The sequence below is a fragment of the Leucopleurus acutus genome (assembly GCF_964270905.1).
Source record: "Leucopleurus acutus genome assembly, chromosome: 14".
Lineage (NCBI taxonomy): Eukaryota > Metazoa > Chordata > Mammalia > Artiodactyla > Delphinidae > Leucopleurus > Leucopleurus acutus.
This window is the reverse complement of record NC_139156.1, coordinates 62606845-62677873: the sequence shown is the minus strand read 5'-3', so window position 1 is coordinate 62677873 and position 71029 is coordinate 62606845. Positions and strand designations below refer to the sequence as shown.

The 71029-nt window shown below is 49.6% G+C and overlaps 1 protein-coding gene across 2 annotated transcripts; it reads left to right on the top strand.

Moving 5' to 3' along the window:
- Window positions 1-11558: 11558 nt before the first annotated feature.
- On the top strand, window positions 11559-60262 carry TSPAN15 (tetraspanin 15; the record flags this gene model as incomplete). Of its 2 annotated transcripts, XM_082854097.1 has the most annotated exons (8): window positions 11559-11654; window positions 40322-40507; window positions 41761-41835; window positions 50673-50768; window positions 53352-53468; window positions 58039-58086; window positions 59599-59715; window positions 60113-60262. In XM_082854097.1, 8 exons carry the CDS (start codon window positions 11559-11561, stop codon window positions 60260-60262), a joined length of 885 nt encoding a protein of 294 aa, XP_082710223.1. The 2 variants fall into 2 exon arrangements, with proteins under 2 accessions (XP_082710223.1, XP_082710224.1); XM_082854098.1 differs by lacking the exons at window positions 40322-40507; window positions 41761-41835.
- Window positions 60263-71029: the final 10767 nt, after the last annotated feature.

The window sequence follows — 71029 nt, the reverse complement described above, 5'->3', positions numbered from 1 at the left end:
AAATTTATAGAACCACCAATGGCTGATCAACATGTAAAAATACACTTGACCTCACTAATTATCAGGGAAATGCAAAATAAAAGGGAACATTTTTCTTTTTAAAAAACATTTATTGTGCAATATAGCACACATGTAGAAAAGGGCATAAAACATAAATAGGTAGCTGTAAGCAGGATTCTGGCGTTCTTTGAGCTTGAGTTCCTCTGTCCATTTATGAGGCGGGTGGACCTAATGATATCTGAAGATCCTCCCAGCTCGGGTACTCCTTGAATCACCACTGTCAGCCTTGGTTTACTGCTAATTCCCTCTCTGACCAGGGGAAATATCCTAACCTCCCTGTTTTCTCATTTGTAATTGGGCATACAAACACCTATCCAGCCCACCTCCCAGCGCTGGCAGGTGGCTCCAAAAGTTTTGAAGGAGAAAACCAGCCAGAGGATAAATGTCCTAGGAGGGTGGATGCCAGGCTCAGGGCCAGCACCTGCGCTGTGAAGAGATGGAAAGGGTTCTGGTGGTCTCCGAGGCCTGGCCCCCTCCATGTCTACTGGTCCCCATTGGACTGGACAGAGCAGGCCAGCTGTGGGCAGATTTGACTCAGTTCTTTAGGAGCTGTTTTGTTCTAGGTACAGTGCTTGATAATTTCATTTGGTTACCTTGAAGCATCCCATTTCACAGATGGCATTGGTGTCCCAGGAGGGTAACGAAAGTTCCCAGTATCCTCATTCAGAGTTGGCTTGCACGTGGTAGGTCTGGCATGTAACCTGCCCCCTGACTGTGAATCAAATGTTTTTCACGAAGCTGTGCTGCTTCAGGGAGCTTGACTCACCTTCAGCAGGTCCCCTTCGTTCCACTCCTATCCCAAGGGATCCCTTAGAATGAGTTTTCCTCTTTCCCCCATGATAACCTTCAGATAGCTGAAGTCACTGGTCCTATCCCCTGAGTCTTCCCTTCCCCTTTCTCTGACTTTTCCTCTGAGGGCACAATTTGAAGCCCTCACACCACTGGCTGGTCCCTTCTGAACATCTGTGAGATCATGGGAAGAGTAGAAAGAAATGGGATGACCATCTTGTCCTGGTTTTGCACAGGACTCTTCTGGTTTTAGCACCAAAACTCCTAGATCCCAGGAAACCCCTCAGTCCCAGGTGAACTGTTACAGTTTCTAGGGACTGTCCCAGTTTTAAAACTGAATGTGCCATGTGCCCCAAGCCACTGATAGATACTAGTTATTGAGATGTTAACAGCTGTTGTCTGGGGGAAATAGGATTGTGCAGTCAAATATAGTTGGGAAAAGCTGCATCCCCATCTTTCCTCCTGGAGAGAAACAATATCCATTCTCATGTTAAAGGATATGAAAAAGTCCTGCAGCATTTCCCAGACTTTTTTGATAGATTCTTTTTAAGGAAACACGTAAAAGCTCAGAACTACCATCTTGCAGAAACACACAATAACACTATGTAAAGTTTCAGCTCTGATCAGTATTGAACTCTTAATGTTTGCGCTGTTGTGTATTATTTCTCTTTGCTTTTTAAGGCACATGGTTAACACATTTCATTCTAGTGTAGCTGGGGCCACAACTGCATTCAGTAGAAAGCACATCATTTGCTGGCTCAGAGTATTTGAACTTCCCACTGGAGAAAAGTCAGTTTACTTCTCTGAACCTCAGTTTCCTCATCTGTAAAGTGGGATTCATCACATCAAATTCCATGGGTGGTGGGGAGTTAAGAGGTGATTATGTGAGGGACTTCCCTGGTGGTGCAGCAGTTAAGAATCTGCCTGCCAGAGGGAGGAACACTCCCAAACTCATTCTACGAGGCCACCATCACTCTGATACCAAAACCAAAGATGTCACAAAGAAAGAAAAGTACAGGCCAATATCACTGATGAACACAGATGCAAAAATCCTCAACAAAGTACTAGCAAACAGAATCCAACAGCACATTAAAAGGATCATACACCATGATCAAGTGGGGTTTATCCCAGGAAAGCAAGGATTCTTCAATATACACAAATCAATCAACGTGTTACACCATATTAACAAATTGAAGGAGAAAAACCATATGATCATCTCAATAGATGCAGAGAAAGCTTTCGACAAAATTCAACACCCATTCATGATAAAAACTCCAGAAAGTAGGCATAGAGGGAACTTTCCTCAACGTAATAAAGGCCGTATATGACAGACCCACAGCCAACATCGTTCTCAGTGGTGAGAAACTGAAACCATTTCCACTAAGATCAGGGACAAGACAAGGTTGTCCACTCTCACCACTATTATTCAACATAGTTTTGGAATTTTTAGCCACAGCAATCAGAGAAGAAAAAGAAATAAAAGGAATCCAAATCGGAAAAGAAGAAGTAAAGCTGTCACTGTTTGCAGATGACATACTATACATAGAGAATCCTAAAGGTGTTACCAGAAAACTAATAGAGCTAATCAATAAATTTGGTAAAGTAGCAGGATACAAAATTAATGCACAGAAATCTCTTGCATTCCTATACACTAATGATGAAAACTCTGAAAGTGAAATTAAGAAAACACTCCCATTTACCATTGCAACAAAAAGAATAAAATATCTAGGAATAAATCTACCTAAGGAGACAAAAGACCTGTATGCAGAAAATAATAAGACACTGATGAAAGAAATTAAAGATGATACAAATAGATGGAGAGATATAGCATGTTCTTGGATTGGAAGAATCAACATTGTGAAAATGACTCTACTATCCAAAGCAATCTACAGATTCAATGCAATCCCTATCAAACTACCACTGGCATTTTTCACAGAACTAGAACAAAAAAATTTCACAATTTGTATGGAAACACAAAAGACCCCGAATAGTCAAAGCAATCTTGAGAAAGAAAAACGGAGCTGGAGGAATCAGGCTGCCTGACTTCAGTCTATATACTACAAAGCTACAGTAATCAAGACAGTATGTTACTGGCACAGAAACAGAAATATAGATCAATGGGACAGGATAGAAAGCCCACAGATAAACCCACACACATATGGTCACCTTATCTTTGATAAAGGAGGCAAGAATATACAGTGGAGAAAAGACAGCCTCTTCAATAAGTGGTGCTGGGAAAACTGGACAGGTACATGTAAAAGAATGAAATTAGAACACTCCCTAACACATACACAAAAATAAACTCTAAATGGATTTTGAATGTAAGGCCAGACACCATCAAACTCTTAGAGGAAAACATAGGCAGAAAACTCTATGACATAAATCACAGCAAGATCCTAGAGAAATGGAAATAAAAACAAAAATAAATGGGACCAGAGGAAACTTCAAAGCTTTTGCACAGCAAAGGAAACCATAAACAAGATGAAAAGGCAACCCTCAGAATGGGAGAAAATATTTGCAAATGAAGCAACTGACAAAGGATTAATCTCCAAAGCATACAAGCAACTCATGCAGCTCAATTTCAAAGAAACAACCCAATCCAGAAATGGGCAGAAGACCTTAATAGACATTTCTCCAAAGAAAATATACAGATTGCTAACAAACACATGAAAGAATGCTCAATGTCATTAATCATTAGAGAAATGCAAATCAAAACTACAATGAAATATCATCTCACACCGGTCAGAATGGCCATCATCAAAAAATCTACAAACAATAAATGCTGGAGAGGGTGTGGAGAAAAGGGAACCCTCTTGCATTGTTGGTGGGAATGTAAATTGATACAGCCACTATGGAGAAGAGTATGGAGGTTCCTTAAAAAACTACAAATAGAACTACCATACGACCCAGCAATCCCACTACTGGGCATATACCATGAGAAAACCATAATTCAAAAAGAGTCATGTACCACAATGTTCATTGCAGCTCTATTTACAATAGTCAGGACATGGAAGCAACCTAAGTGTCCATCAACAGATGAATGGATAAAGAAGATGTGGCACATATATACAATGGAATATTACTCAGCCATAAAAAGGAACGAAACTGAGTTATTTGTAGTGAGGTGGATGGACCTAGAGACTGTCATACAGAGTGAAGTAAGTCAGAAAGAGAAAAACAAATACTGTATGCTAACACATATATATAGAATCTAAAAAAAAAGAAAGAAAATGATCAGAAGAACCTAGGGGCAAGACGGGAATAAAGATGCAGACCTACTAGAGAATGGACTTGAGGATACAGGGAGGGGGAAGGGTAAGCTGGGACAAAGTGAGAGAGTGGCATGGACATATATACACTACCAGACATAAAATAGATAGCTAGTTGGAAGCAGCCACATAGCAGAGGGAGATCAGCTTGGTGCTTTCTGACCACCTAGAGTGGTGGGATAGGGAGGGTGGGAGGGAGGGAGATGCAAGAGGGAAAAGATATGGGGACATATGTATATGTATAACTGATTCACTTTGTTATAAAGCAGAAACTAACACACCATTGTAAAGCAATTATACTCTAATAAAGATGTTAAAAAAAAAAAAAGAATCTGCCTGCCAATGCAGGGGACACAGGTTCGAGCCCTGGTCCAGGAAGATCCCACATGCTGCGGAGCAGCTAAGCCCGTGCGCCACAACTAATGAGCCTGTGATCTAGAGCCCGCGAGCCACAACTACTGAGCCCGCGCGCCACAACTACTGAAGCCCGTGTGCCTAGAGCCCATGTTCTGCAACAAGAGAAGCCACCGCAATGAGAAGCCTGTGTACTGCAACGAAGAGTAGCCCCCGCTCACCACAACTAGAGAAAGCCCACACGCAGCAACGAAAACCCAATACAGCCACACACACACACACACACAAAATACAAAAGAGGTGATTATGTGAAGTCCCACAGCTCAGTGCCTGATGCTAAATAAATAACTGGTCAAGAATAAATGGAGATCCTTGAGAGTTAAGATGGGATGGGAAGGAGAAGTGGCCTAAATTCTGAGCCACGAGATGGCACTAAAAGGAGTCAAGGAGAACCTGAAGGACAACAAAAATCTCTCCTCAAGAAGAAATATATGGACTCAAAAATGCAGTACTTTGGGGGAAGAATTGGAGGAAGAGGAAAAAAGGAGATGGGTGTTTGAGTTTAAAGAATTTTTTTGCCTCTAAGAATGTACCAGTTATCTTCTGCTGTATAACAAACCGTGCCAGAATTTAGTGCCTTAGAACAACAGTCTCTAAATTGGTTCTCTAAGTTGGCACATTTAGGCTGGATTCAGCTGCTGGTGCCTGGATTCCTTCACATAGACACAGTCAGATGTGGCATGGATGGGCTGGATGGTCTAAGATGGTTTCACACACATGTCTGGTGGTTGGGGACTGCCAGCCAGGAACCTTGCTTCTATCTCATGTGGTTTCTCCAGCTAGCTCATACTTGTTCCCATGGCAGTGTCGTTCCAAGAGGGCCCAAAGCAGGAGCTGCAAGGCTCTTGATTCCTAGGCTTGGAACTCAACCAACCTCACTTTTGTCACATTCTATTGGTGAAAGCAAGTCAGAATGCCAGCATAGATTCAAGAGGTAAGGAAACAGATTCTGTCTCTTGATGAAGAAGCTGCTGAAATTCCTGACCATTGAAACTCTTCCACATAGGTGCTAACTCATGCATATTTGGCCTGGGAGGCTGTTTGGTGGGTTTGGAAGAAGTCCACATATGCACTCCCACGTGAACGGCTTTGTACACCTGCCTGCTAGTGTATACTTCCCCGTGTTGTCTGCACTTGCCGCCTCCATTTCTTCGCTTCCTTTCTCTCCTCCATCCACTCCAATCAGGATTTTGTTCCTATTGTTCCATTGAAAGAGCTCTTATCAAGTCACCAGTCACCAGTGACCCACATTTTGCAAAGCTGATGGTCAGTTCTCTGCTCTGTGCCACCCATCCCCCGCCGCCCTCTCAGAACATAGTTGAAGCCTCAGCGTATTAAGGGGGGTTCCCAGGACATTAAGTGCTATTGAGCATCTCTTAACTTCTTTTTTTTTTTAACATCTTTATTGGAGTATAATTGCTTTACAATGGTGTGTCTCTTAACTTCTTGAAGCCCTTTCTTCTCTAGGCATCCCTGTCACCTTTCTGGCCTCATTTTCCTTCTACCTCACTGGCTGTACCTTTTCTGTTTTCTTTGCCAGCCTCTCTTCCTCTCAAAGGAAGGGGCCCCAGGGTCTGTCTTTGTCCCTCTATTTTTGCTACATTTTCTCCCTAGATGATCTCACATAGGCCCATGATTTAAATTGACCTGATGACTCTCAAATTTATATCATCCAGCTTAAACCTCACCTCTGAGTTCCCTGGACAATTCCACCTGGATTTTGAAAAGATTGTTCAAAAAGTTAAATGGCCAAACAAAGTAATTGATTGTTTTTTAAAGGAAAGCTTTTTTCTTTTTTTTTGGCTGCACCGTGCGGCCTGTGGGATCTTAGTTCCCCGACCAGGGATTGAACCCGTGCCCCCTGTAGTGGAAGTGCAGAGTCTTAACCACTGGACTGCCATGGAATTCCAGTAATTGATTTTTTAAAAAAATTTACTTATTTTATTTATTTTTGGCTGCGTTGGGTCTTCTTTGCTGCGTGTGGGCTTTCTCTATTTGCAGCGAGTGGGGGCTACTCTTTGTTGCAGTGCACGGGCTTCTCATTGTGGTGGCTTCTTTTGTTGTGGAGCACAGGCTCTAGGCATGCGGGCTTCAGTAGTTGTGGCACGTGGGCTCACTAGTTGTGGCTTACGGGCTCTAGAGCACAGGCTCAGTAGCTGTGGTGCATGGGCTTGGTTGCTCCGTGGCATGTGGGATCTTCCCGAAGCAGGGGTCGAACCCATGTCCCCTGCATTGGCAGGCAGATCCTGCGCCACCAGGGAAGTCCCCAGTAATTGATTTTTGACCCACTCCCCCCAGCAGCATTCTTTGCGGCCTCCCTCACCTTTGTAAATGACAGCAACATTTACCTAGTTGCTCAAGGCAAAAGCACTTGGGGGCATCTTGATTTCTCTTTGCCTCACATTCTACACCCAATCTGTCAGTAAGCTCTGTTGGTTCTATCACCAAGATATATCCCCAGTGCAGCCACTTGCCATTCTTCCCAGTGCTGTACCCCTAGTCCACAGCCTTTTGCACTGAGACTGTGCAAGGGCTTCCTAACCAGCCTTCCTCACCCCCAGCCCTGTCTCCTGTCTGTCCTCCATGCTGCAACCTTCTTATTTATTTATTTATTTTGTGGCCACCACGCAGCATGTGGGATCTTAGTTCCCTGACCAGGGATCGAACCTGCGCCCCCTGCGGTGGAAGCTCAGAGTCTTAACCACTGGACCACCAGGGAAGTCCCAGCTGCAACCTTCTAAAGCTTAAATCACATTCAGTATCACGTCCCTGCTTAAAACCTACCAGTGGCCCTCACTAAAACTGGAAACAAATCTACACTGTTTACGAAAGCTGTGAGGCTTCTTCCTATGCCTCTGATCTCTCCCCGTTCTACTCTCCCGAGGTCCTTGCATGAGCCACACGGACCCTCTCAAAGCTGCTGCTTCTCTCATGGCCTTTGTACCTGCTGCTTCTTCCACTAGAAGCTCTTCTCCCGCATCTTTAGCACATATCAGTACCTGAAATTACCCTTTTCATGTAGTAGTTGTCATGTGTGTTGCATGTCCCTGCCCCCTCGCCCCCCCCCCTTTCCTATGCCCCAGCAGAAGAGAATAGAAGCTCTTGTCTATCTTGTTTACAGCTGTATCCCCAGAGCCTGGGGCAGGGCCTGAGTCATAGTAGAAGCTCAGTGTACATTTGCTGACTGATTTGTCTGTGAGGACTATAGCTAAGATTGTTAGAACTAGGTAGAAGAAAAACAGTCCAGCCTCATGGTTTCACAGATGGGGAAGCAGAGGCAGGGATGCAAACTTACGAGAGCCAAGTTGATTGTGTACAATCTGTAGGTTTCATTTTCATAAGCAGTAGTAGCCGCTAAAGGTGAAGGTTAGTTATTTCCTCCTACAATCTCCCTGCCAGGATTATCATGATAATAGATCTCAGAACAAATTCTGCTTCCCATACAAATCTGTATACAACAAGCATTTACTAGCAGGAAGCCACAAAACCGGTTCATACAGTCTGTTCTGTAAAGTCAGTGAAGGCTCAGCCCTCTGTCCTTTTAGGTGCTCTGTCACCTTGCATGAAGGGTCCACTCAAGAAAGATACAACGTTCTAGATGCAGGATTCAGCTAGACAGATGGTCACATCAGGCAACCAGAATCCCTCAGGATTTGGGATGCCTCAAGGATGTAGCCCAGTGCATCATCCTTAAGTGAGATTTTTTTTTTTTTTACTCTGAAGAAGGAATGGATGGTGCCCCTCATCATTTTAGCCAATCTACGTATCTCGAATGCTACAGGCACACCTTGTTTTATTGCACTTCGCTTTATTGTGCTTTGAAGATACTGCGTTGTTTTACAAATTGGTTTGTGGGAGCCCTGTGTCAAGTCCAACAGCATTTGCTCACTTCATGTCTCTGTGTCACATTTTGGTAATTCTTGCAATATTTCAAATTTTTTCATTATTATATTTGTTATAGTGATCAGTGACCTTCAATGTTACTATTGCAGAAAGATTATGACTCGATGAAGGCTCAGATGATGATTAGCATTTTCTAGCAATGAAGTATTTTTATTTATTTTGTATTTTTTAAAAGTTTATATTTTTATTTTTTAAAAGTTTACTTATTCTTGGCTGTGTTGGGTCTTCGTTGCTGGGTCTTCTAGTTGTGGCTAGCGGGGGCCATTCTTCGTTGCGGTGCGCAGGCTTTTCATTGTGGTGGCTTCTCTTGTAGTGTAGTACAGGCTCTAGGCGCTTGGGCTTCAGTAGTTGCAGCACGCGGGCTTAGTAGTTGTGGCTTGTGGGCTTAGTTGCTCCATGGCATGTGGGATCTTCCTGGACCAGGGACTGAACCCATGTCCTCTGCATTGGCAGGCAGATTCTTAACCACTGCGCCACCAGGAAGTCCAGCAGTGGACTGTTTTTAAATTAGGCATATATATTGCTTTTTTAGACATAATGCTATTGCACACTTAGTAGACAGTGGTATAGTATAAATGTATCTTTTATATGCACTGCGTAACAAAAATTCCTGTCGCTCACTTTATTGCGATATTGGCTTTATTGTAGTGGTCTGGAACCCAGCCTACGATATCTCCAAGGTATGCCGGCAGTAATTTCACCAAAAGATAGCTTTTTTCTAATACCTGTTGTGCTAATTAATAAGCCATGAATTTCACTGATACATTCATTATGGCGCTCTCTATGCTAATCATTATTGAGAGAGGGAGAGCTGCAGGGCTGTGCTGAGCTGATTGGGTGTGATTGTGTACATCTCAGACATGGCGGAAGTATTTACACTATGGAAAGTGGCAACAGGGTCTCCCTGCCCACCCCACTAACCAGAGAGCCAGTTATTAAACATTGACCAGCGCACCACTGGATAGCTTAGAGCCCTCTGGACTGTGGCCTTTCTGATAAATTCTGGCCAACCACCTCACCCTCATGACTACCTCTAGACTTGGTGATGGTCATAGCTGCACTTTAGAAATTACCTGGCACCTTTACAACAATATTGATTCCCAGGCCCCGGTCGGTGGAGATTCTGACTTAACTGGACTGGGGTGGGGCTTGGATATCAGGATACATTTGAAGATCACCACATGGTTCGAAGCTGCAGCCAGGGTCACACTCCCACCTCTGTGTCATACTATTTATGCCACATATTCTAACAAAGTTAATGGCAAAGCCAGGCTTGGCACCAGGCCTGCTGACCCCCAGCCCAGAGGTCCTGGCAAAAGGAGTGAAAAATTGAAAATAGGTCATTACTTCTTCTGAGATTTCAGTATTTGCAGATGTGTCTGAGGAGCAGCCCATAGTGCTTGGGGTCAGGTTGGGGGTGGGAGGAACAATGACGTTGCCCAGGAGCCCGGGAAAGGCTGTGCTAGCCCCAAAGAGCTCCAGGCTCCCTCTGCGGGGGTGTCTCAGCCTCATCCCTCAGGGCGTCATCGTTTAGGGGCTCAGGGAGAGCTGAGAGGGACCACTCAGATGTGTGTGTGTCACTAGGGAAGATTTGAAAGAGGAGAGCGTGCAGCTAGCTAGAGAGGTCAGGACTAAGGCGGGGGCAACTGAAAGAAAACCGGAGTGGGGAAGGAGGCTAGGAGGCGAACCCCCAGGGAGAGGGAGACAGACAACCCCTCCTGGGGATGGAGATGAGCACCTCCATGAGTGGGTGTAAGCCTGGCTCTGTGGGGCTGGTGAGGGAAGGTAGTCCTGCAAAGAGGGGTAAAGATTTAATTTCTTCCTCCTTAAAGGACAGAGAGGATGACTTCTAACCTTGGGGTAGGATGCCTTCTTAGCCCCTGGTTATTCATTTGAAGGTGACCCTCAGCAGTTGCTGGTTCCAGGTCTCCACCCAACCTTGCAAGGCTCGCTTGCTTCCTAGTACCAGGAAACTGGCTTCCTTTTAACTCCCTGGGCAGGGCATTGCCTCCCTCCCCACCCCCACCTTACTTTCTTCTTTCTATGGCAGAGCCCTGAGGGCTGGGACAGCCTGGTCTCTGTTTCTCTCTGGGAGGCTTGGGAGTCCAGGGCAGGGGACTGGGACAAGTGTGCCATTCCTGCAGTCACCACCAGGGACCCCACCTAGCGCTGCCGTGAGCTCCCAACCTCTGGGCCACACATGTAATTCCTGAATGGCACAAACACTGATTGCCGGCCTGCCAAGTCCCAGGCTGAGCTAGGCCTGCAGGGAAAGGAAATAGCAGTGAGTCAAGCAGGGGCCGTGGGAGACAGACTCACAGACAGGAAGACAGATTCTGACCCCGGGCAGGGGAAAGGCTGGGTGCGAAGAAGCTGGGTCAGAGCTGGGCTGAGTGTGTGCAAGGGAGGGGGCTCCTGAGTTGGGGTGAGGGGGTGAGGGCTTCTCAGAGGAGGAGGCCACTGGGGCAGGGTTGGGATCTCACCTGGCCGCAGAGAAAGGGAATCTCAGAGACCTGGGGCAAAGCCTCCAAACTGTTACAAGAGGAAACTGCGGGCCTCAGCTCCACGAGGGCCCCTACCCGCACCCTCGTCTGCAGCACCTTCCTAGATGTGGCTCTCCCACCCCCCTTAGGCTGAGGAACTCCACTTCCTTATTCCATTCATGCCTTGCACAGTCATTTGCATACTTTAACACCTTAGCCATAAATTCCTGCTCTTTTCCCATAGTCTTCTCTCTTGACAACAGTGGAAAGCGAGCATTTCTGTGTACCCCGAATGAAGCACTCTAGCTGTCTCCCTAGCGCCCCTCTGCACACACTCTCCCACGGCCCCCAAAGTGACTGAGCATAGGCGCTTCCACAGCTGCACGCGACCTCTTTCGTAAAACCCTCGCCCCCGCCCCTCCCTCGGCCTCCTCTGGGTCCAGGCCGCTGCCCCGCCCCAGGCCCGCCCCCTCCCAGAGCGCCCATTGGCCCTGGGGCTGGGTGGGCCCGGGACGGGGCTGTGATTGCGGCTCGCCGGTGTCAGTCCCCGAGTGAGCGCCGGTGGCGGGGCGGGGAGCCGGGTAGGCAGCCTCAGGTGGGGCTGCTGGCAGCGAGGGACCCAGCCCGGGAGCCCCCCAGGATGCCCCGCGGAGACTCGGAGCAGGTGCGCTACTGCGCGCGCCTCTCCTATCTCTGGCTCAAGTTCTCGCTCGTCATCTACTCCACGGTGTTCTGGGTGAGTGACCCCAGTCGGGCCCCGGCATGGGAGGGGGAGTCGGCACTCCCTTGTTCACCCACACGCTGAGCCGGCGGTGGGGGTGGGCTGGGTCCAGGCTTGTCTGCTCCGGGGAGGGGCAGAAGCGCACTCCTGGATTCTCGTCCCACTCTCCTTGTGAACTAGGAAATTATGGTTGCTCCAGCTCCGCCTGAGTTTCAGCCGCTCGGTGCGGAGCCTTAGAGCTTGGTGGCAACGTCTCAGACGAAGGAGCTCCCACGAAGGAGCTCCGCCTGGCTCACCTGTGTGCACCTGACCAGCAGTTTGGTTCTGCGAGTCCGCTGCGCTTCCGCTGGTGCTGTAGGCTGTGGTTACCACGTTTGGCCGCGCTCACCCCACCTGCCGGGTATTACTGAGTTCGTCTCTCTATCCGTCTGCGGAGAAGTGGTAGGGCTTTGTTTTCCGGAGTCGGGAGACCTGAACTCCTTATGCTGTCCCCACTATTTACTTGCCGATGCCCCTGAGCAAGATGCTTTTCCAGGTGCCTTGATTTCCTCTTTGGTGAAAGGAGGATTCCACCAGACGTGTGGTCTCTGGCTGCTCCCAGGTGCTCAGTAACTTCAAAAAGGCCCTGCACTTAACCTTCTCTCTCTCTTGTTGGGGGCAGGGTGGTAGTGGCTGGACATGAACCAGCCTTCGAATCCTGCCACTACCTCTTTCCAGCGGCGTGATCTCGGGGAAGTTACTTCAACTCTCTAGGCCATAGTTTCCCGGTCTGCAAATGGAGACAGTAATTATACTCAACTTTCAGAATGGTTGTGGAGATTAAATGAAACAGGTCAAGTACATTGCTTAGCACAGGGACCAGTGAAGAGCTTAAGAGGTGTCAGCCATTATTATTATGGGCAAGGGAGCTGGGCCCTCCTGGTAAGCTGACCCAATAGACTGCATTTCTTTATGGAGATTTCAGACTAGGATGGGCCCCCTTGTAGAAATGAGGACATCTTTCTACAGGCCAGTGCCAGCCCTGCCACTCTAGAATAGCCCCCTACCCCCAGTATGCCACAGGGCAGACTTACCCAGGTACCTGACACCTCTCCCCACAGGGCAGACTTGCCCAGGTACCTGACACCCCTCCCCACAGGGCAGACTTGCCCAGGTACCTGACACTCCTCTGCCTCAAAACACATGCACACTCCTGGTCTTCTCCTCAGCCCTCATTGGGTCTGTTCTGCTGGCAGGAACTGTTAGATCTGCCATCAAGCCTGGCTTTCCTTGTGACCCCTCTGTGTATGTGACCTTACCTGGTAGTCAAGAGATCCAGATTCTAGTCTTTTTCTGTTTTGAATCACTGGGAGAGCTTAGGCAAGTCATTTCCATGTTTGGGGCCTCAGAGCTGTTAATTGACTTGCCCAGCTCCCAGTCCAATTCTCTGACTCTATGTAATGTGGAAGAGAGAAGAGCAGTATGTGTGGGGGCCGGAGGATGGAGCACAGACCCATTGATGGAGGCTTCAGGGAGGCAGAAGGTTTTATGTGGAACTGGATGGGGGTGATTTGAGCTGTCATTCAGTGGTTCTTAAAGTTGCATCAGAATCAACTACAGAATTTTAAAAACACTACAGTTACCTGGGCCCTGGCCTATGTATTTATTTGAACTTATTTAAGCTCCCCAGGTAATTCTACTGTGTGGTCAGGGTTAAAAACGGCTGAGTTAGATGGTCTCGTAGGCTCTTTGATTCTGATTCTGGGTTTTTCTTGCCTTCTCCTTGTTCGTCTGGCCTCAGAAGCTCATTCTCTATAGGTCAGAGTTGAAAGAAAGAAGGCTAAGGTTGATGGGTGGGGAGGTGAGAAAATAGGGGAAGACCAGGAGTCAGAAGGTGGGGATTACTTTTTTGGCTTCACCCCTTCTCTTGATATATAATCACTGACCAGTCTCTTAACCTCTTCGCGCCTCCATTTTTCCACCTGTAAAATGGATAACTGATACCCTGCCCCCACACTTCATTGGATTGTTTTTGGGCTTAGTGATGTGGGGAAACAGTGACATGTGGGGAAACCAAGGACTATAAAAAAGAAAGTTGCACAGTGAAAACGGAACTCGAATTTTCAAGGCCTGTCCTGTCACTGTCCCCTGCAGCCCTGAGAAAAAAGCACTCTGTGACCTTTGCTTTGTCTCTCTTGGAGCAGGGTGGGGCTCAGAACTCAGAATCTTTCCTTTCCAGCCACCTGAGATCGCCTTACCAAATCGTTAACTTCCCATCCCTGCAGGTATTTGTGCTTAAAAGTCTCCCTAGGCATGCCAAGAGCTCAGCCACCTGCCAGGGCAACTCCAGGTGCCAGAATTTGACTGCAGGGTGGAGGCCCAGTTTAAGTAATTTGTCCTAGACTGGGTTTGCTGTTAATTGGAAGCCATTACAGGAGAGCCTATCGTCTCCGTCCCTTGGGAGGAGGAGTAGGGCCAAGGGTTACTTGCTTTATAAGCCCAAAGTGCCAACACTTTCATCTCAGTATTTAAGGAGCCATACGTTTTACCATAGCCATGCACCTTCTATAGGGATTTTTGCTTTAAAATTTACTATCAAATAGGAAATGCAAGGAGACTGTACAACATTTAAAAGTATAGAAGAATCGTCATCAGTGATAAGCCTTCCTCCTATCCCTCTCTCCTGGCCTGCCCTGTCCAGAGGAGGCCTCTGTTATGAGTTTCTTATGATTCTTTTCTGAGATGCAATCCTAGGCACAGGATGTCCTAGGCACAAACATGTGCATATGTCATATATTCCTTTTTGTTCCCCCTGCATAAAGTAGCACACTATACACAGCTCTGCCCTTACCTTTTCACTTAAATTTAAATCTGTGTAAAATTTGGAGCTTTGCTAGGGGCTGCCTCATTCTGTTTGATGGCTGCATAGAATTCACTGTAGGCTAGGCCAAAATATACTTAATCAGTCTCCAGCTGGGGAACTCAGGTTGTTTCCAATCTTTCGTTACTGCAGACAGTGCCGCAGTGAGCATCTTCGAACGTGTCATTTTGCACATATGTGTGTATGTCTTCAGGGTAATTTCTAAAAGTGGAATTGCTGGGTTAAAGGGTATATGAATATATAATATACATACAAGAATACACTCATAATAAGTGTGTACAACTTGATTAATTTTTACAAAGTGAACACCACTGTATAATCAGCCCCCAGGTCAACCAGCAGAATGGACAGAAGAAGCCAGCAACCCCCATTGTGTCCACTGCCAGTCGCTACCCCTTCTCGCCAGTAGTAATCACTATTGGGATGTCTAATAGCACAGAACAGCTTCACCTGTTTTTGTATGTGCATTAAAAATTTTGATAGATGTTGTTCAAATAGCCATACGTAGAGGCTGTAACTATTATAATATTGTTTACATGTAATATTATATTACTTTAAGCTGATTCACTTTTTAAACTTAAGTTTATTTTTAAAAGGAGGCTTTATATCACCACTGCCATTGGGGAACCAATATTCCTCATCAAAAATAGCAGGTAGAAATGCAGATCAAAACTACAATGAGGTATCACCTAACACCAGTCAGAATGGCCATCATCAAAAAATCTACAAACAGGGACTTCCCTGGTGGCGCAGTGGTTAAGAATCCGCCTGCTAATTTAGGGGACACGGGTTCGAGCCCTGGTCCGGGAAGATCCCACATGCTGTGGAGCGAGTAAGCCTGTGCACCACAATTACTGAGCCTGTGCTCTAGAGCCCGCGAGCCACAACTCCTGAGCCCATGCGCCGCAACTACCGAAGCCCACGCGCCTAGAGCCCATGCTCCGCAACAAGAGAAGCCACCGCAGTGAGAACCCTGGGCACCGCAACAAAGAGTAGCCCCTGCTCGCCACAACTAGAGAAAGCCTGCGTGAAGTGATGAAGACCCAACACAGGCATAAATAAATAAATAAACAAACAAACAAACTTAAAAACTAATCTATAAACAATAAATGCTGGAGAGGGTGTGGAGAAAAGGGAACCCTCCTGCACTGTTGGTGGGAATGTAGACTGATACAGCCACTATGGAGAACAGTATGGAGGTCCCTTAAAAAACTGAAACTAGAACTACCATATGACCCAGCAATCCCACTACTGGACATATACCCTGAGAAAACCATAATTCAGGAAGAGTCATGTACCACAATGTTCATTGCAGCACTATTTACAATAGCCAGGACATGGAAGCAACCTAAATGTCCACCTACAGATGAATGGATAAAGAAGATGTGTCACATATATACAATGGAATATTACTCAGCCATAAAAAGAAACGAAAGTGAGTTATTTGTAGTGAGGTGGATGGACCTAGAGTCTGTCATACAGAGTGAAGTAAGTCAGAAAGAGAAAAACAAATACCATATGCTAACACATATATATGGAATCTAAAAAAAAAAGAAAAATTGTTATGACGAACCTAGGGGCAGGACAGGAATAAAGATGCAGACGTAGAGAATGGACTTGGGGACACGGGGAGGGGGAAGGTTAAGCTGGGACGAAGTGAGAGAGTGGCATGGACATATATACACTGCCAAATATAAAATAGATAGCTAGTGGGAAACAGCCACATAGCACAGGGAGAGCAGCTCGGTGCTTTGTGACCACCTAGAGGTGTGGGATAGGGAGGGTGGGAGGGAGACGCAAGAGGTAGGAGATATGAGGATATATATATACATATAGCTGATTCACTTTGTTATACAGCAGAAACTAACAAAACTTTGTAAAGCAGTTATACTCCAATAAAGATGTTAAAAGATATAGCAGGTAAATATGACAGTAAATATAGTGCAGGGAAGATAAAACAAGTTATTTAATCCTAGCTAGATACTGTGGGTGCTGTAGGCTGCAAACCTGAGGCTTGCCCTGGTTGTTCAAAAGCAGTTTGGCAAGTGTTTGAGAGGCGTAAAGACAAACTGACACCGAAGCTGAGATTTGCTCCTTGATGAGATTGGAAAGATCAGAAGGGAAATGAACAATGAAAACTTCTCAGTCTATTAGTCAATATGAACATGACCTTGAACCCCTTACAGTGACCTCTTGTCCCACACTTGGGGGCCCTCTCATTTTTAGAGGGTGACCTTGGGGCTCAGAGGGGGTGTGTCTCAAGGTCACTGAGCAGAGCTGGCACTAGCCCCCACGTCTCCTCATTCCCAGTTCAGTGAGAAAGGAGCTCACCCAGAGGCTCTTGGAGCCTCCTCTTCCCACCACATGGGTGAATCACTCTGACACATGTGCCCTTAGCCCACTGGGGACACATCTCTAATTATAGCACCAACCACAGGGTATCCTAGAGATCCGTTTACATGACTGTTTTTCCTCACTGGACTGTGGGCTCCTGGAGGTCAGGGGTGTAGCTCATTTGTATCCTCTTCCAAATGCTGGTCTTGGAGCCGGGCACACAGTAGGTCCTCAGGGAAAGCTTGTTGCATTGGGGCAGTTGAGTCCCAACCTGCATCTTGGAAGCAAGGATTGGAGATATGGGTACCTGGATCAGAGGCTGAACTGGGTGTATAGCCAGCAGTGGTCAGGTTTGCTGACGCCTTGAATTTGCAAAGTGGGCTTTACTGGTCGTGGAGACACTGGCTCTCTGGCAAGCACCTGTTGTCTTGACAATGAGGTAGGGTTTTCAGTTGGGTAATGGTGTCAGGGCTGAGGGGTGTTGATGATTGAGAAGGAAGTGGGTGTGGATAGGTGATGAAGGTTATAAACGCCAGAGGCAATATTAACTCTTCTTGCCCTCTCCAAGGATGGGCCCTGTTATCATAGTTTGATCTGTGATGCTTTATTTTTCCCTAAAGTTTGATGGTGAAGAGTGTGGACTCTGTACCAAGCTTTCTGGGTTCAAATCCCAACTCTGACACTTATAGGTTGAGTGACATAGGCACTAACTTCCATCTGCCTCAGTTGTCTTATCTGTAAAGTGGGTGACACCAGAACCTACCTGAGAGTTGCTGAGACCATTAAACGGATTACTTATGGGAAGAGCTTAGAGCAATGCCTAGCACATGATAAACACTACACCAGCTACTTAAGGATTAGCCGTTCTTTCCCAACCTTCCTCTCTATTCTTCTTGGTACTCACTGAGAATTAGAAGGGCCCTTGAAGGAACCTCTAGTGTGACCTTTTTGTTTTACTGAGGAGAAAACAGGCCTGGAGAGAGGAAGCAAGTATCTGAGTCCCCACAGCAAGTTAGTGACAGACCCAGACCAGGACCCGGTTGCCTGACTTCACTTTCTTCATGGGGTCACTGTGACCTTTACCAGCCATTGTACCCCCAGCCCCTACCCCGTGGTAGTCCCTCCACATGTCAGGGCTGAAGGTGTAGGTGGAAGACAGCATTTCTGGAAGGAGCCAAATACCTGGCCTCTCACTTAAGCACAGAAGGAATTTCCTTTTTTTTTTTTTTTTTTGGCTGCATTGGGTCTTCGGTGCTGTGCGCGGGCTTTCTTTAGTTGTGGTGAGCAGAGGCTACTCTTCGTTGCGGTGCGCGGGCTTCTCATTGCGGTGGCTTCTCTTGTTGCGGAGCATGGGCTCTAGGTGCGCGGGCTTCAGTAGTAGCAGCACGTGGGCTCAGTAGTTGCGGCGCGCGGGCTCTAGGGTGCATGGGCTTCAGTAGTTGGGGCTCGCGGGCTCCAGAGCACAGGCTCAGTAGGTGTGGCACATGGGCTTAGTTGCTCCGTGGCATGTGGGATCTTCCCGGACCAGTGATCGGACCCTTGTCCCCTGCATTGGCAGGTGGATTCTTAACCACTACGCCACCAGAGAAGTCCATAGCAGGAATTTCTAAGTTTTGAAAAGAGCTTTGTTTGTGTGAAAATAATATGTGCACATAGTTTAAAAAGAATTCCAAGCAATTCAGGTAGGTACACAGATGAAAATAAAAGTCACCTTCGATTCTACCACTGAGAGAGAGCTCATTGTTGGGGTTACTACCCATTTGGACATCTCCTTGTACATATATGTACATATTTAACTCTTTTTTATTGTGTTTGATTGATCGGGCAGGTCTATTTCCCTCTTGTTCTAGGCAAGCATTTCAAAGAGAATAATAGTGAAACTCAAGTAGAAAGTGAGGCAGCCTTCATACTGGAGAAGCGGTTACCATTGCCTCATGGGCTGTCAGAGATGACCTGGCGCTGGGCTCAGGCCTCAGGCCCAGAGAGGTCCGCCCTTCCCCCAGCTTGGCCATGGGACCTTTAAAATCCAGAGAATCAGGAAGACAGTCCCGGAAGGGATTTGGAGAACCTTCTAATGAACTCATTTTCCATATGAGCAAGTAAGGCCCCGAGAAAGTTTCTTTGTGCTTAGTCGAGGCTTCTGTGCATGAACCTGCCCCCTCCTGTAAGAGAGGGGTTGCTTTAAGTTGTAGGAGTGGGTTGGGACCTCGCTGCCTTTGGTTGTTCGTTCCTGAGGAGGAGTAACTACCTGCCCTTCTCCTTTCCCCTGCCCGGTGCCTCCTCTCTCTCCGTGAGTCACAATGCCAACCTGGGGTGGGGCTTAGAGTCAACCAGATTAGGGACTGATAATGCAATTTCCATACCAGTTGGCTGCATATACAGGGGAATGATGTCTTCTGGGTAAGCCCGGACACAGGAGATTGAGAAGATAAACCTTTCCCAGAGAGCACCTCTGGATGTGAGTGGGCTGGAATCGACATCTTCTGGAAGGCAGGAGATTCCAGTCTTGCTCTGCCATTCCCTCCAGGGTGGGGACCGTTTGCTTATTCAGTCAACAAAATAGTTATTTAATGCCTACTGTGTATACCAGGCATTGTGATAGTTACCAGGAAACAACTATGAATGAGACAGGTTAGTCAGACAAACCAGTAAATAAACATAGTTGTGATAGGTGCTAAGGAGGAAATTAGGGAGGAAATGGGAAGAGATGGGAGTTCCTACTTTAAATGGGGTGGTCAAAGAAGGCCTTTATGAGGAGGTCAAAGTCTGAGAAGGACCCAGCCACAAAAAAGGCCTGTAGAGAGCATCTCAGACGGAGGGAGCACTAAGTGCACAGGCCCGAGGTAGGCAAGTATGGCTGCAGCAGATGAGGAAGCCTAAGGGCCAAATTGTGGGTGGAGAGACTCTGGTCATATGAGGAGTCTGGGGTCTGAGTGGCCCAGAGGGGAGGTTTAATTGTCAGGACCTGATGGCAGTGCCATTTGGAGACATGGATCAAGTGCTGGTTCTGCTGTGACGCTGGGTGAAGGACCAACTCTCTGATTCTCCTGGACGCTTCATCTGCGGATACCCTGGAGGGCTGTGGGGAGGACCCTGCAAGATGAGAGATGTGGAAGCACCCAGCACACTATAGGCCCGGTGTCCCTGGGGGGGATGGAGACTTATCTGGGGAGCCCTACAGAGCTCAGGGGGAGCTGAGACGTAAGATGTGATGAGAAGTTCTGGAATTCGTCTTATCAGAGGAAGCTGCTTTCTGCTGGGGATTCTCTGCCCGCTTAGAGCAGATGGCTGTGGCCTTGCCCTTGGGCGGAGAAGTCTGCCCCCTTGGGAGCACATTCAGCCTCTTCTGGGGCCTGAGTTCTTCCCACCCTTTAGTTCCTAGGCTTTAGTGGTGTACCAGCGAGGCTGTGTGCCACATGCTGGGCACGTGGTCTAGGGAGGCCAAACTAGAAGTATCCTCAATGCTCTGAGCACCTGGAGAAGGAGGGATGGGGGAGCCCAGGGGCAGGGTCTGCCCTTGCCAGGGAATGTCACACAGGTGTACTGTTCAGCTCCAGGCTGGGCCTTCCCACCTGGGCCTGTGGGAGGGGAGACAGAGAAGACTAGGAGGTCAGCCCACGAGGGAGCTGGAAGGTGAAATCAGGCGGCAGCAGCCAGTTGGAGGCAGCGTGTGGTTTCCTGCGGGGCTGCCTGGCCGTGACTGCAGAGGAGCCCTGGGGAGGACTTCCAGGAGGTGGCAGCCGGGCTTGAAGGGCATGGATGCCAGGCTGAGAGGAGTGGAGATGAGCTTTGGGAGAGGAGGGGGGGTCACTGCAGAATGGGATATTTGTTGGGCCTGGATGTTGAGGTCAGAAACAACCTTTTTTTTTTTTTTTTTTTTTTTTTTTGCGGTACACGGGCCTCTCACTGTTGTGGCCTCTCCCGTTGCGGGGCACAGGCTCCGGACGCGCAGGCTCAGCGGCCATGGCTCACAGGCCTAGCTGCTCCGCGGCATGTGGGATCTTCCCGGACCGGGGCACGAACCCGTGTACCCTGCATCGGCAGGCGGACTCCCAACCACTGCGCCACCAGGGAAGCCCCCAGAAACGCCCTTTGAGGGGACCAGTCCTGGAGGCGCAGCTCTACCACTCAGCAAGTTAGGAGAACGAGCACTTCTTGGTTGATGGGTGAGGAGCAGGTCTGATTGGCTACGTGACAAGTCACGGACAACTCTCTGTGCCTCAGTTTCCTTGTCTGTGGAAATGGGGTAACCGTTGTACCTCACAGGGGGCCAGGCTTGGATGGGGCGATGCCTCCAGGGCTCTTAGCCAGGCGTCTTGTGCGGTAAGCATCAGCGTGGATGCCGGGAGAAGCATCGCTGGGCGTTGGTGAGAATGGCTGGAGGGTGGGAGGAGCCTCCGCTTTGCGCTTGCATCACCATACATCGCTTCACTTCTCTGGGTCCTCAGAACAACCCTGTGAGCTGGGCACTTTCCCCTTTCACAGCTGCGGAGACTGAGGCCTAGAGAGGGGGACGTGACTGGCACAACCCACCATTTGCATCCATCCCTGAGACCGGAGCTGTTTCACTGTGAAAGTGGTGCTTGTTGTGTTTTGTTTAATTCTTTCCAGAGTAGACTTTCTCACCAGTGGAGGCGTTTGCATCTTGGCCTGCAGGGAAGTAAATATTTGCCCAGAGGGTAGAAGGAAAACAGCCTTGGCCTGGTCATTCTCAGAGCCCTCCCCCTTCCTGCTGGAGAGCCCCTCCCAGGATGCAGCGTGTGGCCTTGGACAAGTCACAAGGCTCCTTGTGCTGTTTCCCGTCCCTACCAGAGGACGGGCTGTGCTGGGTGCAGTGTGGGGGGCCGCAGAGGTGCTTGGGGTCAGGCGGTCAGTTCCCGTGCACCCTCTGTGGGCTGGGCACTGGGCCCAGAGATGGGTGCAGCCCCCAGCCCGCCCCGTCACAGATCGAGGCCAAGTCGCCCGGCTGGAGTGGAGTGGGGTGCTGGCTTCCGAGGCTGGCACCGAATTCGGAGACTGGGTCACTTCCTGAGGTCAAAAGACAGGACCTTCTGGGCCTTGGGCCTCTGAGGCCTCCCATCTTGAGGATTTCACAAGGGCATGTGTCCAAGCCCCATCTTCAGAGCTGACTGCATGGGTCTAGGGTGGGGCCCAGGCACCTATAAGTTTTAAACTTCCCCGGGTGATTCTAACGTGCAGCTGGAGTAGAAACTGCAGCTCATGGTGGTGTCTGTGAGGGAATTCTGATGGGAGTGGCCCGGTTTCCAAGCTGACTTTCTCTCTACCTGAATCCTGACTGCCCTGCTGAACCTTTTCCCAACCTCGCTGACAATCTGGACAGTGTCCGTGGGCTGGGAAGTCACTGTGCACATTTGGGAGAGGCTCACCGTGAGGGAGCCGTCCTGGAAGGGGAGGGTGCACTAGCCAGGGGTGGAGGAGCGGGGGTGTTGGGTGGGGTATTGGCGGGGCTAGTCTAGGCTGACGGAGGTGTGTGGAGACCACCAGCCTGGGGATGGGGGTGACCGTGCGGGAGGCTGGGCTTCTTCCGGGGACCCAGATGTATCCGGGTTGGGGGGTGTCCATGGTTCTAGAATTTTGTTTTCCTTTTGGTTATCTTTATAGCATCCTTTAATCTGCTCTAAAGGCAACACGTCTCTGTAGTTAACTTTGTAATTTGAAGAAGTTTCTATAGAACCAGACTTGAGTTTCTTGAGTCAGGGATTCACACACTTAGGGGGTGAGCTGTGATAATTTCCGCCCCCCCGAAATTATGTCTCCAGTTTGAGAACTGCTGATGTGTAGGCATCATGTTGGAAAGCTGGTTGTGATCTATTGAGTGTCAGCGACCTGCAGTTCTGACTCTGTAGGGGAGGTACAGCAGGTGGTGGGGAAGCAGAGTTCCAGGTAGGTGTGATGAACTTGCGTGGGGTCACAGTGATGAGCTAGTGGCCAGTTCGTGGAAGGATAGGGACTTGACTTCTGACTCTGACCAGTGAGCTCCGTAGTGGGTTGGATGGTGCCCCCCCACCCCACAAAAAGATGTGTTCATGTCCCAGAACCTGTGAATGTGGCCTTATTTAGAAAAAGCATCTTTGCAGATATAATTACGTTCAGAATCTTGAGATGAAATCATCCTGGATCGCCTGAGCTGCCTTAAATTGAATGACAAGTATTCTTGTAAGAGAAAGGCAGAGGGAGCTTTGAGACAGAAGAGAAGACACAAACACACCTAGGGGAGAGCCGTGTGAATGCAAAGGCAGACGAACCAAGGAATGCCTGGAGCCACCAGAAGCTGGACGAGGCGAGGAGCCTCTGGAAGAAGCATGGCCCAGCGGCACCTTGGTTTCAGACTTCTGGCCTCCAGAATTTTGAGAGAATACGTTTATGTTTTAAGCCGTTTGTGGTCATTTGTTGCAGCAACCCAGAAAACCAATGCAAGCCCTTTCCGCTTCACCAGGTTGCCTCGCTAGGGAGGGGTCCAATTGAGCAGGTCCCTGAATATCCCTTTCCTTTCTGCGGGTGCTGAAGACAGAGGACAAGGGGTGGGGATGGGGAGAGGAGCCGGGCTGGCAGAGGGTAAGGCCCATAGTCCCACCCCTGCTGGGGGCCCCGCCCCTCCTGCAGCCCCACCCACAAGCGGCCTGCCCCACAGAGGCCCCGCCCCTTCCCAGCAACTGCCCACACAGCTCAAAGGCTGTGCTCTACAACTGGTTTCTGCAAGGAAAGCCTGATAGAAAGAGGTTAAAGGACGAGAAGGGAATATAAGTTTGCTCTCAGGAAGGACTTCCTGATTCTGAAAAGAGTTAAATTGAAACCGCTTTCTAAGTGGGGCTGTAAAATATCTGTGATTCCCTTACAACCTTTCTGAACAGGCGTATCACCCATCACTTGGGGCAGTTAGTTGGGTGGGGTTCCAGTTGGGCGAACTTCAAAGGGCAGTGGAGGGCATCTGGTGTAGCAATGCCTTCCTCTCAGAGGGGTGGAAACTGAGACCAGGCCACACGGCAAGTGCCTCTGGTTCTAATACCTCCATCGTTCAGAGGGGACAGTGGGCACTGCTCAGTGATTTCACCCCAGTGGCATGCTCTCCAGCTGGGATTATTGGTGTCCCTACTGTAAACGGGCCTGCTGCTGCACCTGGGGACAGAGGCCTGATGTGTGACTTATCACAGACTGGTCTTCTCTGCAGAGCCAGAAAGAACTCAGGCAGCGGGAACGCTTGTGCGTGCCACCGGGGAGCACTGTTTGCCTGGCCCTGTGCTGGGTTGGTGGGGACAGATGAGCCAGCCCCGTCCCTTGAGAAGCCGGCACTCACTGAGTCCTAGCAGTGTGCTCAGGACAGCTGCAGATGTTCTGTGATTGGAGTGGGGTGGGGTAGCAGCTCCCAGGAGGCTCCGGTGGGTGGGGAGGCTTAGTCAGCAGTGGAGACTTGGGCTCTGGGCTCCCCACAGGGGTGGCAGCAGCCACTTGACTCTTTCCATCTTCAAGGGGGCGTGGACTCAGGATCAGAGCAGAAAGAAGGCGAGGACAGGAATTGTTCAGGGACCAGCAGTCCCGAGACAGGAGCGGCCCTGTTTGTTTGTGTCTTGGTTCTCCACTGCAGTCTCCTCTGGTGCTCACCTCACTTAGAATTAAACGTTCCCCTTTGCAGTGAGAAAATCTCCCCTGGCTGCCCTCTGTCAGCCTGGTTGTGCCTTCTGCTTCCTCCTGTTTTGTCTTTTTAATTTTTTTCTTTCAGTTTTATTGAGATATAATGGACATACAGCACTGTATACACTTAAGGTGTACAGCATAGTGATTTGACTTACATCATGAAATGATTATCACAAGTTTAGTGAACATCCATCATCTCATACAGATATAACATTACAGAAGTAGAAAATAAAAAGTTTTCTTTGTCATGAGAGCTCTTAGGATTTACTCTCTTAAGAACTCTCAGGGACTTCCCTGGTGGTGCAGTGGTTGAGACCCCGCACTCCCAATGCAGGGGGCTCGCGTTTGATCCCCAGTCGGGGAACTAGATCCCATGTGCATGCTGCAACTAACAGTTCGCATGCCACAACTAAGGAGCCCTCGAGCCACAACTAAGGAGCCCGGCTGCTGCAACTAAGACCCAATGCAACCAAAAATATAAATAAATATTTTAAAAAAGAACTTTCATATGTAACATACAGCAGTGTTAATTATATTTATCATATAGTACATTACATCTCTAACATTAATTTACCTTGTAAGTGGACTCTTTGTCTTTTTAAAGCTAACAATTAATGAGCCCTTCCTGTGTGCTGGACTGAGTTGTCTCCTAGACATTCTCTCCTTAATCCTCCAGGAGGAGAACCCTCTGAGGGTCCTCAGAGGCAGTTTTAGGGTTATTGCCCCATTCTACACTGAGGTAAAGAGAGGCTCAGAGGCAGTTTTAGGGTTATTGCCCCATTCTACACTGAGGTAAAGAGAGGCTCAGAGAGGTTAGGGAACTTGCAAATAAATGCAAAGCCTTATCCCCTCTCTTCTGGCAGACTTCTCGATGCCTTCCTATCCCAGGTGTTTGTCCTTAAGAGAAGGATGCTTTTAAGGGAGGTGGGCTGTTTGGGGATGGGTTGTTTGTTCATTGGTTCGGTCCTTGAGTCACTCATCTAACATTTCCCAGGCATCCGGGGGCCCTCTGGTTCTCCCTGAGGTGCTGCTAGAGGAGCAGGGGCCCTGGAGTGGGGACCAGCTTCCTGGGGCCAGGGCCCCAGGGAGGTGGGCTGACTGTCAGACTCTGTGGGAAGGACGGGAGCAGACCTGAAGTGGCACGAGGCACCTGGGCCAGGTCCCCAGCGGGCTCTCTGAAGCTGCAGGAAGTCAGAAATGGGGCCTCTATCACCGTCCTTCAGAAGCAGGTTTTTTGTTTTTCTTTTATGAGAGGATATGCCAGGGCGTGAGAACATCTTTTTCCCGATGAGGGAGGGCAGCTTGCAGTGGAGAGAGCACTGGACTGTGTGACCTTATGGGAGTGACTGCCTCTCTCTGGGCCTCAGATTCCCATCTGCAAAATAAGGGGGTGGGGCCAGAACAGCATCCATCTCCTTAGTTCTGGTGGGTCCACAAGACGATTTTAGGTGGTTCCTGGGGGAACATTTTAAAATGTAATACGTGTGCATTAGGTGTAATGTGTATTACAGAAAATAACTAATACCTCAGATCTATGATTTCATAGATGTTGATTAGGTTAGGCCAAGACCATATTTATTTTAGTAAGAAAAGTCAGTCAATTTTTTTTTTTTTTTTTGCGGTACGTGGGCCTCTCACTGCTGTGGCCTCTCCCATTGCGGGGCACAGGCTCCGGACGCGCAGGCTTAGCGGGCCCATGGGATCTTCCCAGACCAGGGCACGAACCCGTATCCCCTACATCGGCAGGCAGACTCTCAACCACTGCGCCACCAGGGAAGCCCGAAAGTCAGTCAATTTAAAGAAAAATAGTGGCACCTCCTGGTCAGGTGTAGGCACTTAACAGTCTTTGCTGGCTTTTAAAGAAAGAATGGGGATTCTCATTATGTGTTACAGCACCTTACAGTTTACAAAGGAGTTTCCCCATCTCCCCAGGTCCTTTGAGTGACCATTAGGCAGGTGTTATCATTCCCGTTTAACAGCAGAGGCAGCCGACCCTCAGAGAGGGAAGTGATCTGTCCAAGGTCACACAGCTCCCAAGTGCAGAGGGCCTCAGCTAGCACATGCTCTTTGCCAGTCTCACCAGCCCAGCCTCAGGGAGCGCTGGGTCACTCGGCCTTACCTACTCCCACAGCTGGCACCGGCTGTCATCATATTGTTGCTTTGTTGTATGCATCTTCTCTTGTCCTGATTTCCTTAAAGCAGAGAAGGATGGGATTGAAGGTGACGAGTGACCCTCTCTGTCCCTTCCTGCAGGCCTCTAACCTGTGCACAAGGAGGAGCGTGTCCTACAGGCTCCCCGGGGTGCTGTTTTCTAGTGAGCTCGCTGGATGGATAATAGGTAGGCTCCCGTCACAGCTGATCTTTAGCCCCAGTTGGCAGTTAGCGAAACATCTGGTGAGGGCATTAATTCCAGGCCAGAGGAGGCTGCCTGCCCTGAGCCTCTGGTGAGCGAGCCCCTGGCTGTGGCCACTGAGACTTCCCAGGCCAAAGGGAGACTCAGACTGTGAACAGATCTCCTCTTAGAAGACATGGAACTCGGATCTTGCTTGCTGCTTCAATGTTTTTATTGTTAAAACATAAAACATAAAAAAGGTTAAAGAATGATTCAGTGAACACCCATATGCCCACTAACCAGAATCAGTAATTTTGACATTTGGCCGTGTCAGAGGAAGTTGCAGACATCATGACAGTTCACCCCAACTATCCTCAGATGCATCTCCTTAAACAAAATTGTCCTTGGATACAACCACAACACCACTATATGCCAAGTCCATGTTAAAACTTCTCCAGTTATCCTTAAGGTATTTCTCATAGTGCATTAAAAAAAAAAAAATCAGGATGCAGAATTACAGTTCATGCATTATAGTGGATCTCATTTTGACAGAAAAGGTCCCAGTGCCTCTGAAACATGAGGGGTGACCTCTGAGGCCTTGAATGTTATAGGTTCTGGAGTCCCAGGGAAGACAGTCATGTGTCACTTGCCTGCATTTGTCTGATCCACCAAGACCTACCGGGGTCTTGCCCTCTCGTTGCTTAGGAAAATTCAGAAAGCATTCAGCTTGCTGGGCCTGGATATCCATGTGGAGCTGCTGGCCCACCCTGCATGAGCCCTCTTCCCATTGGAAGGAGAACTGCTGAGTGGCCGGAAGCCAGACCCAGGACTCCCTGAGTGCCCACTGTCAGTCACCAACGGCATGTGCTGGGCCCTGTGCTAGGCACTGTGGGGAGATGCTCTAAAGAGCTTCGAGACCCGGGGCCCACTGCCCACGGTCTGCTTGGGGACACCCAGCACGCCCTGGTGTTATCTGTTCAGAGACGCTCTGTTTGCAGACATTGTCTGGGATGTGTGGGGCAGAGCCTCTGTTCCTTGGGGAAGGGGAGGCGGGAGAGGCCCTTCTTTCACGGGACAGGGAGCGCTAAATAAGTAGTGCCTAATCAAGCTGTGATGGGGAAATGAACTTAAGAAAAATTTTTTAAACCCACAGAAAAGTTGAAAGAAGAGTTCAATAAATACAACACTTTTTTTTTTTGTAGCCATTGTGACCTCACCCTTACGTACCCCAGCATCCAGCTTTCTGAAAAGGGGGTTCTCCCACATGCTGCCATTGTCCATCTGAAAACAAATCACCATTAAATAGAACATCATCTGTGCTGTCCATTTCCAGATTTCACCAGTTGTTTCCCAAATGTCCTTTGTAGTGGACATTTTATCCAATCAAGGTCCACCCATTGTTTTCACTGTGACATGGCTCTTTCATCTCCTCCATCCTAGACTATCCTCACTGCTTTGGATTCCTTTGAAGCCTCCAGGCCTTTGATCTGCAGAACATCAGCGTTCTGGATTTGCTCTATGGTTTCCTTGTAATTAGGTTCAGGCCACACATTTCCTGCACGAACGCTGTGTAGGGAGGCGGTGAGGGGGTACAGGAGGCCACCTTAGGAGGTACGTGATGCCCGGCCTCCCGGCTGCTGACCATGCCAAGCTGGACCGCCAGCCCTGTGATAACAAATGTGTAAACCGTGGATGACACTTGGGGCTGTGTGCATATTCTGTTTGGTAAACAACTTTTGAAAGCAAATCTGAGCATGTGACTCCCTGCTTAAATTATTTCAGTGATTTCCCTAATTTCAACTTCAAAATATATCCAGTCTGCCTGCTTCTTGCTACCTTCACGTGCCCACCCTGATCCAGGCCACTCTCACCTAGCATCTAGGTTACTGCAGTGGATTCCTGACCGTTCCACCTCCATGCCTCCATCCCCCAGTTCTCAGCACAGCAGTCAGAGTAACTCATTTAAAAATCAAAGTCATATCAGATCACTCCTCTGCAAACTCGTACTGCCTTCCACTCAGAGCAAAAGTCAGAGTCCCCTCAATAGCTTCAAAGGGTCCATCTGCAGCCCACACCCCGGCCCTCTCCCCTCCTCCCCTCCACTCTAACCCCATCAGGCTGTAGCAGCTGTTCCTTGAACACATGGGCACATTCCAAGGTCTTGGAAGCTGCTTGGATGTTCGGCTGTGTATCCACGTGGATGCTACAGAGCTACGCCCACCCCTCCCCACTTCAAGTCTTCACTCCAGTGTCACTTTCCCTGGCTGTGCTATTTAAAATGACAGCCCCCTCTGCCGGCCTCCCTGGCTTCCTTTTCTGTTTTTGTCTTCATAGCACTTACAACCAAGTACCGTATACTTTTCTTATTTATTTGTTTCTCCCCGACTAGAACATGAGCTCCACCAAAGCTGAGACTTTTGTGTTTGGTTGGTTCACTGCTAGCTGGGCCCCACTCACCACCCCGCAGCCCATTCCTAACAGCTGCTCCCAAAGTGTGCTCCAGGGATCCTTGGTGGGGGGAGTCTTCTGAGGGATCTGTGAAGTCAAAACCATTTTCATGATAATACTAGGATACTATTTGCTTTCCTGCTCTCATTCTCTCAGGAGTGCCCCAGGGAGTATTTCAGGGGCACGTGACGGTGATGTGGCAGCAAACTGAGTGAGGAGCAGCTTCAGGAATCCACCAGTTCTTCTCATCAGCCAGACATTAACATTTGCAAGAATGTAAAGCCCATGCCACTCTTCCCCCTCAATTTTTTGGGGAAAATTTTTAACAAAAAATATTTATGTTAACATGTAAATCTATTACTGTTATTTCTAAATGAGTTAATAAATATTTAAATTATGTCTTAATTTCTTATGTAGTAAATAATTGATAGATATAACCCCCCAAAACAAAAACTCTAGGGTCCTCAAAAGTTTTTAAGAGTGAAAAGGAATCCTGAGACCAAAAACTTGGAGAACCGCTGGCTTACACAACCTCTCAGTAAAGAGATGTCAAATGAATGAATGAACTTTCTGGTTTAACCTGAGAGACCTTGCCTTGGTGGTCTGGCTTCTGCAAGCTTCCCTGGCCTCCTCCCCTCCCCCATCTGCCTGTCCTTGGCTCTAGCTATGCTGACCTGCTGTCCCCATGGCACCTTCATGGGCATCTGAAACCCCTTGTCCATTTCAGAAATTCTTACTTATCCATTACGTGCATCAAATGGACTCAGTTCAAACTTACCTCCTCCAGGAAGTCTTCCTTGCCCATGATTTAACGTTTCCTATCTCTAGTGCCTCTGCAAAATTACCTCTACCCCAGTGTTTCCCTAACTCCACTGCATTTGTTGGTGTGCAGGTGTGTCTTACCAGACTGAGCTCCTTGAGGGCAGGAACTAGGTCTTACCTTTTTATTCCCAGTGCCTGGTACATACTAGGCACTTACTAAATATATGTTGAATCAGTGAATGTTGCCTTAGAATTCAGAATAGGGACTCTCTTTCCCCTGAGTTATCCTTGGACCAGAGTGCCTCTAAAGGGGAAATGGTTTCTGGCATCTGATTTGAGTCTTGAAATGTCAGGGTTACAACAGTACTGCATCTTTACTGGGAAAGGAGAAGTAACATTTATTGAGCACCTGCTGGGTGCCAGGAGCTTTTGCATGGTATCTTGCTTCAGGGGCATTGTGGTTCATTAGGCCACTGTGAACCGACTTGGGCTCTAACCACTTTCCATATGGCTTCTGTGGGGAGAATGTGGTCTGGGAGCTAAGCTAAACTTCCTGTGAACTTTTGGGACTAATGCATTTGCATCATGTATGCAGACTATGAAGTTGTTGAGGTCAGAGATGGTATGGTATATGTGTTGCTGGGTCCTGCCACCTCGCTCTGCATGCAGTGGGTAGTAAATACCCAGAATGATCTGTTCAGTGGGCATAGTTAGTATTGTAAATAGCAGTACCAGTGAGGGCTTCCCATTGGTGATTTCATAGGTGATCACAAGTGGAGAAAGATCTCTATAGCTGGGGTGATCCAGGAAGGCTTTCCAGGGGAGGAGGCTTTGAGCTGAGCTTTGGGGGATGGGCATTAGCCTCTTTCAGCTTTGTTATTTCCAAAAAACAGTTGGTCTCCTTCCCACAGCTGCTGTGGGAGGCTGGGAGGTGTGTGCCTTGATCAGGGCGGAAAGGGCATCTCTGTCCCCTGTAGGACCTTTCTCATGCAGGAGTGTGACGTCTCCAGGCCAGGTGGGAAAGCAGGGGTAGACCCATGGAGAAGGACTCAGTAGAGGAGAGGACTTTGGACCACCCATGGTCTGCTCATGGCCAGGGTTCTAACAAGGGCTGTCTGGGCATGAGTTGCCATGGGCTCCCGGAGCAGTGAAGGGATTCTAGGGCTTGTGGCCAAACATCTCCCTTTTGGAGCAGGGAAATTGAGGCCCAGAGAGGGGAAGGGAGACTTACCCAAGGTTGCATGGGAGTTAGTGACAGAGCTGGGATTAAAGTTCAGGGCTCCCCTCTCATCCTCCCCCCCGCCCCCCAGTTCTCCTTCCAATGTGTCATGCTGCCTCCTTTTCCCTTTTGCCCTTTGACCTCTTTGGAGTCTTGAGCCTTTGGAGTGGGGGCAACTTATATTCTTGAAGTGTCATGCCAGGCATTGACACTTGTGGTCTGATTGCCTCCTCTGCCTTCCAGCCTTCGTTCAGGGACAGAGGGCCCTGTTCAGATGTGGGATTTTGTGCAAAGAATGAACCAAGGGCCATATATATATATATATATATATATATAATCAATTCGCTTTATTTTTTTCTTAGCTGTAAAACTACATCTAACATTAAAAACAAGAAACACAAAACAGTAAGCTCTGTCATTGCCAAAATTGTGTGGAGACAGCTCTTAGTTCATATCTGCCCAGCGCAGCCAGGTGTCCCCTGGGAAAAGGCAGCCCTGGCTGTGGGGCCTCACTGCCTTCTGCACCTGCTGCTGGAATTTCCTTCATCCCCCCCCGCACCCCCCATGTCTACTCCCCAAACTCCTGTTCTCTTTGGTGCATCTCCCTTCTTTTTTTTTTTTTTTTTTGCGGTACGTGGGCCTCTCACTGTTGTGGCCTCTCCCGTTGCGGAGCACAGGCTCCAGACGCACAGGCTCAGCGGCCATGGCTCACGGGCCCAGCCGCTTCGCAGCATGTGGGATCTTCCCGGACCGGGGCACGAACCCGTGTCCCCTGCATCGGCAGGCGGACTCTCAACCACTGCGCCACCAGGGAAGCTCAGCTCCCTTCTTTATTGTGGCTTCTCTCAGTAGCCCGGAGGGTCAGGGAGAGTTGAGATCATGGGGGACTCCACCTTCCTGCCCCCTTCCCTGAAATTCCTCTTGCCGCCACTTTGGAAAGAATGGGGGATGCCTGGCCCAGTTCCTGGTGGGCAGCTGGGGGTTTTGAAAGGCTGCTGGGACCTGAACTGGAGGCTGTCTAGGACAAAGCCCCCTTGTCACCTGTGTGAACCTGTGTCTGCTTTTAGAGGGTCTGAGGGAAGGGGAGACCTGGGCCATCTTACTCACTCCTGCCAGTGGCCTGCAGCTCTGAGCAGGGGAGCCTTAGCCAGCCCTGCTAGAGAAAGAAGGGAGGGGAGACCAGCAGTGGTTTGGCACAGGGTGTACTGCTGAGAGTACCCCAGCAGGGGGTGCCCTACCTCGGCTGAGATCTGGGAAGATAATCACCCAGGCACCGTGGGAATACAGCCCTGGGAGGTGGGCTCTGACTCTCTTGGTTCAGACACATGGAAGGTGGAGAGAAGGAAAGGGGTCCAGAGACAGAAGGGAAAAGAAAACCAGGGAGAAGAGTGTGTTGGGTGGAGGTGATATGCTCTTGACTCTCCTTTGCCCCTTGGCTGTTTCTGTGGTTTTCAGATTAACCAGATAAGTCATCTTGTCCTTAAGCCTCAGGGGCTCTACTCTGGAATGGCATCACTAGTTTCTTCTTTGGGCTCGTGGGCATCTGAAGCAATAGCATTTCTGATTCATTCTGCCGACAGATCTATCGGGCCAGTCCCTGTGCTGATGGAGCGTCCAGTGGTGTGAAGTCAAACTCCTGTGCATCCTCCAAGGCTCAGTTCCAATAGGCCTGCCCTGATTTCCCAGGAGGAAGTGACTGCCAGGCCTCTTGTCTCAGAAGATTTTTACCACTTGTTTGTTACACCACTCCCCATCTGCCTGCCCCTAAACTCTTCCCAAAGAGAGTCCGGGCTCTGTCAGCTCCTACCCACAGTGTTTTATATGTTTGTGCTGGTTTGTGATTAGAAATTCCACTCTGCCCGGCTGGGTTGAGTAGCTGGGGCTTGCAAACCTCCCAGTTTAGCTCTTTCACAGCCTGGAATGAGCTGTGTGCATGTGGGAGCCTTTTTTTTTTTTTTTTTCCCCCCAGCTGTAAGAATGTGGACGATCATCTAGTGATAGAGAAAGTGACAAGGCAGACCTCTAAAAAACTTCACAATATAGAGAACAGACAACATGTGGGAGTCTTTTATTTTTTTAATTTAATTTTATTTTGGGAATATAGTTGATTTACAAAGTTGTGTTAGTTTCAGGTGTATGGTAAAGTGATTCAGCTATACATATACATATATCCATTCTTTTTCAGATTTTTTTCTATTATAGGTTATTACAGAATATTGAGTAGAGTTCTGTGTACTATACAGTAAGTCCTTGTTGATTATCTATTTTGTATATAGTAATGTGTATATGTTAATCCCAAACTCCTAATTTATCATGTGGGAGTCTTTTAAATCAAGTGTTTGTAACTGTTGGTGACAGGAGGGTAGCAAAACAGACTGGTGTGTCCACTTTGCTTCTTAGAGAGATTTGTTTTCCAAAGGCCATGTTTCCCACCCTGGGCCTAGCTGGAGGGGCAGCTTGGGAAAGACTTCCACAAGTCTCTCCCCAGATCTGCCTAGACAGCCACAGAAAAGCTTGAGGGAGGTGGAGAGCACTGTTATTAGAGAGGTCATAATAAAGGTGATGTAAATGAAGAAGGAATAAATCATGCTTTTGGGCAGGAAGGCCTGATAAAGATGTCAGTTCTCCCCGAAGGGATCTATAGATTCAATGCGGTTCTAGTTAAACCTTAGCAGGTTTTTTCATGGAACTTGATACAATGATTCTAAAATATCTACACAAGAGTCAAGGTCTAAGAGTATCCAGGACACTTCGGAAGAAGACAGGAAGGAGGGATGTGGCCTAGCAGATGCCATGGTGTGTTATAAAACTGTATCACTACACTAGGGAGGTTCGTTTCGGGACCGAGTGACACCTGGGAGAGTCAGTGTGTGACAGCAGAGTCGTAGCACATCAGCGAGGACAGGAGGACCGGTTAATATGTGGTGCTTCTTACGTTCCAAACAAAAGCAGACTGTCAGCGGATGTCATGGACCAAGTGTTGCAGTTAACCAAGTTCTCTGCATTGATGTCCAGGTTTTTAAAAAGAAAGAAGTCCAGGGTGAAGGCAGAGTTGACAGCAGAGTATCAGTGACAAAGACCAGAGGCTGGCTTTTTTGCTGGCGTAAGAGGCAGTCTTTGCTGTTTCCTCCAGGGCTGGCTTTCCTTTGGGGTTGGGAGGAACCCCTTTCCTCAAGCACAGGCTGCCTGGACTTAGTGCTGAGGTCCAGGGCCCCAGAGCTTAGAATACTGCCCTGTAGTCCTAGATATGGGTCTGGCACCTTCCCAGGAGACAGAATAGGCCCTATATCAGTTTGGGTTGGGGATGCTGGATCTGGTGTGTCCTGCTTTCCTTAGGCGCAAGAAGGATGGGATAATAGGAACTGGGCTTTCTTGGGGAAAGTGGGAAAAGAGGTTGCTTTCTCCTGAATGAAGTCAGTGAGTATGAATTGAACTTCCTCTACCTAGTGGCAGGATGGTTAGGGCACGTGACTCTTTAATAAGGGTGGTCTGTACTATCAGAAAGGAGCAAGGTGAGAATGGTAAAGGGCAGCGTCCAATGAGAGCTGCTCTGGAGCTGTGCTGTCCAATACGGTGGCCACCAGCTACACGTGATCAAATCTAAACTATTTTAAAGGAAGTAAAATTAAAAATTCAGCTCCCCAGGCACAGAAGCCACATTTCAAGAGCTTACTAGCCACACATGGCTAGTGGCTACCGTATTAGACGTTACTGTCATCACAGAACATTCTCTTGGGAGCACTGCTCTGCTACTGGAAACTTTGTATTTTGCAGAGACATTTCAGACCAGTTATCTCCCAGATCTAAGTGAAAGGCCCATCTGGTAGCCTTAGTGGCAGGCCAGACAGGTTTTGCCCACACATCCTGGCTCTGCCTCTCATAAGTTCTGTGACACTTGGCCTCACTGAGACTGGTCTGTAAAATGTGATTGGCTGTTTCTTAGACGTGTAAGGATGTGTGATGGTCAAGGGAGATCATGCTGGTATAGCACTTTGCAGGATGCTGGCACAGCATAATCACTCTGTACATAGCAGCAGGTGAAAGGTGAGGGTCAAAGAGGCGAAGTGACATGGCCAAGGGCACTGAACTAATAAATGAAGGTCCAGAATGCCAACTCCCATCTCTTATCTTGCCTCTACTGCTCCTTCCAGCCCTAATCTGTGCGTGAGAGAAGCTGATACAGAGTGTGCTGAGGAGGAGGTGGCTGTCTGCAGGGTGGGCTCTGCCTAGGGCCAGGCAGGATCGTCCTGGGGCAGAAGAGCTGATGGATGTGAAGTCCGGGGTTTCTTGGCTGGATGCCGGGGACCTGCTAGCCCCATCTTATTTAAAATCTCTCTCAGGCCTTGGATTTTAGCTACTCCCCACATCCTTTCAAGCTCAAAACTCAGAAAAGTGCTTTGTTTGGGCCACACAGAACCCTGGAGCCTTGAGTGACCCATGAGATGGTTTCAGAGTGAAACAGTTCTTGGGACCTTCCAGGAAACGCTGGCTCCTCCAGGAAGCCCACCTTGATTTTCTGATGTTTCCTTTCTCCCCCTCAGTTTTGTTCAAATTCCCAGAGCCTTCCCCATGGGAGGGATTGCAGCATGCTTCCCGTAGACCTGAGGTTCTTCCTCTTTTTTCGTGACAGGAACATTTCAGTTAAAAGCTAATGAAAGTAAAGACCCCTGAATTCCATCCATCAGGCCATAGCGATCATTTCTAGCCTCTTAATCTCCCCTCCTCCAGACTTAGCCCATTGTCTAGTCTTGGGACCCCTTGTGACCCCAGGGTCTGGAACACAATAGGTGCCTGGCATGTGCCTTTGTGGGTAAAAATAGGCCTTGCAGGTCCCCTCAAAGTGCAGACCTGCCCCAGCTGGGGGTAAGCCAGCTGGGACCAGATGCTTCCTGAAGGAGGGGACGACGCAGGTGCTGGAATGCCTCACACGGCCTCCTGCTTCCCAGCAGCTGCGTGAAGCTGGGCCTCAGCCTGCAGAGGAAGAAGCCGGTTCCAGGCTGCAGGGCTCAGAGGGGACCTTTGGGCCTGGTTCACAATGGACGACAGGGCTCCCATGCAGCCTGTTGAAGATGCCATGTGGCTTGCAAAGTCTGGGGCTCTGGTCCTGGCCCGTGGGCTACCAGCAGCATGTTCTTTGCCTCTTTGGCCCCAAATGGGCATGGCCGTGTGCCCCTCATCCCCAGCCATGTTTAGCTGAAGCTGTCCTGCTTGACAAATGGGCCATTTACTTCCTGCGCTGGAGCTGGAGTGGCCGGCCCCCGAAGAGAGACTATAATTAGCAGAGAAGAGTGGATGGGATTGCACGCTAGCATCAACAGTTAATTTTATACTCACATGGAAACATAAACTGATGTCCTCGGAGATGTACATATCATTTGGAAATCTTGAAGTGCCTGGGAGGGGTATGCCGGCCTCTCCCCGTGCCTACTGCCCCTGGAACCCTTGAATGAGGAGACCAGATCAGCGTGTGCTGTGTGCGAAGCCGCCCTGGGGACTGCCTGCTGGCCGCTGGGAGGGCTGGACCAGGAGACACGAACCTGTGATAGCTCAGTACACAGTGGTGCGGGAGTCCAGAAGTTTGGGTCTGCGTTTGCCACAGTAGCTTTCCTATGGCTTTAGTGGTCTGGAAATGTTGCAAGGCTGACTAGCAAGGAAAATGTGATCTTTTGTAACAGGAGGGAGATCAGACCAAAGGAAGTTTTGTTTCCTCCCGGCAAGGCTGTTCTGGAGTGTCCGGGGAGCTTATAAAAATAGAAGAAGCCACTGACTGGCCTTTACAAAGAGGGCTGGGGTCAATTCTGCTCAGAATGGAGGCCAATGACAGCTTTGGTGTTTTGGAGATGGTTTATGGTACTTTAATCCAAAAGCATAGCCTCAAGCGGGAAGGAGGGAGGGGGACAGGCTAGGGCACTGGGAAGATGTCAGGGCCTGTGTCCATCCTGCCCAAGAAGAGCTTTTTTTGTTTCACAACAGGAAACATAGAACTCTCAAAAGTATATGGAATCAATCCTGAAAATATTAAGATGTTATCTTGTTGGTTCAGTGACAACCTGAGAATCATACTTTCTACCAAGATAGAGGGTGAAGCCCCACCTCTGTTGCCCCCATGGCCTTGCATGTTGGCTGCACTCCTGCCTGGGCTCTGAAGATGTCACCTCTTTGTGGGGTTCTTCTTTAACCGTCATCCCCAGGGTGAAGGGGTGGAAGGATCCCCGGGGTGGAAGGATCTCGGCTCTGTGTCTGGTTCAGGGTTAGGGTTGAGTGAGTGATTTCTTGTAATTGCACTAATTCGGAAGGGGAGGATTTGGCTCTCTAAAGCCGCTTGCCCTTGTTCTCAGAGAACCCGCAGGGCTTAGGCCAGCCTTGAACAATGATTTCACCGTGTTCTGGGGTTTGGAGCATGAACTGACCAAATAACTCTGGTTAATCTTTCCCTATCAAAGGTAGGTTTTATTTCCTGTGGTCCCCATATTCCTATAGAGGGCTGTGTGTGTGTGTGTGTGTGTGTGTGTGTGTGTGTGTGTGTGTGTGTGTGTGTGTATCCTGTCTTATAAATTAAAAAATTTACCCAACTGGGTCATTTGGATGACATCATTTCACTCACAGTTTTCCTGATATGGCCAACTTGTTAATAAGTGGCTCATGGCCAAGTTTGTCAATGCCTTTCGCACCTATTGGCCCATGTGTGTTGGGAAGGCATTCCTTTTAGACCAGGGGAGTGGGTCTCAGTAGTCCCAGATTATCCTTTCAAACTAAGGGGAATGTCACTTAGCTGAGAAATACAGCAGAACCCTGGACCCGAGGGAGATGGCTTCCCAGTAATCCCGTTACCCAGTGTTTCTAAGTAAGGTTGGTCTGTTTGACTTTCGGCATCCCCGCCACTTGTCAAAGCTTAGGAGAAGCAGGCACTTCCCTTTACCCAGGACAGTCTTGGCGCTCTTTAGAAGGCAGTCAAGGGGATCTACTCTGACGGCACATTGTAGCCAATTTAAGGCGGGGGTAGACCAGGAGTAACTTGAGGAGTTCCAGATGTTGACTCTAGGGTAGCTGTGCTCATGGCACATCTGGCCCACATCTTGTCTGTATTATCCCTCATTTCCTTTACTCAGACCTTTGCTGACAGCACCATGGCTTCCAGCTCCTCTCCCACACTGCCTTCTGCTCTGTGAAGTCCAGGGTATCTGCTCTCGGGAATGTGTGGCCCGGAAAGCCAGAATCCTTGGACGGGAAGGAGGCTGGGTAGACAGCGGCAGACTCAAACCCAAGGGGGTCTCTTGGGAAGCCTGGCTTGCATCCATTCGACAGACATTGATTGTAAATGCCTGTTGTACTTCCTAAATGTCAGGGCTGTTGTGGGTGCTGACGATGTCCAAAATGGTCGAAAATCCCTCCTAGCATGGAGCTTATGTTCTTGTGGGCAAGACAAACAATTAAAAAATAGAGCAAAAAATGTAGTATGTTAAGTACTTGCAATTACAAAGGAAAAACGTAAAACAGGAAAATGGGATCGGGAGTTTCAAGGAGAGGGATTTTCTACATTTAAACAAGATGACCCCAAAGGCCTCACTGAGCAGGAAACGATTGAGCAAAGACGGAAAGGAGGTGAGGGAGGGAGCGAGCCATAGAGCCGTATGGAGATCAGGAGGAAGAGCATTCCAGGGAGTGGGAACAGCCTGTGCAAAGGCCCTGGGGTGGCACACTTCGTGTGTTTGACCAGCAGTGAGGAGCCCCATGCAGTTAAAGCAGAGTGAGGAAGTGGGGGGAGTGAGAAGTGAGCTCAGACAGGCTGTGTAGGCTGTGATTAGGGTTGTGGCTTTTACTCTTGGCGCACAGAGTACCAGCCTGCCCTGATTAGGTTTCGCCTGTCACTCTGTTGTGGAGAACAGGCTGAAGGGGGCCAGTTAGAACACTATTGCGGGTCCTAGTGCAATGTGGCGGTGCAGCCACAGACTCATCTGAGGGTTCGGGGTGATGTCAGCTGATCAGTCTCCCTGAAGATTTGGTATGAGAGTTTTCAGGCTGAGAGCAAAAAAGGGGTCCCCCAAGGGCTTTTTTTTGCCTGTTTTTTTTCTGATGGGTTGTTACAGTGATCACCTTTCCACCCTTAGGAAAGTTGATGATGAAGAATTCACCAGAAAAGCCCTCCTGCTCCGACTTTCAGCCTTCCCGATAGTCTTTCTGAAGATAAATTCCATGTTTATGGTGCTGAGTGAAATGCCCATCTCCCTGAGCAGTTCTGAAATTTCCCTTGGTGACCTGCCTGTGTAATACGCATCCCAGGGGCCCCAGGCTTTCAGACTTACAGTGTTTCCAGTTTCCTTAACTCACAAAAGCCTTGCAAAAACCTGTGGGGTGAGCAGGGCAGAAATGATAAACGTCAGCCATTTTTCAGATGAGAACACAGACGCATGTGGTCCAAGGCCTCTCCAACGCCCAGGGTTAGCAAGTGGCACAGCTGGGACTTGAACCCAGGTTCTCTGACCCTCTAGCCAGTGGATTTTCCCTGACTCACCAGTACCTTCTTCTAAAGCAGCATTTCCAAATAGGGTCTGTGTTAGTTTGCTAGGGCTGCCATAACAAAGTGCCACAGACTGGGTGGCGTAAACAACAGAGATCTGTTGTCTTGCAGCTCTGGAGACCAGAGGTCCAAGATGAAGATGTGGGCAGAGTTGGTTTTCTCTGAGGCCTCTCTCTTTGGGTCTGTAGATGGCTGTCTTCTCCCTGTGTCTTCGCATGGTCTTCTCTCTGTGTGTGTCTGTATCCTAATCTCCTCTTCTTCTAAGGACAACATTTGTATTGGATTAAGGCCTAGTCATAAGACCTCATTTTAACTTAATTACCTCTTTAAAGCCTCAATCTCCAAGTACAGTCCCATTCTGAGGTCCTGGGGGTTAGGGCTTCAGCATGTGAATTTGAGGGGACACAGTTGAGCCCATAACAGTTTCCCTCACATCCAGTCACCTGGGGTGAGCCCCTCTAACGGCAGACACCACAGCCCTCAGACGAGCCCTTTGTAGGAAAATCACGCGACTGCCAGTTCTTCTCCTCTCTCACTCCTTGCTTTCTTGCCGCAGCTGATCGGGGGCCTGGTCCTGTCAGTGGGGATCTATGCAGAGGTCGAGAGGCAGAAATACAAAACCCTGGAAAGTGCCTTTCTGGCCCCGGCCATCATCCTCATCCTCCTGGGGGTTGTCATGTTCATCGTGTCCTTCATCGGTGTGCTGGCTTCCCTTCGCGACAACCTGTGCCTTCTCCAAGCGGTGAGTCCGCCCCACGCACCCCTCAGCCACTGGTGGTGGTGGGGTCCTTGGCATCCCCAGGAGAGCTGGGGAGAGCACCCCTGGGCCCTTGGGCATCCCAGTTATTCAGTCCTTGCCTCAAACCAGCTCTTTTAGAGGGTTTCCTGGGTCAGCCTGTCTGTGCACGTTGGCCCAAGAGTGCCCAGCCCCCTCCACTTCTGCGTAGAAAGGCTGATTTGAATACTGTTCTTCTTACTTAAACCCTGTGTTGGTCTGGACTGTCGGTTGGAGGTGGGAGAAAGCACACTCAAATGAGAGCAAGCAGAACCAAGAAAAGTTGTTGGTGTTGAGTCAGTAGCTCATGTAACCAGCAAGCCCGCACTGCGTCCGGGGGCACAGACGGTGCCCTCAGGCGCTCTCTCTCGCCACCTCCCAGCTGACGCCCGATGCTGTTCTCAGGCTCTCTTTGCAGTGGAGGCCGGCAGCCTCAGGCCAACAGTCCTTATGGTTCTTGATTCCGGGGAATCTTTCCTGGTAACTCTGGCCAAGGTCCTAGGACTCTGATGGGCCTGCTTGGCCAAGTGCCTGCCCTGGGGTCAGGGGAGGTCAACCCCCCTACCTCGCTTACTGGCAGGAGATGGATGGCTCCCCAGAGTGGGGGGTGCCGGGTAGGAGGATCTGTTTTCTCTGCAACCACATGTGTGTTTGACCTCATTGTCCCCCTCACACAGGAAGCCCCTAAAAGCCCCTATGAGGATAGTCTCGGTGCTGCCTGAGCCTGGAAGTTATTGACATCAGTTTGGACAATGCCCGTTTCTGTGATAAAGGGGGGTGTATCCTGTAAGCCTCAGGCATCCCGTCACCCACCCTGGGGGTCTGGGAAGCCACTGTGGAGAGCCTCTGCAGGCAGAGTTGGAAATGCTGCGCAGCCTGTCCCCTCTGGGTCAGCCAGAGCGAGGACCAGCTCTGCTTGTGGTCGGGGGTGGGTGGAGGGGATTGTGTTTCTCCACCTAGACCCTGCTGAGGACCCCTGGGACAAACCTCGATAACAGTCTGGCTGGGGCAGCTGAGTCCCTTTTCCTGACCACTAGCTCCAGCGACAGGCTTTCCCGGGAATGTGTGTCCACATCCTGTGTCCTCACAGGAGGAAGGGGCGAAAGGCCCAGGAGCTGCTAAGAGCTCCGACAGAGGTGATTCTCTTTATTGCGCTTGAGCTCGGCGCAGATGGCACTTCCGCTTCCCCTCTAGGTGAATCTCTGAATTTTGTTTTCCAGTTTATGTACATCCTTGGGATTTGCCTCATAATCGAGCTCGTTGGTGGCGTGGTGGCCCTGATCTTCCGGAACCAGGTGGGCCTCTGGCGCAGTTTTCAGCCATGTGTCTGCTAGTCACGCACTGTGTGTGCGCCCAGGCCTGCAAACTGGGGGTGCAGCAGAGAGCTGGGCAGATAATCCCTCGTGGAACATCCACTGGGCTGGGGCGATGGGCACTGAACAGGTAAACCGGAGAACAAGAAAACAAAACAGGCTGATAACAGAGTGCCTGGGGTGGAGGTGGGGAGGATGCTGCTGAAAAGGAGCCAACCAGCTAAGGCTCAGAGGGAACAGAGGTCCAGGCGGAGGGAGCCACTGAGGCAGAAGGGAGCTTGGCGGGTTTGTGCACAGGGTGGAGGCCGCTTGGCTGAAACAGGTGAGTGATGGGGAGGGGGTAGAAGATGAAGATCTAGGGCAGGACAGGTAGGGCCTTGGATTTTTGTTTGAAAGGCAGTAGGAAGCCTTTGGAGAGTTTTATGCTGGGAAGTGATGTGATCTGATTCACATTTTACTTGCTGCTGAATGGAGAGTGGACAGTAGGGAGACCAGCTGGGTGGGCCTTAACCACAGGCATGTCTACACCCTTGGAATCCAGGGGTCTTCTTCCTGTTTTGTGATGGAAGGGGAGATTCCCATCATATTGATGGAGTCATTGAGGCACAGAGAGGTTAAGAAGCCCTCCTAAGAGCACACAGGAAGATGGAGGCAGCTCAGGGATGCTTTCCAATCTTTTTTTCAGTTCTTTTTTTCTCCCCTGCCCTAGCTTTATGGGGAATAATTGACAAATAAAATTGTGATATATTTAAACTGTACAGTGTGATGATTTGAGATACGTATACATTGTGAAAGGATTACCACAATCAAGTTAATTAATACATCCATCACCTCAAATAGTTAACTATTTTTTTTTTGATGAGAATACTTAAGATCTGTTCCCTTAGCAAATTTCAAATGTATAATACAGTATTATTAACTATAGTCAGCATGCTGTACATTAGATCCTCAGAGCTTATTCATCTTATAACTGGAAGTTTGTACCATTGACCAACATCTCCGTATTTCACCCGCCTCCTATCCTCTGGCAACCACTTTTCTACTCGCTGGTTCTATGAGTTTGACTTTTTTTTTTTAGACTCCACATATAAGTGACTCCATATAGTGTTTTTCTTTCTCTGTCTGACTTATTTCACCTAGTATAACCCCCTTGAGGTTCACCCATGTTGTCACAAGTGGCAGGTTTTCCTTCTTTTTTATGGCTGAATAATATTCCATTATATATACATTTTATATATATATACATATATATACACACACACAATGGAGAATATATGTATATCTATATATCTACGTATCTGTATCTCTCTCTATATATGTATATATCTCACATCTTTATCCATTCATCTGGCAACAGACACGTTGTTTCCATATCTTGGCAATTGTGAATCATACTGCAATGAACATGAGAGTTCTTTTCCTGGCAGATAACTCTTTGAGATAGTAATTTCATTTCCTTTGGATATATACCCACAAGTGGGATTGTACCACGTATGGTAGTTCTATTTTTAATTTTTTGAGGAATCATCATACTGTTTTCCATAATGATTGTACCAATTTACACTCCCATCAACAGTGTACAAAGGTTCCCTTTTCTCCTCACCAACATTTGTCTCTCGTTTTTTGATAGTAGACATTCCAACAGGAGTGAGATAACATCTCACTGTGGTTTCAGTTTGCGTTTCCCTGATGTTTAGTGATGTTGAGCATCTTTTCATATACCTGTTGGCCATTTGTATGTCTTCTCTGGAAAAATATCTATTCAGGTTCTCTGCCTGTTTTTTACTCAGATTACAGTTGACCCTTGAACAACATGGATTTGAAATGTGTATGTCCACTTATACACAGAGTTTTTTCAATAAATATAGTACCTGTATTTCATTTTACAGATCCTTAAATAACTAAGTGTGAGGAAAAGTTTATGTTCGGTTAGAGATTACAATATGTGGAGTCAAAAGAACTAGGGTTTGAGTCCTGACTCTATTTAAGCTGTTTTAGCTTCCTGCCCTTGGGTGAGTTATTTATCATTTCCTTTGCGTTTGAGGCAGAAATAGCAGTATGCAGATTTTCAACTGTGTTGGATGTTGACATCCCTAATCTCTACAGTGTTCAAGGGTCAACTGTATTTGTTTTTTTTTGCTATTCAGTTGTAAGGGTTCCTTGTATATTTTGGATATTAACCTCTTATCAGATATATGGTTTACAGATATTTTCATAGTTTGCCTTTTTACTTTTTTGATTATTTTGCCGTGAAGAAACTTTTTTGTTTGATGTAGTCCCATTTATTTATTTTTGCTATAGGCGACATTGCCTATAATGTTTGATGTCAGATCCAAAAATCACTGCTAAGACCAATGTCAAGGAGTTTTTCCCTATATTTTCTTCTAGGAGTTAGTTCTACAATTTCAGATCTTATATTTAAGTCTTTCATTCGTCTTGAGTTGATTTTTGTCTATGGTATAAGATAAGGGTCTAATTTCATTCTTTAGCACGTGGATTTCCAGTTTTCTCAACACCATTTATTAAAGAGATTGTCCTTTCCCTGTTGTATATTCTTGGCATCTTTGCTGGAAATCAGTTGGCCATGTATGTGTGGGTGTATTTCCAGGCTCTCTATTCTGTTCCATTGACCTGTGTGTCTATTTTTATGTCAACACCATACTGTTTTGGTAACTATAGCTTTGCAATATTGAAATCATGAAGAGTGATGCCTCCAGCTTTGTTCTTCTTGCTCAAGATTGCTTTGGCTATTGGGGTTTGTTGTGGTTCCATATGAATTTGAGGATTTTTTTTTTCTATTTCTGTGAAAGATGCCATCTGAATTTTGATAGGGGATCACATTGAATCTGTAGATTGCCTTGTCCCACTGGTTGTCTTCCCAATCTAGTTTTGCTACCTGTTCCTCCCTTTTTCTCTTTTCTGCTTTTCAGACCATCTGCTCTGGGCTGGCAGTTCCAGGGTATTGGTTCATTTTTCAGCAGCCCTGAGGGGAGAGAGATGTTTATTCCATTTGCGAATGGGGATGCATTTTTGTGCAGTCAGCAGGGCTCCTGGCCAGCCCACAGCTTTCCAGAGTTATGAGTGCTTTACTGACTAAAGCCCAGGTCCAGGCCAGGGTTAGCAGCATCAGTGGTTTAATAAACAATCCCCTAAGTGAACAGCAGTTCTGGTTTCCCAGGTGCTTTCACAAAGGCGGTTGACTTATTTTCCAGTGCCGGGTAGGTCCACAGGGCCTGTGACACCACTCTTTTCCAGGGAGAGAACTAAGACGAAACCTCCAGGGACCCTTAGCTCTTACAGCTGAGGATGCCGTGGGCCTGAGGTCAGGGGTGAGAGTTTCCATTATCCCCAAACCCTGAGGGCCCCACGGGGTGAAGTGTGTTCCTTCCCCTTGGGTGGGTTGTCCCCTTCGTGGGGCCCTGTTGGGAAGGTCTCAGTGTGCAACCCAGGAAGGACCTTCACCTTCAGGGATCTCAGCTCTTTGGAGGCTCATGATGGGCTGTGCTGTCATATGCCCGTGATACATAATTCAAAAAATTAAAAAATGAGATACAAAACTAAGTGCAGTAAGATCTCCACAATGAAAAACATAGGCCTGGAAAAATCTGGAAGGAAATAGAAATATTAACATATTAATTCATATGTCCTCTGAGGGATGGGACTCTTTTTTTCCCTAGCTCACAAATTTTCTTTTTCTTTTTTTATAATCAAGGGGGAAAATACCATATAAAGAAAAATGATGTCCCTGCCAACTGTAATGCCATGCAATTTTGTAAAACAAGAAATGGGCCAATGGCGAGGATAGGGAAGGAGCAGCCTGGCTGTTGATGGTGGCAGAAAGGGGCAGCGTGTGATGGAGGAAGAGGTGAGGTGCAGTCAAGGTCAGGTTCCAGGAGGAGGTGAGTTCCCAACTCCAGTTTTTCTTCACCAAGAGGAGAAGACAGATTTCTCTGAATCACAATGTAATAAGTTCAGTCTCCAGCCCTGCAGGCTACCTCTTAACTCTAAGAATCCACTTGTGGTGACAAATGAGGACAAGTCATCAGGCTCATAACTTCACACGGGGTTCTCAGGAAAGTGCACAGACCATGGTCACCGCCAGGCAGCGAAAGATAAACAGACTCCAGAGTGTAAGGAAGAAACTCTCCATCAACCGCTGCCCCTGGATGAGGCTTCTGGGTCATGCCAGGCATGACCCAGTAGTTGGACTGAAGCAGCTTTTCTGCTTGTGCAGGGTCGAGTGGCCGTGCGTTGGAGAGCTGGGTGCAGAGCTGTTGGCCCCAAGGGCCCGGGCATTAGAAGCAGAAGTGCGGCACCTTGAACCCAGTGGGGGGCAGAGAACCTGAATGACCTCCACAGCTGTCTGGGTCTCACCGCTCTTGACCTGCCATCACCCCAGCTTGTCCCGAGCCTCTCTGGAGGGTGTCGGGGGTTTTGGAGGTGGGCAGCTCCTGACCGTATGTTCCCAGTGAGGCAGGGCTGAGCAGGGACACCCAGAGGGCACTGGGCTGTAGCTGGTACGTCTTTACCCATCCCCGACCTCCTTCCCTCTACCACCAGAACAGTCAGGGGAGCGACCACTTTCCTGGCCTTGATCAGAGGGTGCTGTGGTCACACCTAACACCAGACCATGGAATGATGGGCAGCACCCAGCCTGTTTATCATGGCACTGCCACGAGCGGGCTCTGGGTGTGACCGTGAGGGCAGGGCAGGGAGAAAGGAGACAGCATGGCCTGCCTGGTTGAGCACCTGAGCATATATATCCTTCCCACCCAGAAGAAAGTAGAGAAAGTTCTGCACTGTTGTGGACAGATTCCCATAGCTGGTGCCTCCCACTGTGGGAGTGAGAGCTGGAGCCCCAAACACCTGGGAGACCAAAGCATAACCCTCCCTCACCATGGGGATTAATCCTGTGACCTCCAGCCGGGTATTCCAGAGAACCTTGCAGAGTTTGCACCTCTTTCCTTCTCACTCCCTGGGTTCCTCTCAACCCTTGGTTGTCTGATGGGGCCCATCTCAGGGCTGGAGCAGAGGCTGGGGTCTGGAGGCAACGAGGATGAATCCCCACCTTCTGGGGGTACTGTGGGGAGCCCAGAGATGCTGGCTCAGCCCAGGCACTAAGGGAGGAAGGAAGTCCTAGGCTGAGCACCCCCCTCTGCGTTATGAGAGCTGAGCTGCCAGCTGTTGGGCCTCCCCAGCATGGGCCTCAGAAGCGGACATGAAGCGATGGAAGCCGGCTGGCAGCCTGTAGGAAACTAGGACAGCTGCGTCCCCAGAGGCCTGGTGGGAGGCTCCGGCTGCCAGCCAGCCCTTCCACCCCTGCCGTCCTGGGGGAGCTGCTGCCCCATGCCCCCCACCCCTCCAGTTCCTCATTTATTTAGGCTAAAAAAAAAAAAAAGGCTGTATTGATATTTAATTCACATGCCATACAATTCACTCATTTAAAGTGTGCATTCAGATACGTGCAACCATCACCGCTGTCGATTTTAGAACATTTTCATGACCTCCAGAAGAAATCCGACATCCCTTTGCTATTCTCCTCCTGCATTTAAAAACTCTCCAAGTGCCTCCACTGAGAGCAGTGATGCAGAGGCTTCAGATATCTTTAAAACTAGATTAAAAGAAAGAACTAGAAAGGGCAGCTCTTTGTAGCTTGAGTCTGGTGGCTTGAACAATGTGCTCTGAAAATCCCTGGCCTTTGATGCTTGCTTACTCTTTGCTTAATTTAGCCCAGGCCACGTGCCTCTGAGGCCGTGCCAGCCGTTTGTGAAAGGTGGTTTTCTAGTCCTCACTGGAGCTGCCCCTTCTGTGTGACCTGGTTTAGAGCAGGGTGGGGCTGGCACTGTGTGCGTTTGGCCTCTGGACGCAGCAGAGGAAGCCAGAATTTTCTTTTCCCTTCCACGCTCCCACAGGGCGCGTCTTCTCAGCGGCTCCCCCAGTCCCTCAGGACGTTGTGGGATATAAACACGGTGCTTTACGCTTAATTAGAGTTAATTAATGACCTGTATGCCCTCCACCCCCACAGGAACCACCCAAGCATTCTACACATGTCTCTGGCATGGGCATGCACGCGCACACGCACGGTGCCAAAGGCAGTGCACACGTGCAAGAACCAGCACAACCCAAAGAGCTCTCTGATGGGAACTGGGGGCAGCTGCCGCCTGTGGAGCCTGGGACCATCTGTTCCTCCTGTCCATCCCGAGAGGCCTCCAGCGGGGCCTCCCTTCCCCACAGGGTCCCGGTTCAGCTAACCAGATGGAAGGCCTGATTTGCACAAAGAGGGCTCTTTTGGAGTCCGTGCCTGTGGAAAATGCTCAGAGACTGAGCTGGTTTGGGGAGGGAGGTCAGGGCTGCTCACCAAAGAGGGAGGGAGAGCCTTTCCCCTTTGGGCCACTGAGCGTCCCCTCTGCCTTCCTCCCTGCCCTGGGCCGCCTGCCCTCATCCCACCCTGTTTCCTAACAGCATGTGACCCAGTGGGAGGGCTGAGGGGTGAGCCAATGGGCTGGGGTAGGTGGACCAGGACGGTCCGCAGTGCCTTGAGAGTGGAAGGAAGCCACCCCGCCTCCCATGAGTGTGGCCCTAGACATGTCCCTGACCTTGGACATCAGCCCCTGCACCTCAGTTCAGCCAAGGGCCCCTTACACCATGCCATTGAACGCTGCGAGCTCATTCCCTTGCCCTGCCCTGGGTGACAGACTGATCCTGCCTGGTGTCCTGGTACCCAAGGTCGGGAAGGCTGCAGGACCTGGGAGCCTCTGGGAAGGGTGGCCTGAGGCCAGGCAGCCTCCTGCTCTGCCCAGGTCGAGTGGCCAGCAAGCAGCTCTTCCACTGAGCCCCTGCCCTGGGTGGGATCCAGTGCCAGACCTGGGCAGGGCTGAGGGCTGGTGACTGCAGAGCCTCTCACATGGGAAGGGGGCTGGCCCTGTGCCTCCCGAGGCCTGCAGCTCCCAGGTCTGCTCCTGAGCGGCTGATTTTCATCAGCAGAGGGTTTTCCTTCTGGCCACAGAGATAGGTTTCCCTGAGCCAGTCTCCTCTGTCACCTTGGCTTTGAGCAGTGTCTGAGTTTCAGGAAGGAGATGGCTGTCACATCCTTCACTCCTCTCTTTTTGATACTGGCGATGGTTTGGGGAGATGGCCCCAATCTGAGCCTTGGGTTCTGTTCTTGGCTTCTTTTTTCCTGTTTTCCGTATTAGCTTTAATCATTGGTAACACATGATCTTTTATGAGTCTAAGATTGTTCGTATTGTTTCTCATTTTACAGAGGAGTTCCCTTGGATAACCTACCCCCACACAGAGTTTTTGTTTTTGTGTTTAATTTTTATTGGAGTATATAGTTGATTTACAATGTTGTGTTAGTTTCTGGTATAAAGCAAAGTGAATCAGTTATACATATACTTATCTTGGCTTCTTCAAGTGTATCAGGCCGGGAGTTTGACGCTTTGGTTCCTGCATCCCTCTGCCAGTGATCAGCAGGGTGACCTTGGACACGTCACATCACCTCTTTGGGCTGCAGGGTGTTTGTGAGGGGTCCCAGGCTAGGGCCCAGCTCTTGGACAAGACTTAGGGCCTTAATTTCTTCTGGGATTAGCCATTTTCCACTGATGACGTAATGGGTATGAAGTGATACCATAGGGTATCTGTCTCCTGGAAAAAGAAAGACCTATCGTAATAACAGCAGGGCTCACTATGTGCCTGGCATCCTGCTAAGCACTTTTGTAGATTTAGTTTATTTGAATCTCCAACCCCTCCCAGGCAGAGGGTTCTCCCTCACCGCCAGCCCCCATTCCGTAGAGGAAGAAATGGAGGCCCGGAAGTTAAAGGAAGTGCCCGAGGCCTGCGTGGCTGCAGGGACCGTGAGGCCTGACAGCCCCTCACAGCCTAGTCTTTGATCTTCAGAGCTCGGAGGTGTCTTAAGCATAGGCCTGCAGGGTTGGTTCACAAGTGGGAAACTGAGGCCCAGAGAGGAGGAGTAGCTGTGATGGGGCCTGCAGTCCCAGGCTGGGGCCTGGAACCCAGGGCCCTGCTGTCCCCATGTACCCTGAGGGCACCTCCCCCGGGAATCGTCCGGCTCCAGAGCTGAGAATGCACCCTTTGTGCCAGCACAATCTCTGATGAGACACGGGCCTTCCTGCTCTGAAAGCCCCGATTGTCGCTGCCAGTGTGGAGCTGGGCTGCCCACACTCCCGCCCCATCCCTTCCTGCTGTGGGGCCTTTTGTGCTCCTGGATCCCAGTACAACAGCCGGGCTGTTGATCCAGAAGGCCCAGTGTGACTGGGACAGGGCGGCCTGCCAGCGCCCTTCCCGGTGGGGATTGTCCCAGCCCGAGAGGGAGGTGGGCCCTGTCATCTCCCTGCAGTGACAGAGAGAGGCCCGGAGGAGAGTCAGGAGACCTGGCCGGGCCCCTAACCAGAGCTGAGACCTGCTCGGTGATCTGGGGAGAATCAAGCTCCCTCTCTGGGCCTCCTTATCTGTAGAACAAGAACTTGGATAGGAGAGAAGAGTGGAGAGAAGGCCTGGAGGGCAAAGGGAAGGTTCCAGCACAGGCCTGTCTTTGGCAGTAGAAGGAGCGCCAGGCCAGGAACCTGAGCAGCTGAGTCCCAGCCCTGGCCTGGATGGGTTGTTTGATCTGTAAAGGAATGGGGTGCACCATTCCTGCATCCATTGGGCACTGGGGGCATGGAAGGGGTGCTTTGTGCAGGTAGGGGCAGGGGCCACCTGGGCATGTGGGCACTCTGGTTCAATCCCGACTTTTAGGAAATCTCGGGTGGGACTCTGGGGATGTGTGCTCTTCTTCCTTTGTAATTTCTCTGTCTAAATAGACCATCGACTTTCTGAATGACAACATTCGAAGAGGAATCGAGAACTACTATGACGATCTGGACTTCAAAAACATCATGGACTTTGTTCAGAAGGAGGTGAGCCAGGCGCTTTGGGTCAGACATCTGCCTCCCATGCCCTTTGTCCCCTACAGGGGACCCTGCTCAAGAGGGTCGGTGTGATGGTCACATGGCTTATCCATTCCCAAAGCAGGTGGCTGGCCACGTTGGGAGGCAAGGGTGGGCCATGGATGGCCGCCAAGGGTAGGGATGCCAGGGCCTGACCTTCTCAACCAGCTCTCTACCCGTGTGCTTCCCCCACAATATACTTGCCCTACCTGTTCCTTTCCAGGTACACGGGCCCTCCCCTCCTGTAAAAAAAAAAAAAGAACAAGGTCAGGGGTAGCTACAAGCCACCTGGCAGTGCCTCAGGGTGCCCCTCTCCAGTGGGTAAAGATCCTCCTTCTTTGAGGTGGGAGTGACCTCCAAGCCACCCAGTTCAAAGTTCCCCCTGCCAGGACCCTTTAGTGATGGGGAGCTCACTGCCTTGCCAAGTCCAGGACAGCCCCGACGGGGAGAGAGCTCTTCCCCGACTCCACTTCCCCCTGCATGGGGGAACAGCACAAGACTTCTCCTTTTCCTCGATGACGCTTCTTTGAATGTGATAATTGTCCTTTGGGGATATCATCCCTCTTCCCAAGGTCCACCCGAATCTGTGGGTGTAATAAAAATAGCAGTTGCAGGGCAAGCTGCTGCCCTCGGGGGGCTTCTACACATCAACCTCACTTAGTCCTCCTGGGCCTTAGCCTCCTCATCTGCCTCAAGGGGCTACTTGGTCCCTTCCTCTTGGCGGCGTCGTGAGATTGCCTCGACCTGTTTCAGAGGTGGTTAGAGCAGTGCCAGGCAAATGATGAGACCTAGGTCGGTGTCAGCTGCAGTGGTCGTCATCCTCATGTCCTACTAGGTGAGGACAAGCAGAGTTTGAGGGCCGAGGGTCCGCTCAGCCCTGGCAGCGCTTCTTTGGACGTGACCTTGGGGGCGTCAGCTGGCCTGATCCCCGTGCTAGCCCTCAGTGGGGACAAACGTCTCACCGCACCCAGGGCCACCCGTAGTGGCCACACCCTTGGCTCAGGCCTTCCATGTAGTCACAACAGGTGCAGCCTCTGGGAGGCCCTTCTTTGCCAGGGATGTGCCTGCCAGCTCTGGCCATCAAGTGGAGCAAAATGCTTTTATTGGAACCAACCTTCAGCTGGCTCGCAATTTTCATTTCTTCCAGGGTGGAATGGCGGGATGACTCATGCTCACTGGGCACCCTGCTTGGTGCTGAATGCCTCATGCATGGCTTCCCTTTGTAATTCTCAGCTCAGCTGTGCAAAGCTGACGTTGCTCTTCCTGCTTTACGGTTGAGGATCTGAGGCCCAGAGAGGGTCACTGACTTGCCCAAAGTCACACAGCATGGAGTTACTGGTAGTGTGAGGATTTGAACTCTGGCCTGTCTGATGGCAAAGCAAATGCCCTTTGCACTGTACCCCAAAGAGGCACTTCCAGATCTCTCAAACTGATAACCTAAAAGGCTCTATGGGGACTCTGAAAGGGTATCTGCTTTGTGTTTTTACTAAGACCTTGGATCATATCACTCCCCTGGTTAATAAACCCTGCAGTGACTTCCCGTCACTCAGAATACCATCCCAGCTCCCTGCTGGTTCTGGCTGACAGGGCTTTCACGGTCTGGCCTCATGTCCTCCATTCTTGCTGGCTCTGCTCCAGGCACACCTGCTGCTGAAATATAACCACCTCGTCTCTGCGTGGGGTCTTTGCATGTCTTGACCGGCTTTTTCCTGTTGTTCCTATTTCAGATTAAATGACATCTCCTCAGGCCTTTCCCGACCTCCCCGCTCCTTCCCCTGTTTGCCGTATCCCTGGTACCCAGCACTACCTCACTGTCCTTTTCACAACGCTGATTCCTCTCTGTCTCCCTCTGCAGATGTGTCCCACATGGGCAGGGATGTGATGCTTTGGCTGCCCCTTGTCTCTCTGGCACACAGAACAATGCCCGGCACGCACCAGCATCTCAGTGGAGTAACTGCTTCCCCCAGGAGTTGGCATCTGTACAGGGGGAGATGCAGGGAGGGGCTAAGCTAAGGGGAAAATGATGCCAGCTGTGCCATCGCTTCAGTCCTGAGCCCAGGCCAGGGTGTGAGGTGTGTGCCCCTTTGCTAAGGGCAGGACAGGCAGAGCTGGGGCAGGTGAGGAGAAGGTCAGTGTAGTTCAGGGACCCCTGGGTTGTGGGGCTTCCCTAGAATCCTATTCGCCGGGACCTTAAAGGCCAGCTCCTCGGGTTGAGCGCCTGCCCTGGGGATGTGAAGATGGAGTCCGGTTGTCAAGGAAGGATGTTCCCTCCAGTGTTTAGTCACCACCCCGCTATCCCACCAAAAGGCTACCCAGCCTTGGCTTACATGCCTCTCCAGTGACGGGGCGCTCACTACCTGTTGGGCAGCCATGCCGCTTTTGGCGAACTCTGACCCCACAACGGATGCCTCATTTGCTGCCTGTAGCTCCCCCTACCAGGGTGACCCCCATCATAAATCACATCGTCCATCCCCCGGCAGGGCCCCTCCCTGCCGTCTGCCCAGGGCCCCGGCGGTGATGGCAGCTCTCTTCCCCGCTTGTTTCATCCCTCAGTTTAAGTGCTGTGGCGGAGAAGACTACCGAGATTGGAGCAAAAACCAGTACCACGACTGCAGTGCCCCCGGACCCCTGGCCTGCGGGGTGCCCTACACCTGCTGCTTCAGAAACACGGTACCCACTGCTCCTGGGGCTTCCCGGCTGGTCAAATGCTTCTCTCAGCTTTCAGGACGTGTGGTGGGGATGGTTGGGTGCGGCAGGCAGGAGATGGTGGTCATTGTCGAGGCTTCCTGAGCCTCGAGGGCTACTAAAGGGGGTGAATCTGGGAAGGGGGGCGGGGAAGTCTTGTCTTATTAGTAGCGGTCGTTAACATCTACTGAGCACTTACCGTGTGCTGGCCTTTTCTAGGTTCTTTAGTTGTATTAACTCATTTAGTCTTTTCAGCAACCCTGTGAGGTAGGTACCGTTATTTCACCCACTGTACAGATGAGAAAACTGAGGAACCAAAAGGTTAGGTGCTTTGCCCAAGGTTGATGGGGCTGGGATGAAATTCAGGCAGCCATTGTCAGAGCTGCACCCTGGACTCCTGTGCAAGCCAGGCAAGGAGTAGGAGAGGGTCCAGGCCGGGGGGCTTAGCAGGGTGGCTGGCTTTACAGCCGTAGCCAGAGGACCAGAGCAGGGCCTGCACTGTGGGCATTGCTGGTGGACTTTGGGCTTGATGTCCTGGTCACCATCAGCAACAGGGTATTTGGAAGGGGTCTGGTGATGTAACCGTCAGCCTCCGCCTCTCCCCAGTGGGATCCTCTCAGCTCTGTTGCCTCCTTGGCCACTTGGGAGGCTGCCCTGTGCTGTCACTGCTAATAAATGAGAGGCTTGGTCAATCCTGTGTTTGACTAATGTGTCCCAAAACTGCATGGTTTCTGGGTTGGAATGAGGCGGAGAGCTTTGCAATTACTCACACCCTGAAGAGTCATGGAAAATTTCTCTTCTGATGCTCCACCATTCTGTGCCCACTTCCGGATTCTGTAAACCACGCAGCTGCTGGTAGGGGTGGGGGCCTCACCCAGTGAGTCAGGGAGCCAGTGCCAAGTGCATTAGCCCTAAAAAGGCTGGGCCAGGAGGGGAGGTTTGTTTGGAAATTGTAGCTGCCATTTTAGGGTAGCTTTCTGTGCAAGGGGAGTGCTGGGGAAGAGCCCGGGTTTTTTAGGGAGGCCTACGGGGGGTGACCCTGAACTTCATCACCCAAGACAGTCGGACCTGAAGGTCCAGGTTGAGATGTGGAAGCCCAACTTGTATTGATTCATTCATTCAACGGGTATTTATTGAGGACCTGCCGGATGTGGTTCTACATTCTGAGGATACAGAAAACACACAGAGAACTTTTGCCTGCATGGAGCTGACATTCTTTCTAGTGGGTAGAACTGACAAGAAAAATAAATAAGTAAAAGAGATAGTATGCTAGAAGATGATAAATGCTAAGGAGAAAAATAAAGCAGGGGCGTGGAGGATTGCAATTTTAGATACCGAGAATGTAGGTTCTCAGTAAAACCCTGAAGGAAGTGAGGGAGTGAGCCATGTGTATCTGGGGATGGGAACTCCTGGCAGAGAGAGCAGCAAGTGCAAAGGCCCTGAGGTGGGAGTTGCCCTGGTGAGTTTGAGAAACAGTGCAGAGACCAGTGTGGCTGGAGCAGAGTGAGTGTAGGGGAGGAGAGTGGCAGACAAAGTCAGGGAGGTCATGGGTGCCCTGATGGCCGTGGTCAGGACTTAGGTTCCCTTGAGTGACAAGCAGTCAGGTGACAGGGCTTTAGTAGCTGAGTAGCAGATCTTACTTAGGCTTTACCAGGACCACCCTGTCTGCTGTGGGAGCAGAGGTGACGTGGGGAGTCTGGTTAGGGGCTAGTGCAGTGGTCCAGGTGTCACAGCTAAGACTGTCCGGGAAGTGGGCTCTGACATGCTGGTTAGTGAGCAGGAGGTTTAGTAGGAGGTGCGCTCAGGATTGACACCTGTAAGGGAGGTGACAGAAGCTGGGCTGGGCAGAGGGAGAGGTTGAGCAATGATGCAGGCTCAACGGGGGGCCTCAGCTGTCTCTCCAGGAATGTCCTGGGATGATCCTTCAGAGTTGTCCCATATTGGGGCAAGGGGAACAGGTCTTCATACCCTCCACATGCACCAGGCACTACATGAGGAGTGTCCCACCCGGAAGGGACTTGCTGGCTTGTTCAGCAGAGAAACAGAACCAATAGGATGTGTGTGTGTGTGTGTAAAGAGATTTATTATAGGAAACTGACTCACGGAATTATGGAGGCAGGCAAGTCCCAAGATCTGCAGGGTGAGTCGGCAAGCGAGAGCCCCAGGAGAGCCAATGGTTTAGTTCCAGTCTGAGTGCACAGGCCTGAGAACCAGGAGAGCTGATGATGTAGTTCCTGTTTTAAGGCTGGCAGGCTCAAGGCCCAGGAAGACCCAGTGTTTCAGTTCAGGTTTGAAGTCAGGCAGGAAGAATTCTCCCTTACTTGGGGGAAGGGCCGCCCTTTTTTCTATTCAGGCCATCGACTGATTGGATGAGGCCCGCCCACGTTAGGGAGGGCAATCTGCTTTACTCAGGCTACTGATTTAAATGTTAATCTCATTGGGGGCTTCCCTGGTGGCGCAGTGGTTAAGAATCTGCCTGCCAGTGCAGGGGACACGGGTTCGAGCCCTGGTCCGCGAAGATCCCACATGCCGCAGAGCAACTAAGCCCGTGCGCCACAACTGCTGAGCTTGCACTCTAGAGCCCGTGAGCCACAACTACTGAGCCCGTGCGCCACAACTACTGGAGCCCAAGCACCTAGAGCCCGTGCTCCACAACAAGAGAACCCACCGCAGTGAGAAGCCCGCGCACTGCAATGAAAAGTAGCCTCCGCTCACTGCAACTAGAGAAAGCCCGCATGCAGCAACGAATACCCAACGCAGGCAAAAATAAATAAATTAATTAATTAAAACAAAAACAAAAAATGTTAATCTCATTAAAAAACCAGCCAGAATTAATGTTTGCATAGATACCTAGGTGAGTCACCGTGGGGCCTTAGAGAAGAGTTCTGGGCTCTAGGGTTAGGGAGGCCTCTGCTGCTGCATGTCTGTTCCCTGAGGGGCAGGAGCTGTGGTTCTACCTCCAGGGCTGGAAGCACAGTGAAGAGTAAGTTTATTCTTGTCACCTTCTTATATACCATATAGCTTACTTATTTATTATGTTCATTGTCTGTCTCCTTCCCTAGAATAAAAGTTCCGTGAAGGCAAGGATCTTTTTTTGTTCTTCTATATTCCCAACACTTAGAACAGAGAATGGTACATAATGAGTGCTCAGTATTTGTTCAGTAATGACTGAATGAATGAACAAATGAGGTAGGAAGCACCTGTTCCCATCATGCCCTCGTGCACTTGCTCCCCAGGCCTGACCTTCTCCCTGGGGGGCCACAAATGCCAACTGACATGAAGTGGATGCTCGGTGTTTTGGGGTCTGAGGGCTCCTGGGGGACAGTCTAGACTGAGAGAGGTTATTTTGCCCACACATCAGGCCCTGACATTTAGACAGATCTAGATGACGCCTGAGGTTCAACCCACTCTTTTTGAAAGAGAGTAGACAGCCCTCCTTGCCTCCCAGGGGCTGGGATCGTGTCCAAAGTCACTCCAGCCAGCGTGTCTGTGTTCTGCCATGTGCCCAGCCCTGGGATAAGCCCTTTACGTGTATATCTCACTTTATATTCAAAACAGCTCCGTGGGGTACATTCTTAGATCACCATTGCTTTATGGAAGAGACCAGGGAAGCTATTCATTCATTCAGCAAATCGTTATTGAGTGCCTGCATGTGCTAGTCCCTCAGCAGCCCACCTAAGGTTGGTCACAGAGCTCCTAAGTGGCAGAGCAGGACCTGGGCCAGGTAACATGATGCCAGAGGCCACACTGGCCACTCTGCTGTCCTGCATTACTGCTGGAACCAGTGGCACCCTGGTCCCACAGCAGCTTTCACTTAGATGTGAAGGGATGGGACCGGGACATCGAGCCTTCTCTCACCTTCTAGAAAATAGAGGAAACTAGACAAGGGCTCAGGCAGTGATGGGAAGTGCCCCTGCCAGTCCTGTGTTATAGGTCTGCTGGGAAGAGATTTGATGGGTCTAGGGCCGACCACAGCTTCCCCTGCGCCTAGATTAGTCAGCCGCTGGGAGTTCCTGAGAGCAGCTCTCTTCCCAGGAAGGAGGTTGGGCGGTCCTTCCACTGGTGGGTGGCTGTCTGCAGGAGCAGGGAAGTGTGGTCAGAGGCCTGGCTTTGCCGTCAGGTAATCCCCAGCTGGCCAGGGCCCTGGCTGTGGTCTGGGATTTTCTTTCATAAGAGCCAGCGTAGTGGGAGCGGCCCAGCCCTGACCTCAGACAACCCATAACCATATCAGCAAAGCCTGGGCTCTGGGGCAGCTGCAGTGAGGGAGCCTGGGGCAGTGCCCTTTCCTCTGGGTTCCTAGGCTGCCACGGGTGGAGCAGTGGGCCTCCCACCGAAGCGCCACGGAACTGGCCTTCCCGCCTGTCCTCCCTGTGCATTTCTTGGAGGCGGGAGGTTAAGATGCAGACTTGAGCCAGGCTGCCGGGGTGGGAATCTCAGCTCCATCCATACTGGGCAGTGCAACTCTCTGTGCGCTATAAAATGGGGGTCAGGGGGAATAAATGTTTTCTACGGTAAACACTATGTAAGTGTTAGCTAATACACATTTCTGTTTCAGACAGAAGTTGTCAACACCATGTGCGGCTACAGAACTATTGACAAGGAGGTAACGTCTTTGAAATCTCTTTCCTCCAGAAAGGTTGCCCTTCCTGTCCCATCTCCAGGGTGATCAGAGGGGCTACCAGGGGTGAGGCTCCTGGCTGCTGAGATTTCCCAACATTCCTGGCTGTGAAAAGGAGCCAGGGACTGCCCAGGTTTTCTGCCCCACCCAGAACAGGACTCGGGGAGCCAAGAATCCCCCCAGGCTGGGAAAGGCTGGCTGCCAGGATGTGCCGAGCACCTAACGTGTGAGGCCACCGAGGCCACCATGCCCCTGCCAGTGCCCCCAGCATGTCCCTGTGCCCGGCCGCGCTCGGCACCAGCCTGCCTCTGCCCTTGGAGCTGCCCATTTGCAGACGACGCACACTGGCTTCCTCAGCCTGGGACCCAGGAGTCCCTTGGGGAAGGGAGCCTCTGGAAGGTCCCTCCTGGCTCAGGTTCCTGGGCATTTCTCCTGGACTTGGAGACAAGCTGGGGTGGTGCTGAGAAGGAAGCTGAAAATAGTGACGACTTGAGATGCCTCTGAGCAGTGGTTCTCAAAGTGAGGTCCCCCGACCAGCAGCAACAGCAGCGCCTTCCACCCCCCCGCCCCCGACCTGGGAACTTCTTAGAAACGGGCATTCTTGGGGTGGCGCCGGCAGGTGATTCTGACCCACGTTTAACATGCAGAGCCACAGACCAGCAGTGGTTCTCCAGCCATCAAACCCAATGGCCAGTTTTTACATTAAACACTTGGTAATGCCCTATTTATTATTCCAAAGTGAAATTCACAGATAATATAACCTACCTACACACGTAATTCCAAAACAGGTAACGTAATGATTTGAGATAAAAGGAGAAATAAGATAAAACAATTTACAACCATATACCGTATTTCAACACGTACATGCTCAGGCACTAGATAGAGAAAGCGAAGTGGTTGGGTGTTTACACTGCCAGGGGCTTCTGATACTTGGGAGGGGTGTTGTGTGGACAACTTGCATTACCATGGGCGTATTTTTGCCATTGACATGGTTTTTCAAAATGGTGAACAATTCTTGATAAAGTTGCAAACAAAATAAAGTATAATTATTCCTTACTTTATCTAATATTCTTTCTACAGAATTCAGTACATAGTAAAAACATGCAGAAAACACTTTGGTTTTTATGTCCCTGGAGTTAGGCTTTGGGCTCAGATAATTATGGATGGGTTTTCACCCATCCAGATGCCCAGGGGACATCTAAGAGGCAGGTAGTCTGGGAAGTTGTCCGTGGAGTAGGATTGCCCTGAGCTCTACAGTCCCTCAGCCCCCAGCCCCGATCGCAGTGGTAACCGGAAGTGCCACCACAATGTCCGCAGTGCTCTCTAGGGAGCGGTACCGCCTGCTGAGACCCAGTGATCTAGAGCCACCTTCTCATCACATTGCATACGAGAAACTGAGGCCCAGAGAGGCTGAGGGACTCGCCTGGACCTGGGGTGAGTGGCAGAGTTGGGACCAGGGCTCCCAGGCGAGTGCTCAGCCAGGCTCCTCCCCGGCAGCGCCTCAGCGTGCAGAATGTCATCTACGTGCGGGGCTGCACCAACGCCGTGCTCATCTGGTTCATGGACAACTACACCATCATGGCGGGCCTCCTGCTAGGCATCCTGCTCCCCCAGGTGTGCTGGTCCCCCCCCCCCGCCCCCCGGCCCCCAGGGAGGGGAGCTAAAGGTGGGGATGGTGTGGGCAGGCTGTGGCTTCAGATGGTGTGTGGCTCGGTGATTACAGAGTGCAGAGTAGGCACAAAGGGCTGGGGTGAAGAGAGCTCTTGGACCAGCCACCTGGGCTCACCCTGGGAGGGCTGGAGGGCTGGAAGGAGGGGGTGAATGACCTAGAAAGTGAGTGACATAGCTGGGGGGGGAATAGGAGTCACAGAATGGAGGGTCTCTGGGATTTCCCGGCAGGCGCAGAGGAGGGCCCAGGCTGGGGCCATTGGGGTAGTGGGGGCTAGGGACTGCCGGAGAGGGCCACCCAGATGGCCAGCAGGCTCTCACCCGCCCTGCCCGTTCTCCTCAGTTCCTGGGGGTGCTGCTGACATTCCTGTACATCACCCGGGTGGAGGACATCATCACGGAGCACTCTGTCACCGATGGGCTCCTGGGACCCAGCACCAAACCCAGCGTGGAGGCAGCAGGCGCGGGGTGCTGCATGTGCTACCCCAATTAGGGCCGTGGCCTGGGGCGGCAGCTCCAGAAGGACCGTGGCAGGACATCTCTGCACAGGCCACGTCGTGGGGGCCAGATAGGACTGTGGCCCCTCTCTCCACATTCGGCACTGACCAAAGCCATGGCTGTGTTTGCTCAGGGCTCCCAGGCCACCGCCTGTCTGGGGGGCGGAGCCCCTCCCCAGCTGCGGAATTCTGTGCGTGCCCACCCTGCTGGGCGTGGGGAACAGGGCACCCCTCCTCCAGGCTCCGGCTGCTGGGGAAGGGGGAGCTTGGCGCTGGGCTCCGAACCCATTTCATTTCTGGTAGTGCCTTGGCCTTGGTGTTTGTGCCCCTTTGAGGGCAGTTTTGTAGTGATTTGTAATCGGGGAGGGAGGAGAGCATGTGTGCCCCGAGGTGAAGGAGCAGAGGGGTGGGGTGCAGACCCCAGGCCCCAGTCCTTCGGCCTCACCCTGAGGCCACGTTGGGTCCGTTTCTCAGCCTCCCGGGTACCTTGAGACCACCCCAGGGCTGCTGCTTTGTTGACCCTATTTTGTACCTGATTTTATAACATTCATTTTGTACACAGTTAACAGGAGTTTCCGACTAATCAAGGCTAGCTGTATTCAAAACTCCATTCCTCTTCCCCCTCCAAGCCAGTTTATTAATCAGACAATAAAGACATGATTTTTTTTTTTTTCTGGTTTTTTGTTTGTGCCGTTTGGGTCGAGAGTGAGGAAGACCCCAAGTTGGGCTTGGAAACCCCTGTTGGTGCAAAGATTGAAGGGGAGCCACCCTGAGACCAAGATTTGGGACAGTTTGGGACACTGAGGCCCAGGAGGATCAACCGAGGCTGCCCGTTCCCAGCTTGGAATGGCCTCTCTCACCCTTTGGTTTGTGGACTGGGCCTGGAGCCTCCTGTGCCCATCCTTCCTGCCAGGAATTCACTTGCGGGAAACCTCAGGGAAAGAGGCAGAGATGACAACCTATTTTACAGACTGGGAAACTGAGGCCAAGCCACACTGGCATGAGTCTTCTCTTCCGGGAAGTGGGGTAGATGGGAACTAGGAAAGTCAGGGGTCCGGGAAGGAGCAGTGCCCACAGATCTACCCTCGACCTTTGGGCTATAGAACTGGAGTGACTCTCTTTTTTTTTTTTTAACCAAACAAAACGTGCTTTATTTAGTAAAAACTGGTGAGTGTGGGCAGGACATGGCAGAAGTGCACAGGGGCTGGGGATGGGAGGGTCAGGGGTCAGCACAGGGGGGACATGACTCAGGATGGAGGAGCCAGAGGTCAGAAGACTTGGAGGTGGGTGGGTCATTGGTAACTTATCACCTGCTCCTCTAGAGGCTACAGGTGGCTCAAAAGCCCCTGGGGGTTCCAGAGGCCTGACCAGCAAGGGAAGGTTTGTCTCTGCAGGCCTAGGGAGGCCCTACCCCCAACATCAGCTGGAACTCTCGGGGACAGGATGAAAGCACCTGGATAGCATCGGACTGTAAACAGCCCATTGTTCCAGGGCCTGGGGTGGGGCTGGACGGTGCTCACTGCCTAGCAAAGGATGGTGCTGGTCGCCCCCTGCTGGAGACGGCAGGACCTGCGTGGATCAGTCCACCCAAGCCTTCCTGCCCCAAGAGTTGAGTTCTAGCAGCCAGGGCAATAGAAATAAACAGCAGGAGCCCCAAACCTGAAGAATTCAATTTAAGAGTGTTAAAGGAACTGCCCATCTCACCCACAAGAGGTAGGATGCCTGGTTGGCCATATGTACGAGCCTGCATTTTCTGATGTGTAGGAAAGGGCAGAAGAGGGATTTTTTTTTTTTTAAAGGATAGAATAATGCAACAATAGCAAGCATATCACTGAGCACACTCTGTCTCAGAAACTTGTCTAAACATAGATATTAACTCCTTTAATCCTTACAACTGTATGTGGTAAATCCTGTTATCTCCATTTTATTGAGGAGAGACTGAGGCATATTGTGGTTAAGTAACTTGCCCAAAGCACACGGCTGGTAAGTGACAAAGCCATGATGTGAACCTGGGTAGAATCTCCCTGGCATGCAGCCCCTCTGCTCTACTGATTCTGTTGCCTCGTATGGACACATGGTACTAAGCGTGCAAAACCTGGGATGGCTGTTACTGTAGCTGTCCCCATGGGGTGGCCATTGCAGCCGCTGCTGGAGCCTCTGCCTGGTCCCCATTTTGACCAGTGCATTCAAGGCCAGGTCAAACTCTGTGTCTGGCTGGTGGCCTCGTGGCACTCTGACTCTGGCTGTTCTCTGAGGATTCTCTCTGCTCAGAAGGTGTGGCAGCTGCCTTTGGGACAGCAAGATGGCAGAGGCACCGAAGGGGTTGGGACTGCACTGAGTCTGCTTATCCAAAGTCACATTACCCTGGAACCTGGAAACCTCTGGTCACCTTGTCCTCCCTCTTCTTGCCACCACTCACCAACACCCCTCTACCTCCCACTGCTGCTTCTGTGCACCAGGGATCACAGGTTGGTGCCCACAGGAGGCTGAGTGCCGTGGACACTTAGCTCTTCTTTTTTTTCCGAAACCTCAGCCACTCACCTCTCCTGAAAACAAACGGAACCCATGGAGAGGCCTTTCTTAGTCTTGTGGTTGGGATGCCCCTGCTTTGCACCCTTTGTGCTTCAAAAGCAGTTACATCATCCTGACCCCTTGTAACACAAGGATGGAAGAATGACCCTCAAAATGAGTCATTTTCCCTCACCGTGGCACACACAGAAAATGATGATATCAGTGCAGCCCACAATATTTGTGAAGCCGGGGGAGATCTGTAGGCTTTGATTTGGGACTTTTTTGGTTCTCATATATTTATAAGAAAAACAAAACAATAAAATGCATTAAGGAAGACTGGGTTAGTATAAAAATTCCAAATAGTGTTCTCCAAACTTTGTTTTAACAGTAGATTGAGGTATATTCAACCTAAAATAAACCACACACATTTAACGTGACAAGTATATCACTGTCAAACCATCATCACGATAGAGATAATGAACAACCCCATCATGCTAAAGAAATTTCCTCTTGCCCCTTGAGGATTCCTTCTTTATAGCCCTTCTCAGCACCCGCTAACCCATCTCCAGGTGACCGTGGATCTGCCTTCTGTCTCTATACATTATATTTTCCAAAATTTTATATAAGCGGATTCATACAGCATAGACTCTTCTCTCTGTCTGCCGTTTTTTGCTTAACGTAATTATTTTGAGTTTCATTCATTTCCTAGCACGGATCAGCAGTCCATTCCTTTGTATTGCTGAGTAGTATTCCTTTGTATGGCTTTGCCATAGTTTATCCGATCACCTATTGATGGACATCTGTGTTGTTTCCAGGTTTTGGGTTGTTTTTAATACAAATAAAGTTGCTATGACCATCCATGTACCTGTCTTTGTACAGAAGTATACTTTCATTTCCCTTGGGTAAATATCTAGGAGTGGAATAGCTGGATCATATGGTAAGTGTATGTTTAGGTTTATGTTATAAGAAACTGCCAAAGTATTTTCCAAAGTGGTTGCATGATCTTATATCCTGACCAGTAGTGTAGAGTCCCTGTTCCTCTACATCCTTGCCAGTATTTGGTATGGACAGTCTCTTAAGTTTTGGTCATTGTAATGGGTGTGTGGTGATAAATCGTTGTGATCTTACTTTGCATTTCCTTTTTTATCTATGTGTGTGTATATATATCTATATATATATATTTATTGAAGTATAGTTGATTTACAATGTTGTGTTTCAGGTATACAGCACAGTTACATATCTATAACTGATGATATATTGGTAATATAATATAAATCTATTCTTTTCAGATTCTTTTCCCTTATAAGTTATTACAAAATATTGGGTAGAGTTTCCTGTGCAGTACAGTAGCTCCTTGTTGGTTATCTATTTTATATATAGTAGTGTGTGTATGTTAATGCTAACCTCCTAATTTATTCCTCCTCCACCCCTGTCTTTGAGAAGATGACCCGTTCTTTGGGTGACCTCTCTCCACTGTCCCACAGAATCAGTCAGGTAACAGCTGCCCCCCTTTTTTCATGCTTGTTGTGCACCGGCTCCATGCTCATCTCTTTTCACCTATAATGATGGTCCATAATAACCATGTTATAGAAAAGGGAACTGGGATCAGAAGGGTTGAGGAACGTGCCTAGGGTCCCCCATCTAGTAAGTGATACTGCCAGGATTTGAGAACATGTCTGACTCCAAGGCCCTTGGTCCCCCACGTGCTAGCCTGGCACTGGAGGTCCTACCTACCATTCTGGCCTCATCCATGTCCCTTGTTCCTGTCAGCAGGGCTTACCCAGTTCATTCTTAGCTCGCACGGTTCTACCTATCATCTCGTGAGAAAGATCCAGCTCTCAACTCTTCCACATTCCCTTTCCTCATCTCCTTTAAGTTTCACTTCAATTCTGTGTGTGGAAAGACTTATTTTTATGATTGCCTATTTTGCAGATGGAGAAAACTGAGGCCAGACTAGTAAATTGTATACCAAGTGGCTCCACCAGCAGCCCCAGAACCTGGTTCATTCCAAGCCCCTGCCCTGCCTACCATCCGCCTGGGGCCTGGGACGTGCACAGTAATATGGGGCTGCTGGTTCCCGGCGATGGCCTCCCACAGTCTGAGCCCTTGGAGGGAGCCTGATTTGCAATCCTGAGAGCCCAGGAAGGCAAAAAGCACGTCTCCTGGCATGGCTGCATATTGCCACTAGGTGGCGCTGCCGGCCCGCGGCTTGACGCCCAGAACGCAAACTCCACCCCCCACCCTCGCCCCACGCCGACCAGAGCCCGGGCCGGCGCTGTGGCTGCCGCCGGAGTGTGCCCTTCAGACCGTACCCCAAGGAGCGGGCCAAAAGGTGAGGCTAAAATACTGTAGGTATCTGCGTCTAGTAGGCACTCAATAAGTGATTGTTACTGGGAAACGGAGGCTGGATACTAACAGTACGTTACTATTATTGACTGTCCCTAGGTGGCTGTGTGGTGTGAGGGCGTGTGTGGGGAGGGCGGAGGTACACCATGCTTAGCACATTCTAGTCTTCATCCTCGTTAGTCGTCACAGGTGCTTTATTCCCGTTTTGCGGGTGAGGAAACTGGGGCTTAGGTCGGTTCGTGGAATAGAGGGAAGAACCAGGATTTGAAGCGCTCTGCCCACATCCTGTCGGGATCACCTGTTGGTCCAGTGCCGCCTCCTCGTCCGCCTCGAGCGGGAGCCCGGGATGAAAGCCCGCTACCCTGCTCAGCCAGCGCAGCCTCAGCCCCCAGCATCATGCGACCACCAGAGGGAGGCCTCGGCCTTCGGACAGCCGCAGAGGGGCCTCGAATGAGGCTGGGAGGGTGGCGGAGCAGTGGGGCAGCTGGGCCCTGGAGGGCAGCTTCTGGCTCTGGAAGGAGGATAAGCACCTCTGCCCGGCGACCCGCCGTGGGCTGACAGGAAGCCATGCAGGTCCACTTGTTGCTCTGTGAGGGCTCCGCAGCCAGCCCTGCCCCAAGCCCTTGCCCCGGCCCTGAGCGGGCCTGAGCAGGCCGCGTGGACGAGCAACCATCGTAACATAGCGGCCACCGCACGTGTTATCTATAATATTTTCCTGATTTGTTTTGCTGTTATCCGTCTCGCCCACTGGCCACTGACGCGCGGGATTTTGCCTGCTCCGTGCGCTGCTGTCTCCCCGGCACTCAGCGCTGGTGGTGGAGCGTGGTGGGTGCCCAGTGAGCAGGCGCTGGCGGAGGGAACGGAAGTGGCCCGGAGCACGGGGTACCTGCGCTGGGCAGGGCTCCGGGACTCAGTAGGCCCCTTGTAACCCACGTGTGAACCCCAGAGGGCCAGGCTTGGCGTGTTGCCCTGCTCTGCAGGCTGTCAGCCTGGCCAAATCTTTGTACCCCAGAGGGCCTCTCTCGCCTCCTCTCCAGAGGAGCATCTAAGGGTTTCCAGGTGTGGTGGCTCAGGGGGTGGCAATGCAATGCACCTGTTGCCCTGTCATGGCTGTACCGCCCCCTCCTTCTCCCTGCTTCTTTCCTCCATCTGCCAAAGTGAACATGCCATGGCTGCCCCTCCCCCTTCCAGTATCCAGTGAAAACCCCAGTGAAATCGCTGCAAATAGAAAAATGTCTGCATCAACTTAAGAAACTAAGCCTGTGCTTGAGGCCGCTCTTGTAGCAGCTTCTAGCAAGGACTCAGGCTAAGACGCCATTAGTGAGGGCCCGGATGGGGTTTTTATGACTAGCCTTTGCTGTCCTCCCTCCAAGGTGATGCTGGAGAGCCTCTGGCAGTGGAGGCCCCTTTAGAATCATTTGGACCCTGCTGGCAGCAAAGATGGGTCTCAGAAACTGACTCGCTTGCGAAGAGCCACCCGAAGCCTCCTGCGCCATGTTGCCTGGAGAACTAGAACAGGGTCTCACACCCAGAAGGGCAACCAGCACGTGGGGAACATTGGCCAGGGCTTGGCTGGGTACCACCTAGCGCAACATCTTCCACCTTAGATCTGTGAGGAAGATTCCATCTGGGTCTGGGGGCCCTAAGTGGGAACTGGGACAATCCGTGCATCCAACAAAGGCCCATAGAAAGAACTCTTCATTAGAGGAAGAGTCGCCAGGGAAAAAAATGGGTCTATGAAAAAAGATGCAGCCAAGGGGAAAGGAGGACGAGAGGGCAGGAGCTGTATCTTATAATCACTGTAGCTCTAGCACCTCGCAAGACACACGCAGATGCTCAATAAATATGTCAAATGAATATGTGACTCAGAGTATAACCTTCCTCAGCAATAGATTTTACCAGCAAAGTTAGAATATTTGTACTTTAGGCTCTATATAAGGTGCAAGAGAATACAGCTTCTATTAAATGAGGGCAATTCATGGGAGGAGACAATGGTAAACAAAAAATACAGGAGCTGAGTTACAATTTGCATTGGTTGCAATAAATAGTAGACCTGAAAGTGCAAAAATCAAACGAGAGGTACAGAGGACCAGGTGGAGAGGCATTCGCAGGATGCAGAGGGAAAGGGTAAGACAAAGCATTATGAGAAACAGGGACAAGGGCCACAGAAACCTCGTCCGAGGGACAGGCATTCTCTGCCTCCCACCAGACAGACAGACAGACACACACACACACACACACACACACACACACACAGACACACATACAGAGAAAGAGAGGCAGTAAAGTTATAAAGGAAGTAAATTCTTGATTAAAAAAGAAAAAGACACAGTAAAGCTGAAAATGTGCGATTATGGCACTTGTTTCACTTTCTCCAGTGCTTATAGAGAAAGTGATAATATTTATGGGTTCTCTAGGTAAAGGGAGGCGGCACCCAGGCCCTGGGCTTCGGGGACCAGAATCTCCGCTGCCCGTGGCCCACCCACATGGGTGAACCCTAGACATGCACATAGGTGCACTAGGAATGGTGACCAGGATGTCCATCGCAGTGCTGTTTGTAATAGTGAAACATGGGAAACCTCCTGAGTGTTTGCCAAAAGGGAGCGAATCCCTACCAGGTGATATGTTCTTCCAGTGGAATATTATATAGCACTTCAAGTGAAGGAATCAAAGCTCTACGTATCAGAGCTTAAGAATGCAATGTTGAATGGAAAAGCTAGCTGCATAATGATATGTAGAATACGATGTCATTGTATTTCTTTTTATTTACTTTTTTATACAGTAGGTTCTTATTAGTCATCAATTTTATACACTTCAGTGTATACATGTCAATCTCAATCGCCCAGTTCATCACACCACCATCCCCACCACCCCCCGTGGCTTTCCCCCCCTTGGTGTCCATACGTTTGTTCTCTACATCTGTGTCTCAACTTCTGCCCTGCAAACCGGTTCATCTGTACCGTTTTTCTAGGTTCCACACACATGTGTTAATATACGATATTTGTTTTTCTCTTTCTGACTTACTTCACTCTGTATGACAGTCTCTAGATCCATCCATGTCTCAACAAATGACTCAATTTGTTCCTTTTTATGGCTGAGTAATATTCCCTTGTATATATGTACCACCTCTTCTTTATCCATTCGTCTGTCGTTGGGCATTTACGTTGCTTCCATGACCTGGCTATAGTAAATAGTGCTACAAAACTATGTTGAATAATAGTGGTGAGAGTGGACATCCTTGTCTCGTTCCTGATCTTAGAGGAAATGCTTTCAGTTTTACACCATTGAGAATGATGTTTGCTGTGGGTTTGTCATATATGGCCTTTATTATGTTGAGGTAGGTTCCCTCTATGCCCACTTTCTGGAGAGTTTTTTTTTTTTTTCGGTACGCGGGCCTCTCACTGTTGTGGCCTCTCCCGTTGCGGAGTACAGGCTCCGGACGTGCAGGCTCAGCGGCCATGGCTCACGGGCCCAGCCGCTCCGCGGCATGTGGGATCTTCCCGGACGGGGGCACGAACCCGTGTCCCCTGCATCGGCAGGCGGACTCTCAACCACTGCGCCACCAGGGAAGCCCTGGAGAGTTCTTATCATGAATGGGTGTTGAATTTTGTCAGAAGCTTTTTCTGCATCTATTGAGATGATCATATGGTTTTTATTCCTCAATTTGTTAATATGGTGTATCACATTGATTGATTTGCGTATATTGAAGAATCCTTGCATCCCTGGCATAAATCCCACTTGATCATGGTGTATGATCGTTTTAATATGTTGTTGGATTCTGTTTGCTAGTATTTTGTTGAGGATTTTTGCATCTATATTCATCAGTGATATTGGTCTGTAATTTTATTTTTTTGTAGTATCTTTGTCTGGTTTTGGTATCAGGGTGGTGTTGGCCTCATAGAATAAGTTTGGGAGTGTTCCTTCCTCCATAAATTTTTGGAAGAGTTTCAGAAGGCTGAGTGTTAACTCTTCTCTAAATGTTTGATAGAATTCACCTGTGAAGCCATCTGGTCCTGGACTTTTGTTTGTTGGAAGATTTTTAATCACAGTTTCAATTTCATTACTTGTGATTGGTCTCTTCATATTTTCTGTTTCTTCCTGTTTCAGTCTTCGAAGGTAATCCTTTCTAAGAATTTGTCCATTTCTTCCAGGTTGTCCATTTTATTGGCATAGAGTTGCTTGTAGTAGTCTCTTTAGGATGCTTTGTATTTCTGCGGTGTCTGTTGTAACTTCTCCTTTTTCATTTCTAATTTTTTTGATTTGAGTCCTCTCCCTCTTTTTCTTGATGAGTCTGGCTAATGGTTTATCAATTTTGTTTATCTTCTCAAAGACCCAGCTTTTAGTTTTATTGACCTTTGCTATTGTTTTCTTTGTTTCTATTTCATTTATTTCTGCTCTGAGCTTTATGATTTCTTTCCTTCTGCTAACTTTGGGTTTTGTTTGTTCTTCTTTCTCTAGTTCCTTTAGGTGTAAGGTTAGATTATTTATTTGAGATTTTTCTTGTTTCTTGAGGTAGGCTTGTATAGCTATAAACTTCCCTCTTAAAACTGCTTTTGCTACACCCCATAGGTTTTGGATCGTCGTGTTTTCATTGTCATTTGTCTCTAGGTATTTTTTGATTTCCTCTTTGATTTCTTCAGTGATCTCTTGGTTATTTAGTAACGAATTATTTAGCCTCCATGTGTTTGTGTTTTTTATGTTTTTTTCCCATGTAATTAATTTCTAATCTCATAGCGTTGTGGTCAGAAAAGATGCTTCATATGATTTCAATTTTCTTAAATTTACTGAGGCTTGATTTGTGACCCAAGATGTGATTATCCTGGAGAATGTTCCATGTGCACTTGAGGAGAAAGTGTAATCTGCTGTTTTTGGATGGAGTGTCCTATAAATATCAATTAAATCTATGTGGTCTATTGTGTCATTTAAAGCTTCTGTTTCTTTATTTATTTTCATTTTGGATGATCTGTCCACTGGTGTAAGTGAGGTGTTAAAGTCCCCCACTATTATTGTGTTACTGTCGATTTCCTCTTTAATAGCTGTTAGCAGTTGCCTTATGTATTGAGGTGCTCTTATGTTGGGTGCATATATATTTATAATTGTTATATCTTCTTCTTGGATTGATCTCTTGATCACTATGTAATGTCCTTCCTTGTCTCTTGTAAGATTCTTTATTTTAAGGTCTATTTTATCTGATATGAGTATTGCTACTCCAGCTTTCTTTTGATTTCCATTTGCATGGAATATCTTTTTCCATCCCCTCACTTTCAGTGTGTTTGTGTCCCTAGGTCTGAAGTGGGTCTCTTGTAGACAGCATATAGATGGGTCTTGTTTTTGTATCCATTCAGCAAGCCTGTGTCTTTTGGTTGGAGCCTTTAATCCATTCACGTTTAAGGTAATTATCGATATGTATGTTCCTATGACCATTTTCTTAATTGTTTTGGGTTTGTTTTTTTTGGTTTTTTTTTGTGGTATGCAGGCCTCTCACTGTTGTGGCCTCTTCCGTTGCAGAGCACAGGCTCCAGACGCGCAGGCTCAGCGGCCATGGCTCACGGGCCCAGCCGCTCCGCGGCATGTGGGATCTTCCCAGACCGGGGCACGAACCCATGTCCCCTGCATCGGCAGGCGGACTCTCAACCACTGTGCCACCAGGGAAGCCCTTGGGTTTGTTTTTGTAGGTCCTTTTCTTCTCTTGTGTTTCCCACTTAGAGAAGTTCCTTTAGCATTTGTTGTAGAGCTGGTTTGGTGGTGCTGACTTTTCTTAGCTTTTGCTTGTCTGTAAAGCTTTTGATTTCTCCATCGAATCTGAATGAGATCCTTGCCGGGTAGAGTAATCTTGGTTGTAGGGTCTTCCCTTTCATCACTTTAAGTATATCATGCCATTCCCTTCTGGCTTGTAGAGTTTCTGC